The following is a 72,089-nucleotide window of genomic DNA, read 5'->3' on the forward strand; positions in this document are numbered from 1 at the left end:
TTAGTTTTTGTAAGAAACTGCCCAACTATCTTCCAAAGTGGCTATAGCATTTTGCACTCCCAAGAATGACTGAGTGCTCCTACTGCTCACTCCTTATCAGCATTTGGTGCTGTCCGTTTTGGATTTAGCCCATTCTAATAGGTGTGTAGTGGTACCTCGTTATTGCTTAATTTGCAATTCCTTAAGGACATATGATGCGGAACATCTTTTCATACACTTGCTTAATATCTGTATATCTTCTTTGGTGACGTATCTGTTCAGATAACACCGTTTTTTAAATAAAATGTTTATAATATCCATCATCTTGCATTGTCATTGACCCTGCTTTCATTTTTTTATTTTTTTAAGTTTATTTATTTATTTTGAAGACAGAGAGAGCGGAGAGGGGCAGAGAGAGGAGAGAGAGAGAATCTCAAGAAGGCTCTGTGCTGTTAGTATGAAGCCCTATGCATGGCTCAATCTCACAGTCTGATCTGTGACATGGTAACCTGAGCAGAAATCGAGAGTCAGATACTTAACTGACTGAACCACCCAGATGCCCTGACCCTGCTTTTGAGGGTTTAAGAAAATTGAGTCAGTAGAGGTGAAAGTTGAATCCATGAAAGTAGCTACAAATTTAGAGACAGAAGAAGTAGGCTAAGGACTGAGTTTGTCAGGGGAAAGAAATCAGTGAAACATGAAGTAAAGAGGTGGCCAGAGAGAAAGAAGTAGAACAAGAAGAATAGAGTTTTATAGGAGTCCAGGGAGGCTAGAGGTGAAGCAAATTTTGTTTGTTCATTTGCTTTGAGAGTGTGGCCAGCAACAATAGACCTCTATGTACTGCAAATAATCATTCCTCCTTAGGAGGCAGCAGGGCACAGTGGAAAGAACATTAGACTGTCTCTGTCCCATAAACTGGGGCACTTAACTTTTAAAAATTTCTGGTTTGTTCTAGTTTGTTTATCTGTAAAATGAGACTATGTTTCTTCTAGCTTCCAAACTCCATGTTTTCTTTCCTACGGTCTTTTCTCTTTTACTTTTTCTAATTATTGGATATCATCTTTTTTTTTTCTGATAATTTGGTAATTTATTTAGCATCCACCTCACTGTGGCCAGTTATATCTCTAGTGATTGACCATCTAACCAAGGTGTTATAATAATTCTTTAAAAATATCTAATAAAGTATCATGAGCAGAGAAACAATTTCTGTAAGTAGCCCTCTCTTATTCATCACAATTTCCCTTGATGTGCAGTACAAATTGATATTGACCATTGCATCTGCATAAACTCAAGAAATTTAAAAAGATTTTCTCCCTAAGTTATTTATATATCTGCAATGTCCTATTGGCTTGGATACAACTAGAATTTGGAATTAAATAATTTTTGGAGTTTAAAGTATCTATTGGCAAAGCTATCTCTAATCCACTGTTTTCAAAGAGAATTAATACCAAGAAGAAGCAGTCATTACCCAAGTGAGAATTTCACAGCTTAAATTTACAAACAAGCTATCAAATCATTTTATTGTCTTGAATAAAAATAGTATAAGTCAGCTAAGATATAATTACAACTAGTAATTGCTACTATTACTATATTAGTTTTATTTATAAAATAGTACTTCTCCCTTCATTAAGGCATCCACTGCTTTGTGTAAACAAAATGTTACGTGGTTATATTATGCAGCCCAACATGTGAATACCAAGAATAAGCCAGATAATATCAACCAAGGCCAGTGATGTGAAATGGATTAAAGAAAAATTAAGTGCAGTGAGAGAAGATTTAAACCAAAAGCTTACCTTACAAACTGAAGTGTCCAACAGGTCAGTCAAGTGTGTATACAGAGTCAGGTGGTTTCCAATTCAACAGCAAAACATAGGACCACCCAGCCTAACAACAAGATGATATAGTAGGGAGGATGTTGCACATTTATTTTCCCTTAGAGAGTTGAGATGTACTTGGGAATACTTTTTCTGTACTAATTTGTAACTTTCAAGATAAAGCTATATTTATTAGACTCTGGAACTCTGTGTAAGATAGGCAGAGGAGAAAAGTAAATAAACCTGACTTGCCAAAGTCCCCATGGACACAGCATACCCTATGCCCACTATCCTGTTCTACCTGTATCATTTAAGGTACCAGAAGATAAACATCTTTAACCTGTAAGGAAGCAAACCACAAACCTGGAAATAATAAGAAAAGAGAGGAGAGCTATTTCCTGTGTCTAGGGTATTTATAAGATAATGTAGGATATTATCTTCATTTCTGGAAAGTCTAAATCCAATTACTTTTTCTAAAAAGAAAAAAAAATCCTTCATATACTATTAGATACTTCTCTGACTTTCCTTTTTCTAGTCACTCACTCATCCTTTAACAGTTTGTCAACCAGTTCCCAGTGAATCAATTTTTTGAAGGTCATTAATAACCCTCTAAATATTATATTCAATAGACATCTGTACCCTCAATTTTTTTTATAGGTCTGTATCATTTGGCATTATTCATCACCTTTCCTTTTTTGAAAGTTTTATATCCTCTGGTTCACAACATTGCGCTATTTTAATCTTCCTCCTACCTCTTTGAGCCTTTTCTGCCTCCTTTGATCTCATCACTGATTTATATATTTTCCATAGGTAATTAACTAGAAAGTATTACAACAAAGTACAATATAATTCAGTATCTCCAGCCTCTTTTTGAACAAGCCAAGGACCTTAAGATGCTTTAACCAAATGCAATGGAACGTCTCTCATCCTCTTTTGTTATAATGTCTAGAATATTTTTTTAGTTTCAATTTTTGTTTCACCATCCTCACACAAACAAGAAATCATTTTCACTAATTAAATTTAAAAAAAAATTTAACATTTATTTATTTTTGAAAGACAGAGAGAGAGCGCTAGTGTGAGAGGGGCAGAGAGAGAGGGTGACACAGAATCCAAAGCAGCCTCCGGCTCTGAGCTGTCAGCACAGAGCCTGACGTAGGGCTCGAACTCATGAACCACAGATCATGATCTGAGCCGAATACAGACGCTTAACCGACTGAGCCACCCAGGTGCCCCAGTAATTAAATTTTTCAACATGTTACCAATTTCTGTAATTACTGTTGTTTCTTCCATGCCATGGTTTCCTTTTGGACTTCGTAATATCACAGAGGCCTAGTCTATGATAATATTTTAGCGAGAAATCTATAGGTAGTAAACTCCTTTAAGTCTTTGTATGTCTGAAAATATCTCTATTTTCCTTCGTTATTGAGGAAAAGTTTAACACACCCTTCTAGGTTAATTTATTTTTTTGCCCCTCAGCATTTGGAATATATTGCTCCATTCTCCTCTGACAATTCGGTTTTTTAGGTGTTCAGAACTGCCATCATAAGCAGGATCCCGTCAGACACTCCATATCATACAGGCAGGAAGCCCAGCAGAAATCCAATAACAAATGAAAAGGCATAAACAAGCTGCATGAATAGGTATCCCAGACTCCCATGCCACACAGCAAGGCTGCACTAGAAGACCATTATGAGCTCACGCCAATGGTTACATTGGTGGTTCTTGTATGAACAGCTAAAGGAGGAGGAAAAAGCTTGAGCCCTTATGTATAGATTTATGGATAGACTGGCTTGATAAAGAAAGCTCCAGTGGGAAATGGAAAACAACTGCATGACAGCACTGCTCAGTGTGTCCTTGAATGATAATGGAGAGCAAAAATTCCTCAAAGGGTAAAGCTTTGGGCTTTTACCTAATGATCCACTTTGTGTGGAGTTCAATAAATTAGTTAAGGCTAAAAGCTACACAAGTCAACTTTGAATTCTTCTCCTCTTATCCATTATTATTAGTTAATATTTTTAGTTTTAAGAAAACAGAAAACTCAGTCAAGCTACTTCTGTAAAAAAAAAAAGTGGGGGAGATTTTATGACAAGGATACAAGAATATTTTCTAGAACTCCAGGGCAGGAATGAAACCAGGCCTAAAGAAAACTCTAGAAACAGAGATTAGAATTGCATCTATACTCTTCCTCCATCTCCTCTCTGTTCCTCTCTGGATGTATGATTTCATCTCTTTCTCTCTCATTTTCTCTCCGTTTCTCTATACACTGTCATTTTCTGCTTTTCTACTAGAAATGGTATGTAGAAAATGGCCAATCTACATCTGTCAAAGTTTTATATGTATGTATGAGTGTACGTCATGACCCACAATCTGGGAAACTTAAGTTTAAAATTTGGTGTAGGGGTGCCTGGGTGGCTCAGTTGGTTAAGCGTCTGACTTCAGCTCAGGTCATGATCTCACAGCTCGTGGGTTTGAGCCCCACATCAAGGCTCTGTGCTGACAGCTCAGAGCCTGGAGCCTGCTTCGATTTCTGTGTCTCCTGCTCTCTCTGACCCACCCCTATTCGTTCTCTCTCTCTCTCTCTCTCTCTCTCTCTCTGTCAAAAATGAATAAACATTAAAAAAAATACTAATAAATGAAATTTGGTGTAAATACAGATTCCCAGGTTAAAAACAAAAACAAACAAAGCCAAAAAACACCTCTAACTGTCACAGCTTGAATGAGGTGCCTATTCCAGATCCAAACAAATTATGTAGAGAGTCATCTCATTCAGAATGGTTGCTAGAAGCTTTGCCTTGACTCTGAGGAAGAACTGGGTCATGATAAGATGAATAGATAAACTCATCCTCATTTAGTCTCTCAGTTATCCTGGCTGAAAACCTCAAAGTCCGATTTGGCTTATCCTTCTCTCTTATTTATTATATAGTTCTGTCACCAAGAACAATTTCATTCTTCTCTCAAAATTACTCTTTTTTCTATTCTACCTTCATTTCCACTGCTTTATTATTTGCCAAAATGATAGATCCAAAAAAAAAGTTCACTATAGTTAAATTTGCATTTCTTTACTGGTGGAAATAAATATTTTTCATTTTTCCTTCATGTTATAGACTATTAGTATTTCTGTTTCATTGGTTTGTGTTATATGAATTATGTGTCTCCCTCTTCTCATTCATATTTTGAAGTACTGATCCACCCCCCCCCACGTGACTGTACTTAGAGATAGGGCCTTTACAGAAGAAATTAAGGTTAATTTGGGTTACAAGTATGGAGCTCTAATCAATAGGTGCTCTTATAAGAGGAAGAAATGCCAGGGAAGCTTGCCTACATAAGAAAGGCCATGGAAAGACACAGTGAGAAGGCTTTCTGCAAATCAGGGAGAAGCCTCAGGAGACACTAAAACTGTCAACGTCTTATTCTTGGACTTCTAGTCTCCAGAATTGTGAGAAAATAAATTTCTGCTAAGCCACCTAGTCTGTGATATGTTGTTACAGCAGGCCTAGCTGACTAGCACAGTTTCCCTGTGTTCATATTCCATTTTTCTTTTCTTTTCTTCTGGTGAGAGCTCTCTTAATATTAAGGCTATTAGCCTTTCATACAAAATAAATGTTACAAATATTTCTCCCAGTTTATTTTGTACCCCCTCACCTTTCTCTTTTGTTTTGTTTTATATACTGAAGTATTTTTTAGTGTAGTAAAAGTTTTCAAGCCTTTCATTATGGTTGCTACATTTGAAATTGTGCTTAGAAAGTTCTTCCATTGTTACAGCATACTTATAGTCACCTATATTTTCTTCCAATTCTTTTTTTGTCTCATCTGAATTTTACTTTCAGCGTATGATGTAAGATACAGATCAATTCTTTTTTCATACAGCTAACCAATTATCCCTGTACCACTTACTCATTTTCCCATTTATTTTAAATATATTATCATATCCTAAACACTTATATGCACTTAAAATTTCTGTTGCTTTTTATTTATGATATTCATTTATTCAATAACTCATTTTGGAAATTATATTGTTCCACATTTATCATTAAGGAAAAAGAATTTTCCACCAAATTCAAGAAGCACTATTTTGGGTGTCTCAAATGATAAAAATTACAAAAATATTAAGGAGAAAAGTTTTTAAATTAAAATACTATCACATACTTGTTTTTAGTTATAAATAAACATCAAAATAGATACAAAATTGCTTTAACCCAAATGAAAGAGGGAAGGGGGTACCATCTGATTTACTTGCATTTTTTGATCTAACTAAATGATAAGAAAAGAAAAACAGAGGGGAAGCTTCATGAGGATTGTCAGTTGGCCTTTTCAGGTTCTTTCAAGAGAACAGTTGTCTTTTTAATTAGTTATCTTTAAAAGGTTTTCTTTTTTTTTTTTTTTTTTTCCTCATGGGACAGGAGAGGTAATATCTATGTAAAAATATCTTTTACATACTTAGTGGTAAGAATAAAACCTACCTAATGGGGATCAGTGGTTTGAAATTGGTGTTGTTCTCTCAAGAAAGGGGTACAGATAAGATCTAAGTTGCACAGACCCAACAATGTTCATGTTGAATGTGCTCTGACACCAGTCGAGTCTCTCCTGTCAATATTCAAAGCCAGAATCATTCCAGGGATTTTAAAGAAAATTCAAAAGATGAAAATCATGTCAAATCTATTACTATTGGCTATTCACTATTTTCTCTTTGCTTTCCACATGGCAAGCACTTAAAACCACACTGCAAACGTGAAAAGTATTGCCAACATAACTTTAGAAACAATGACACTGAAACTCGAGGAATCATTAACTCCCCAAGATTAAACTAGCAGAAAGCAGTTCATTGCAACAGAACTCTTTCCCGTACCGTGGCGCTGTGCAGCCTCAAAGAGCGGTCTGTGCCCAAGACGAACCGGTAAAGTCAAATTAGACAGGGCTGGGGACAATCGCAGACCGGCGTCAGAGAAATGTAAAAGCACTCTCACTCTGCCCAGCCTGGCCTCTCCGGAGCTTCTTTGGAGGTAAGCTAGATAGGGGGACAGTCACGGACGGTGGGCATGGAAAGGCGGCGCTAAGAGGGAGGGCGCAGAGAAAACTCACTAAGATTTTTGGAAGCCGTAACGTAAACACGTTAAAAACTATTGATAACGTGCCCAGCCACATCTGGTAAAGGAGACACTGCAAAATCCTCGCAGCTCGCATCCATAACTGTGGGCCCTCCAAGCCCATCCCAGCATCCTTTGCACCACGCACAAAAAGGCTGGCGCGGTTTGGCTCCTTCGGCCGCCGTAGTCTCTAAGTTGCTATGGAAACCCAGCTACCCTCGCTATGTCTTTGCAGCAGGCCCCTCAGTCGCGGGTGTTCGTGGAACTGGTTCCCTGGGCTGACCGGGGCCGGGAGAACAATGTGGTCTCGGGGGGTGAGTTGCTGCCAGGACCCCGACGCCACGTCCCTTCAGCACAGGCCCAAACTGCGACCCGCGAGGTGCACGTTAGCGGCACCGCTGAGGTGTCTGCGAGCCCCGACCGGGCGCAGGTGGCGGTGCTAGTGAGCAGCACGAAGGAGGCGGCGGCCGAGGCCAAGAAGAGCGTTTGCCGCCGCCTGGACTACATCACACAAAGCCTCCAGCAGCAAGGTGTGCAGGTGAGAGCTTCGTTGGGGAGGGGCCTCGGGCCGGACCGCAAAAAGCGGAGGCAGAGTTCCAGGCTCCGACGGGTGTCAGTTGGAGGTGGCGAGGGTCTTGACCTTATCTCATCGGTATTACAGAGCGACAGGACCTGGCGGAGTAGAACTTTCGGCCCATTTTTCTTCTAGATGAAAGCAGTTATTGGTCCCAGTGGCTTATGAAATAAAAGAATGTAAATGGAGTAGGTTTTTATTTGGCGACATTTGCCGCAGTAATTTTGTATTTTACCTTGATATGGTTAACTGTTAGACCTGACACATTAGATGAAAGTGCTTGCCTGAGTATACTAGACACTAATATATTTTTTTTTGTTTTTATTCCGCACCAGGCAATTAGCAAGTGAAAGCATGCTTCCTCCCAACTATGTAAAGATTTGCTTGGAGTGGTTCCTCAGTATTTTTCCGCAAACAGCAACGTGAGGAGGAAAATTGCATCCATTATCGTTTAACGAGCACTCAAAACATTTCGGCAAATTTTTTAGTTTTAACTTTAAAAACCAGCCAGTATATTGTAGATGCCACATAAATGAAATACCTTTACTTACCAGAGATGTCCATAAAACAAATCCCTAAGTAAATCTACCTAAACTCTGCTTGTAAGAAAAGGAGAAAAAAATGAACCAGCTTTTTATTTCATCTGAACAACAGTTCTGTTAGACAGGTTTTAATATCCCCATTTAGATTCAAAGAGGTTACATAATGCTCTAAGCTTTAGTCAGGGCAGTGTTTGAACTCTTATCTTCCTGAGACTAAACTCTACATTGCTTCCAACCATAGTTGGCCCCAGATAATTAGAAAAAGGAAATGAAGAAGCCACAGAATGAGTCGACTATCTCATTTCCTTCATTTTACATAGTATGGCTCAAAAGGCCAGAGTTGCGATTATCCAAAGTAACACTGAGTTCATAAAAGTGCTTCTAGTCTATTGTTAGAAATGGCACACCCCCAAAAAGCAATTTTATTGCTTTAAGGAAAAAAATACATTTGTACTGCATTTACAGACATAGAATTATTTTAAAAGTCATTTGGAACAGATGTCTCCATGATTTTAGAGTTTAGAAGAATTCAAAGGCTAATTATAGACAATGTGATTTAAGTGGTTTGCTATGTGGAAAAAATTTCCTCGTAAAAACTATTGCCAGTGCTACAGTCCTGTTTGAACAATATAACTAATTCTTAAGTATACCGAGCTCACATGGCTATAACTTCTAACATGGAAAGCAATAAATTACTGCATCTAACTTAATTACATCAAGGTTCAGTGTTCAAGACAGAAAACGTCAGTAATCTCCCAGTTATCTCTGCTAATGGAATAAAGCAGTCATGTAGACAATTTATTCAGTAGATGATGCAAAAAACAATTTATATTACTTTTCAGGATGAATTATAATGGGTTTTCACAAAGGTATTCATTTTAGACTTTGGAATTGGGGGTTTAAAAACATCACTCCCCTACTTTAGGGTCTCCTCATATTCCAGGTTCCTTTGCTTAATAGATGGAACCTAACTCTGTTTCCTCTCTTGTCTCTCCCCTCCTTGACTAGCTGACTCCCAGTTTTTCCTTTAAGAACTAGCCCAAGGGGGGGCGCCTGAGTGGCTCAGTCGGTTAAGCGTCCGACTTCGGCTCAGGTCATGAGTTCAAGCCCCGCGTCAGGCTCTGTGCTGACTGCTCAGAGCCTGGAGCCTGTTTCAGATTCTGTGTCTTCCTCTCTCTCTGACCCTCCCCCATTCATGCTCTGTCTCTTTCTGTCTCAAAAATAAATAAACGTTAAAAAAATCTTAAAAAAAAAAAAAAAAAAGAACTAGCCCAAGGAGCGCCTGCCTGGCTCAGCCAGCGGAGCATGCAACTCTTGATCTCAGGGTTCGTGAGTTCGAGCTCCATGTTGGGTGTGATTGCTTAAAAATAAAATCTTAAAAAAAGGAAAAAAGAATCAGCCCAAGCTTACTTTCTTGGCATTCCTTTTCTAACATAACTCTAGTCTCTGCCATACCACACTCTATTCCCTACTTATAATAAAACGTATCCCTCTGTATTTTAAATTGTTGCTTTACTGGTATCTCCTTCATATTCTGAACCTCTCGAGCACAGACCATTTTCTATCTCTTGCTCTGCATTCAAGGGTTACGCTTCACACACATCACATAGTATATACTCAAAACATGGTTTTTGAGGGGTGCCTGGGTGGCTCAGTTAGTTAAGCATCCCATTTCGGCTCAGGTCATGATCTTGCAGTTTGTGAGTTCAAGCCCGGTGTCAGGCTCTGTGCTGACAGCTCGGAGCCTGGAGCCTGCTTTGGATTCTGTGTCTCCCTCTCTCTTTCTTCCCTCACTCACACTCTGTCTCTCTCTCTGTCTCTCTCTTTCAAAAATAAATAAACTTTAAAAAATGGCTTTGAATGACTAAAAAAAAAAATGAAGCACTAAAACTATTCAACTATATTATAGATCAACTACATTATAGATTATTTTATGATCATATATAGTTTCACATATGAAGGCATACCCTCATTTTCAGTGTTGTATTTTTTTAATGTTTATTCATTTTTGAAAGAGAGAGAGAGGCTCTCTCTGCCCCTCCCCCGTTCATGCTCTGTCTCTCTCTGTCCCAAAAATAAATTAAAAAAAAAAAAAAAAAAAAAAAACGTTGAAAGAGAGAGAGAGGGAGGGAGAGAGAGTGGGGGGGTGGGGCAGAGAGAGAGAGGGAGACACAGAATCTGAAGCAGTCTCCAGGCTCTGAGCTGTCAAGAGTCAGACGCCGGGCTCAAACCCATGAACCCTGAGATCATAACCTGAGCCAAAGTCAGAGGCTCAACTGACTAAGCCACCCAGGCGCCCCTTCATGGAGAAATGTTTTAAAGATACTAAGCAGTATTTATTCAACCATCAGACATTTTTTAAGCATTTCCTGTCAGTGTTTAATTTTAAATAGCACTTACGTGATAGTAATTATTTTGTTTTCCAATGTGTATGTTCCTTTCGTAGGTACAAAGTCCAATATTTGCCTACTCACAATTGTGGGGTTTTTTGATAAATGTGTAATAGATGCATATTTCTGGGCACCAGAAATGGAAGTGACTCTGTCAGATCTTGAATAGTGACCAAAATGAAAGCATTCCAATTCCGCACTAGAATGCAGCAAGTATGTGTTCAGAGCACTGTATACAGTTCATTATGGCTAGGACACAGGAGTACTTGGGAAAAATGGACGAGAACTGAGATAAGACTGAAGAAGAAGGCTGTAGGCAGAACATGGAAGAAGGCCTTGTTTGCTGCATTGAGGAGTTTTGAATGTTATTGGTGATAAAAAACCGCTTATTACTGCTAGATCTTTTACAAATGTTATCTCATTTGATACTCATTCCCATCATATGAGACTGGCATTTCAATTGCTATTTATAGATGAGAACTCTTGGGATCAAAGTGATTATTGGCAGGTCGCTTGCCCAAGGTCACACAGCTAGAAAGTGACAGAGTTTCAACTCCAGTCAAGAATTTCGACCTCAAAGCTCTTGCTCTTAACCACTATAGTATGTCTCTGCTTTATTGTCTTGGCAGTGGGTGATTGAGTTTTAAGTAGGGGATGTAGCAGATGCTATTGATACCCCACACTTGTATCCCTTGGCACTTCACATTTGTGTGCATACAGGCCCAACTTCCATCTGCCAACATGGAGCGTCCTTTGCCAGTTTTTCCTGGCTGCAGCTTTTCCTGGCTCCACCCACAAATGGGCCAGCCAGTAGTGCCAGAGGATTAACAGCCCCTCCCCAAGCTCTAACAGCCTTCAGCTACGAAGTGAGGGAAGTGAATGGAAGGAGACCTTACCTCTAGGGCAGGATAGCTCTGAGGCATATGTTCTGCCCTGGCTCCCAGAATTTTCTCTGCAGGAATAAGTTCCAGTTGCCCACAGTGGTGACCGCTTGACAATGCACACTTCAATGGCTTGCTTTCCTTTTGTTTCACTTCCCATTCCCCTATGGTGCTTCCAAGGATTATCTTTTTTTTTTTTTTTTTCCCCCCCCCCCCCCCCCCCCCCCCCACCCCGGGAGAGGGCAAAGAGACCGGGAGGCAGAGGATATGAAGCAGGCTCCATGCTGACAGCAGAGAGCCCAGTGGGACCTGGAACTCACAAAACCATGAGATCATGATCTGAAATGAAGTCGGCTGAGCCACCCAGGCGCCCCTCTTGGGATTGCCTTAAAAATTAACTGCTTGTACTCACATCCATGTTTCAGAGTCTATTTCTAGGTGCATTCAAATTATGATAGGGAGTAGTAGGAATAGATTGAGCATATCATAGTTTTTCATTATTAAAAATGGTGACAAAATGAATAACCTTGTTGCTAGGTATTTATACATGTTTTTAATTATGTTTTTGGACATTAATTCCTGGCTTATGCATATTTTTAAGGCTTATGAAAAATTACAGTGTAGGACAATAAGTTTACAACTTCACTACAAATATATCTTTGGCATAGTGGGCATTATTTTCTTTTTTAACTTTGCCAAGTCAGTAGCCCAAAAAAATGTTACTGTCATTTCCTATGTTTCTTTTTTTTTTTTTTACATTTGAGGTTAAACTTTTTTCATGTGAGTTGCCAGTTCATAAAACTTTGTCTGCTTTTTCTACTCTTTTATTAATTTATGGGAACTTTTTAAAAATTAGTTTCAGCTGTACAGTATAATGATTCAGCAATTCTGTACATTTCTCAGTGCTCATCAATGTAATACTCTTAGCTTCCTTTATCAATATCCCACCCCCCACTTCTCCTCTGGAAACCACCAGTTTATTCTCTGTAGTTAAGAGTCTTTTTTGGTCTCTTTTTTTCTTATTTGTTCATTTGCTTTGTTTCTTAAATTCCACAAATGAGTTATATTATATGGTGCTTGTCTTTTTCTGGCTGAGTTATTCTACTTACCATTAAATCCTCTAGATCCATTCATATTGTTGCAAATGGCAAGATTTCATTCTTTTTTATAGGTAATAGTTCAGAGTGTGTGTGTGTGTGTGTGTGTGTGTGTGTGTACACATATAAGTGTCTCACATCTTTATCTATGGATGAACACTTAGGTTGCTTCCATATCTTGACTACTGTAAATAATGCTGCAGTAAACATAGGGGTGCAGATATCTTTTTCAGTTAGTGTTTTCATTTTCTTTGGGTAAATATCCAGTAGTGGAATTACTGGATCATATGGTAATTCTGTTTTTAACTTTTGAGGTCCCTCCATACTGTTTTCCACAATAGTACACCAATTTACATTCTCACCAACAGTGTACAAGGGTTCCTTTTTCTCCCTATCCTCGCCAAAATTTGTTACTTCTTGCATTTTTTATTTTAGCCATTCTGACAGATATAAGGTGTTAACGCACTGTGGTTTTAATTTACATTTCCCTGATGATGAGTAATGTTGAGCATCTTTTCATGTGTTTATTGGCCATCTGTATGTCTTCTTTGGAAAAATGTATGTTCAGTTCCTCTGCCCATTTTTTAATTGGATTATTTGTTTTTATGGTGTGAAGTTGTATAAGTTCTTTATCTATTTTGGATATTAACCCCTTATCAGATATATCATTTGCAAATTATCTTCTCCCATTCAGTAGATTGCCTTTTTGTTTGGTTGATGGTTTCCTTCACTGTGCAAAAGCTTTTTACTTTGGTATAGTCCCAATAGTTTAATTTTGCTTCTGTTTCCCTTGCCAAATGAGACATATATAGAAAAATGTTTCTATGACTAATATCAAAGAAATCATTGCCTGTGTTTTCTCATAGGAAATTTATGGCTTCAGATCTCACATTTACGTCTTTAATCCATTTTGAGTTTATTTTTGTGTATGGTCTAATGAAAGTGGTCTGGTTTTATTCTTTTGCATGTAGCTATCCAGTTTTCCCAATACCATTTGTTAAAGAGACTGCCTTGTTCCCATTGTATATTCATGCCCCCTTTGTTGTAGATTAATTAATTAATTAACTGTCATAGGCCCTATAAGTGGGGTTTATTTCTGGGTTCTCTATTCTGTTCCATTGATCTGTGTGTCTGTTTTTGTGCCAACATCTACTGTTTTGATTACTGCAGCTTTGTAGTATATCCTGAAATCTGGGATTGTGATACCTCTAGCTTTGTTTTTCTTTTTCAAGATTATTTTAAGGGAACCTTAAGATTATCAATAACTCTCTCATTATTGCAAATATTTTCCCAATTTCATATTTGCCATATTTGTTTACAGTATTGAACATTCAAAATTTTTAAATTTTATTTAGCTAAAATCACTAATCTTGTCAGTATGTTTCTTGCCTTTGGTATAATACTTATTGGGTCCTTCCCAAGCCTAAGGTTATATAGCTGTTAACTAATATTTCCTGGAACTTTTAGGGACCCTTTATACTACATTAAATATTTGCTGTGTTGGAATTTATTTTGGTGTAAGGAAAAGGGCTTTGTTTTCTCTTAAATGGGTAAGTGGCTCTACACTTATTTTATGTAACTTTTAGGGAAGGTTTAAAACATCAGGCAAACCAGTTCTTTCTGCATTCTCTGTTATTCTGAGTTTAATAAGTTCAGGTTTCTACTTTATGTTTTAGAGTAATTGCATTTGGTAGTCAAACACTGAGTAATCATACTCTTGTACTTTCTGCTTCAGGCAGAAAATGTAACTGTGACAAAGGATTTTAGAAGAATGGAAAATGCTTATCACATGGAAGCAGAGGTATGTACTTATCATGAAAAATAATTGGAAACAGCATGACTTTGTGGATACAATTTACATTTATTTTTATTCTTGAACTGAAATGTATAGGAGGACTGCTTCTCATGATATTGATAAAAGATTATTTTTCTCAGGGTGCCTGGGTGGCTCAGTCGGTTAAGCATCTGACTTGAGCTCAGGTCATGATCTCAGTCGGTTGATTCCCCCATCGGGCTGTGTGCTGACAGTTCAGAGCCTGGAGCCTGCTTCGGATTCTGTGTCTCCCTCTCTCTGCTCCTCCCCCACTCATGTTCTGTTTCTTAAAAATAACAATCGAAAGAAAAGAATTTTTTTTAATTATTTTTTATTTTTATTATATATATATGTGTATATATGTGTATACATATTATATATATGTGTGTATATGTGTATATACACATTTTTTTTTAATTTTTTTTTTAAAGTAATCTCTATACCCAACATGGGGCTTGAACTCACAATCTGGAGATAAGAGTCGTGTGCTCTTCCGACTGAGCCAGCCAGGCGCCCCTGTATGAGCTTTTAAAATAAATTGTAATGAGATATATTTACGAGAAATTGTTTTGAAATGGAATAAAAATAGCAAGAAGGAAGAGCAGTTAATTGCCCCCTGAATGAAATTTTAGTAAAGTTATCACCTAGTGAGCAGGAAAACACTATAGGAAATTTCTTCTCAGATAAAAAGAAAATTAATAATGTCCTAACATAAGGATTGAAACACTTTTCAACCTTCTTTTCTTTCATAATGCAATTTTACTCTATCGTGCTAAGTTATCAGGTTTTTGTTTTTTTTGTTTTTTTTTTTTTTTTACAAAAACACTTGGGACACCTGGCTGGCTCACTCAGTAGAACGTGTGACTCATGATCTCAGGGTTGTAAGTTTGATCCCCACATTGGGTGCAAGGTTACTTAAAAATAAAATCTTTAAGGGGTGCCTCAGTTGGTTAGGCATCTGACTTTTGATCTCAGGGATATGAGTTCAAGCCCCATGTTGGCCTCTGCACTGGGCATGATGCCCACTTAAAAAAAGAAAAACTCTTATAATTAACTAAAAAAAATAAAGACCACTCAATTAAATTAAAAAGAACAAAATATTTTTTGTACACTCAATGATAACATTTAATTTCTACAACTGCCTATACTTTTTACTTATTTTTAAAGATTTTATGATCAGGATTTTATGAAATCAGGTATGTTATAGTTGTGGTTAGGTTATAGGACTACGATTTGTTTCAGCATCCAAACATCTTGGGATTTGTGTGCTAGTTCCATGCTGCCTCCTCACAGGAAGCAAACAAGAATGGAGTTAGAGATAAACTCTTATTTATCTAGTCAGATAATCTTTTTGTTTTTAATGTTTATTTTTGAGAGAGAGAGAGAGAATGAGTACGAGTGGGGGAAGGAGCAGAAATTGTTTTCTTAAAATAAGTTTTTCAATTTGGGGCTCTTTGGGTGATATTACAATACTGGATGTCTTGAAAAAAAGGAAAAACAGGATGAAGAACAGAGGGGTAAGAGTCTGTATTATAGAGAACAAAGCTGGAAGTTATTCTAGCACTCCTCCAGCAGTGATTACCTGTCAGGACTTCAGGCTCTAATGAACATACATTGGCTCAGGTTATCTCAAGTGAATGGGGTTTAGTGTGAGGGTACCCCAAGTAAGGAGAAAAAGGAATGGTTCCAGCAAATACACAGAAAAGCTTCATGGAAAACTGGCATCATTTTCAGACTTAAGTTGTTTTAGGGACCAACTGTGCAGTTACAGAAAATGCATTAGAGCTGCTTGTTTTGTTAGAAGAACATGATTAAATTAGGACTTGGCTAAACTCTGCTTTTTTCCCCTTCTGTTATACTTTTTAATGTCCCATACTCAACTTCTTTAGAGAATCTGATCATATTTTGTATAGGGCTCCCTGATAGCCAGAATTCTTATATCATGCAATCTGATAATATTACCCTTAGGTCAGCATCAGCAGTCAGCAGAGACCAGGGTGATGGGGTCACAAAGTACAAAATAATGTCTAACATATACCAGTACCCTTGTGGACAGTTAAATATATAAAGTTAGATTAGGAGGTAGAACATTACTTTACAAAATAACTAAGATTTTTATCCTGAATGGCACTTTAGAGATTCTTTATCTAAACTCCCACCTACCCCCTGCTGTTTCTCTTTATTTTAAAGGTAAGAATATTGAAAGTTAGAAATGATGTAAGTACATGAATATAAAAAGCTTATTCCATTTTCAGATGTCTAATCAATACAAATTTTTCTAACATCAAGCCAGAATGGACTTAGTAGTACTCATCCGTTATTAATGATGTACCTCTCCAAGAACAAAAGGCAAATACTACTTCCTTGAAGTATATACTTGAAGTTCAGTATCATGTTGATGCTAGTTTTTTCTTCTCCAGGGGTAAGAATCCCCAGTTTCTTTAGTCATTTCTTATAATAAGACAAACTACTGAGTTAACCAATTTCCATCCAAAGCACCTACAACACAACTACAGTGTCCTAATTGTGATTTAACCAGTCCACATTAGTGAAAGATGATTATCTCCTTTACTCTGGAATGTTTAAGACTGAACTTGGTACTTGTATCACATTGTTCCCTTATGTTGAGCTCACAGTTATAATCAGTAATTAAAATTATCAAAGTATCTTTCTCACATGCTGCTTTCACATATTTCTATTTTATACTTGTTATTGCTATTTCAAAATAAAGTATGAGAGTTTAAATTTATCTCTGTAAAATTTTATCCACTAGATTTGACCATGTTTCCAGCCTGTTAGGATCTTTTTGGATCTTGATTTTATCAATCAGTGTTTATACTCTGCCTGGCCAGCTTTCTGTCACCTGCTGATTTTATCATCCGTGTACCCATCTGTGTAATTAATAAAAATACTAAGTAACATCAATCAACTATGACCTTGACAATGTTGCCATGAAGACTATATGTCAGTATATCCTAAGTAAAAAATAAATTCTTTATTGCTACAGTATTTCTCTGGTAACTTGCCAGTTAGGAAATCAAGTTTAATATATCGTGATTTGTTCTTAGTAATCTCAAATATACATGCTCAATAGATTGGCCTTTGGATAGAAATAATTTTGCAGTGGTTGAGAATGTTAGAGATCAGAAGAAAAGCATAGAGTTGGTGAACTTCACTCTCGGGAAAAAAACAAAGTGAAAAGTCAGATGAGTTCTTACCTAACATCTCATCAAGAAACTCAGTACTTAAGAGAACTTAGAAGATTTTACTCTTAAATTCCTGTGTCCTTATTTTGTTCTTCCCTGAATGCCTTCTTGTAGGACCATTAAAATGAGAAAACCCTGTATTCTTTTCTTCAGTGACAGAACTAAAAACAAAAACTGGGGGATATTTAAAAAGGGAAGAAAATAATAGATTGTGGTAATACCAAAAAGAAAAGAAAATATACAAAGTACTTGGAGGCCTGTGGCAAGGTAACAAAATGAATGACAAGGTCCTATCTTCTTTGTTTCTCATAGAAACCTTTTCTTTCCTAATTCCTTACAAACTAATTTTTTTAAGTATTTATTTATTTAGAGCGTGGGAGAGAGAGGGAGCACATGGGGGGTAGGGGGGGTGAGCAGCAGAGAGAGAGAGAGAGAGAGAGAGAGAGAGAGAGAGAGAGAATCCCAAGCAGGCTCCACACTATAAGCACAGAGCCCGACAAGGGACTGGAACTCAGGAACTGTGAGATCATGACCTGAGCCGAAAGCAAGAGTCAGACACTAAACCAACTGAGCTACCCAGGTGCCCCACAAACTAATTTTTAAAATAATCTTTTAGAATCTTGCCCAGAATTGAAAGGCGTCTAGCCTACTACATGTAGTTTGTTCAGTTTTATACACTTGCCTTTTTTGGAAATTAGAACCGCAAGTATTTTTAAAGAGGCTTTTGGCCTGTTTCGCTATGGTAATTGAGATTAGCAATAATTCAGAAGTCCCATTTGCAGAAAATTTTAATAAACTGAGATTTGATTTCTCCAGGAGACAAATTCATTAAAAGCACTTAAGAGCTCACCTTTCGGGTACTTGGCTCACTCAGTCAGTACAGCATGAGACTCTTGATCTTGGGGTCATGATTGAATTCCACATTGGGGGTAGAGTTTACTTAAAACTCACCTATTCTGGAATTCAGTTTCTCTTTTAGTACTGAAATTTCTAAACTAATGAGGATTCTTCTTGACCAAAGAGATGGGAAGCATTTATCTATCAATCTGTTCTGTAATTTAATATAGCTATTACAAGATAGTGTGTAAATGTGCATACATTTGTAATCACATTATTTTACCATGATGAAACATATAATGAGGATTCTGAATATACAGATTTATCTTTATCTTCAAAGTATTAGGTACTTAAAATATTTTTATCCTAAATGCCTCTTTAAAAATTGTGATGCAACATCTCTATTCAGCAAAATGACTCAACTTCATTAACTTGGATTTCTGTCTAGCTACATTTTGATTATATATCACATTGCTGAATTTAAAAGCAGAAGTTCAGACCACTGGAAGACTTAAAACAGTTCTTGAACTGTTAGAAAAAGCAGAAAACAGTTTTTTTTCCTACCAAATTTACTTGTTAATCATTCAACACACTTACTCCTAAACTATACTTTGTTCATGGTCTGTGTATCAATGTAGATGTACTTCTAAAAGCTACATCTGCTAACTTTTTAAGTCATGGTAATGGTAAGAGGGAAGAAAGGCAGAGAAAATCTTCTTTGAGCAGCCATGGAGCTGATCTTAACAGACAGGTTTTCCTGTTATTTATAGAAATAGAGCAAGTAAGTACCACATGTTAATCCTGATTCTGTAGGAGTAAATTTGCCTCAGATGATTAGGGGTAGAGGGGAATTGAAGAAGGAAAAATTAGTATCTTTTTTGCAACCTGCTTAGGAATTTTTACTGTCCTTCCAGATAACTTATTTTTAGCAAAGAAGAATACCAAGGATGCAAAGGATTCAGCATATTTCATAGGAAAGCGGGTATATTTATAAAAATTATTTTTGTTTTAAGTTATCAGAGTAGAAATTGGAATAAATTTTAAAAATAAAATGCATTTCAAGGGCACTTGTATAGCAAAGAATTGCTTTTGTTGACACCTGGAACCTGTTATACTCAATCACTTTAATCTCCATGCAGAGAAACCCTTTGAACTCTCATATTTGGCTACCTTCCAACTTCCACAGAGTCACCGTACATCTTTTTATGTTTCATTACATGTAATGAAATGTATGTACAGGGCCGCTGTGGCACTTTTATAGATTAAATACAGCCACAAAAGACAGGATTTGTTTCCATATTTAAACTATGCAAATGCAGAAAAGTATTTATTGTCTGTACTTCTTATTAAGGGCAGCCTATAGGCATTTTGGAACTTTGATTTTCAACCAGGAAGGAAATATAAATTTGGAAACTTACCCAGAGATTAAAAACTAGCATCTTGGGTATGGCTGAGGAAATTGATTTTGACTAACAGAAAAGTTTATTAGCCCATATAGTGTTTAAAAAAACAAAACACACAAAAAAAGACTTCTCTTCAAAAGACAGACAAGACTCCTGCTTCTAAGGTAGAATAACATGCACCAGATTTACCTTCCCACCTGAAACAGCCAAAAAATTGACAAAGTAGATGAAACAATGGTTTTCAAAAGAGTGGACATAAAGCAATGAAACACTGTGATCCCTGAGAAAAAGGAAACAAACAAAAGTCCTACAGTTGTCCTAACTCAGTGTCTCAAGGTGTCCAGGCAGCTTCACAGGGAAGAGAACCCAGACAGAGCCTAGCAAACTCCTTGTATTGAAGAAATGGAATTGAGAGCCCAAACAAGACAGCTAGAGTTTGTAGGAGAGTAGAGGTCTGCAGAGAGAGAGGTCTTCGGAGAACCACGGAGGGGATACCACCAACCCCTGCCAAGTACTCAGCAGAATACTGATCAGCACACCTATGTGTGAAAATGACCTGAGGCTAGAAAAAGAATCACCCCAAAATTTAGAGGGAACAGTGTCTGGGGTTCATACAGGGCTGTATAGCACCAGATTAGAAAATTTTACAATTCATAGGGCATGAGGTGGAGTATACAGAAGTATCTTGCCTCAAACATTACTCCAGTCCCACGTAACAGATCTTAAAAGCAAACCGAAAGAGATCAGTTTCCAAGTAAGTTGATGGAATTCTAGAACAAATAATTATTTATAGTGGTATATACAAGAATATCCAACACCTCTCATAAAGTTAATTCACAAGGATTACCTGATCTACAAAACAGCATGGAAATAAAACTCACAATAAGGAGGAAAGTCAAACCAACCAAGAACCAATACAGATATTAAAATTAACAGACATAATCATTAGTTATTATAACTATTTCTTATGTTCAAAAGTAGAGATACTACTTAAAAATAATTTAATAAAATTTAATAATTTAGTTGTTGAGTATCAAGTAGGCTTATCTGTTACATATTATAAAATGACCTCGTTATCTGGCTTTAATTTTTTTCCTCATATTTAAAGAAAACTTTATTTTTTATTTTTATTTTTTAAAAGTTTTAAGTAATCTCTACACCCAGCATGGGGCCTGAACCCATGACCCCAAGATCAAGAGTCACATGTTCCTCCAACTGAGCCAGCCAGGCGCTCCTAGAGAAAACTTTAAAAGAAGCCATCAGGCATGAAAATAATTTCAAGTGTCATTTCATTTACAGGTCTGCATTACATTTACTGAATTTGGAAAAATGCAAAATATCTGTAACTTTCTTGTTGAAAAGCTAGATAGCTCTGTCGTCATCAGCCAGCCCCAGTTCTATCATACTCCAGGTTCTGTTGAGAATCTTCGGTAAGTTAAGCACATCTTTAACTAAATTATCAATTAAACAAAACTATTCAGTGCTAAAGTTCATTGAATGTCATATTAATAATCTCTGCATTTAATTCCTAAGACGGCAAGCCTGTCTTGTTGCTGTTGAGAACGCATGGCGCAAAGCTCAAGAAGTCTGTAACCTTGTCGGCCAAACTCTAGGAAAACCTTTATTAATCAAAGAAGAAGAAACAAAAGAATGGGAAGGCCAAATAGATGATCTCCAGTCATCCAGACTCTCAAGTTTATTAACTGTACAACAAAAAATCAAAAGTGCGACAATACATGTTGCTTCAAAAGTATTTATAACTTTTGAAGTAAAGGGGAAAGAGAAGAAAAGAAAAAATCTCTGAAATTCCAACTAAAATATATTGTATCTTTTTATTTTTATACTTTTTATGTTTGCTTTTTTCATGAATATATATATTGTATAATATAAAGTATTTCTCCCCCAAATCTGTCAGTCCTTGAATCCAGTCCCACAGTATCTAAGCTTGTTTTCTATTTTTAAAAATTTAACTATGAGAAATACTCTGAAAACAATGTGTTATATGTGCATACTTTTATACTGACAAGAAATGTTTATATTTCTACTACAGGAATAAATATTGGCAGTTATTAGCATGATTCTTAACATTAACAGAATGATGAGGAATACATTAACTCTTGATAAAAGCAGAGTGAGGTATACTAGGAAAATATTTTGATGCCAGAAATAAAATATATGGACCAGATCCTCTTCACCAGGCTCCTGTGATTGATTATACCAGCACTCTTTAATACAAATAAAAGAAAGTCACATAGTAATTTCAAATTACTTAGTTGACACATAGAAAAAAAAGTAAAAAATAAAGTAGTTGAAACTAAGTTTAATAATATTTTATTTAACCTAGTATGTCTAAAATATCATTTCAGCATGTAGTCAATATTTTAAAAATAACTAATGGATATTTATATAGTGTACATTTTATATTGTAACCATGTTAATTCAGATGCTAAATTTTCATCAGAAATAATCTGTATTTATTTACTAAAATGTAGTTGAAAAAATAGATTCACACACACACACACACACACACAGGTTGTTACAAACATGCTTAAAAGATATAGTAACTGAAGTAGCAATTTCAAGTAGCAATTTTCAAATTAAAATTTTTAAAAATTTAAAATTCAGTTCTTTGATTGCACTAGCCACATTTTAAGTACTTAAAAGTGGCTAATGGCTACTATGTTGGACAGTGCAGGGTTATACACTGAGATAATACTGATCTTAAGACTGAGATGTATAACAGCAAGTACATGGTATTGCTATTGCATTGCACATTATCTACAGATGATCATAAACCAAGACTGTTACTTAGCACAGGCTTCCATTTCTCACCATAGAGTTATACAGGTCCTAGCGCTCTTCCTTTGATATATCTTGATACTCATATACCAGTATTTCTTCCCTATAGCACGCTCTAGAATGTAGTTTACATCCCCACCCACCTTCTTAAGTGGCACTGAAACAATTTTATCTATCTCCTCTATAGTGTGTCCTTGGCAGGAGGGAGTGTAAAAGCTAAGAAGAAAAGTTTTAGATTGCAACACCCTGTGTTCAAATCCAGACTTTACTACTAGAATGTAAGCTCCTTTAGAATGAAGATCTTGTCTTGTTCACAGCTGCATTCTCAGACCCAGCATAGTATCAGGGCCAACACAGAGCAGGCTCTCAAATATCCGCTGTGTGAATTTACCAGAGGTGTAAACTTAGCCAGGCACTTTAATCTCTCTAAGCTTCTCTTTCCTCACCAATGAAATGAGGCTAAATATCTACGTTGCAGTGTTACTATAAGGGTTAAAGCTGATAAATACAAGACCACGAGAATAATACCCAGCACCACAGCTGTCACTCAGTAAATGGTTGCTATTATAGCAACTGCATTCTTTGATTACGATCAACCCAATTAAAAGTTGGCTCTTCCAAGTCTTCCATTAAGATGAATTGAAAGAGTCATATTAAAAACAAAGTTATCACAAAAACAGTTTAAGATAGGCTTTTATTTCCAAAAAACAAAGCTAAATAAATTCCACTGTAGCTTTTATTTATCCAGTTGGATAGGAAAATACTGTGGGGGTTCAACATCAAGAAAAAAATTGTTTATACTCAATAAACAATTATATTTGTAGATTTTTCTTAGCTGTATCTTTATTATAATTTGGCTCCATTATATTTGGTAAAGTTTTCTACTTAGCATGAAATACCTAAAAACAAATTTTAAGTTACCAAATAGTTTTTAGAATTTACATGAATTTTTAAAGATGTTGCTTTAAAAAAAAAGCCTATAAAATGGGCAATGCTACAATTCTGTACAGCAATAAAGAGAAAAAAATCCTTCAAAGACTGGACTGGCTTATGTATGACATCCTATGTCCAGAAGACTAACGGTATCAAATTTAGTTGTCAGCTGACAGAGCTGAATTTCTGACATGTGGCATATACTAGAGTCTCACAATGAATTCCTCAGGGTACCTGTGCCACAAAGCCTGCTAGAATCAGCCTACCCCAAATTTAATCCTGACAAAATTTTTTTTCTGAACCCCCTTTTTTTAAATTTTTTTTTTAATGTTTTATTTATTTTTGAGACAGAGAGAGACAGAGCATGAGCAGGGGAGGGGCAGAGAGAGAGGGAGACAGAGAATCCGAAACAGGCTCCAGGCTCTGAGCTGTCAGCACAGAGCCCGAAGCGGGTCTTGAACTCACAGACCATGAGATCATGACCTGAGCCGAAGTCAGACACTCAACCGACTGAGACACCCAGGCGCCCCTGAACCCCCTTTTAAAAAAATCTTTCAGAAAGCAGCAAATTTTAATTGCTGTTTTCTGAAAGAAAGAAAGAAATTTCCAATTAGGATATCTGAAACAGACCCACTATATTCTAAGCACCTTTGTAAAAGGAACTACTATTAAATATACAAGTTTTCTGAATATTACAGACAAAATTTAGGATTCTATTCAGTTACATGGTAAAGAATACATTTTTTTGGAGCAGCAATTTACCTTATTTTAAGTATCAGTGTTCTTACTTGACAGTTAATTTTTAGTTCAATGTAAATAAATAAGACCTGGAAAAATAGTTTGTAATTTAGGATGCTGTACTTCATATCCCATAATTATTGTTATGTCCTCCTCAGGAATGTAGGTCGAGGATATCCTAATTCTGTCTGACATGTTGATGAGAACTTGATAGCGAGGAATTCTTTTCACTGGCCTAAAAATATAAAAACATGAATTAAGAGGTCAAAAATGGGAGTTAATATATTATCTATATTACAAAATTGTGTAGGAGGCAAATACTTTACTATTCATTCCTCAAAAAACCCACTGTATAAATTAGTTTAACTAAAATAACATTTAATATTTTTATGCATATTGTATTTACAGCCAAATGGCTCCTACCAATAATCTAATGTGGTTTAAATTACTTTACATGTTCAGTTTTGTTTCAAAGACTAGATGGGGCACCTGGGTGGCTCAGTTGGTTGAGAGTCTGACTTTGGCTCAGGTCAGGATCTCACAGTTCATGAGTTCGAGCCCCGCGTTGGGCTCTGTGCTGACAGCTCAGAGCCTAGAGCCTGTTTCAGATTCTGTGTCTCCCTCTCTCTGCCCCTTCCCTACTCATGCTCTGTCTCTCTCTATCTCTCAAAAATGAATAAACATTAAAAAAAAATTAAAAAAAAAAAAGACTAGGATTCACAGTGGCTAATCCAAGTCAAACTGTTCTCGGGGTGAGGTAATAGATATTTTTCAAGAGGGATGATTTGTGCTATTTTATTAAAAGGATAATACCCTTGGGGCGCCTGGGTGGCTCAGTCAGTTAAGCATCTGACTTCGGCTCAGGTCATGATCTTGTGGTTCATGGGTTTGAGCCCCGCGCCGGGCTCTGTGCTGCCAGCTCAGAGCGTGGAGCCTGCTTCAGATTCTGTGCCTCCCTCTCTTTCTGCCCCTCCCCTGCTCGTGCTCTGTCTCCCTCTCTCTCTTTCAAAAAATAAAAAATTTTGGGGGCGCCTGGGTGGCTCGGTCGGTTGGGTGTCTGACTTCGGCTCAGGTCATGATCTCGTGGTCTGTGAGTTCGAGCCCCGCGTCGGGCTCTGTGCTGACAGCTCAGAGCCTGGAGCCTGTTTCGGATTCTCTGTCTCCCTCTCTCTCTGCCCCTCCCCTGTTCATGCACTGTCTCTCTCTGTCTCAAAAATAAATAAACGTTAAAAAAAAAAATTTTTTTTAATAAATAAATAAATAAATAATTTTTAAAAAAAGAATACCCTTTTATAACTTGTTTATCAGGAGGGTATTTATGTTTCAGCCACTCTTCTGCTGGAGATCTGGCTTCAATATCTCGACCAACAATTACTCCCAGATAGCCATGGTGATTGTGGATGATCACCAATCCCACCTCAAAATAGTGTCCGGCCTATCTTAGTTTCCATACTAAGGGATGAAAAGCCCAGGTGGCAGGACAAAGTGCTAGCCTAAATGATCCTGAAACCAGTAAGTGATCCCTAAATTTAAAATAAGAAATCCTCCAAATATCATGCTACTTACCATCTGGTGGGTGGTGGAATGTGTGTGTGTGTGTGTGTCTATTTTTTAAAATCTGAAGATTGTATCACTTATCCTCTGCTTCCCTTCTGCAAACAACTTTGAGCAAAGAGTTAAAAACAGATAAATAGTGCCAACACTTCATACATACATCAGGTTTACACTGATCACGTTAATTACATACTTATGTTTTATCTGTCTCTATATAAGACTATGAACTCCTTAAGATCTGGGCTATATCTTAAACATTTCTTTTCCCACTATCTGGCTAATAACAGGCTAAGAAGAGGAAAAGCTGGCTGTCAGATCTTTTGTTTTATTCCCTATCAGAGGGATAGCGTTTATAGCAGAGTACAATGCTGGTACACATAGAAGTAGGGAAGGAAAATGCAAAGCACTGGTTCTACAACGTATGTTCAGAATGCCCATTTTATCTCTAAATGGGTATGCTTTTATTTCTCTAAAGTTTAGCTTTCTCAGAAAATAAGTCTGTGGCTATGCAAAAACATGTTTTGTTGTCTAAACTAATCTCTTAAATTATTTCAGAACCTATATTCACTTTAAGCTTACAGATCTAAGCTATAGGCTCTAAGTGTCCACCTCTGCCCTTTAGCCACCTGCACAACTGAGTTATTATCACTTGTGCCACACATGCCTCACCAATAGAACAAAATACACTGCTCAGGGAAAGTTGCTTTTGAAATTCTGACTGCAACCACTATAAAAGTGCATCTAATAAATTAAGTTAACTTTTAATAAACAGATGCTTAAATTGAATTTGTTTCCATTAGCATTAAATTTTACTTTCAAAGCTTATTTTAGAAAACCATATTTGTATTTAATAGCAATAACGCATTTGTAGTTCATACAAAAAGGTTTGTTTTCCTTTTATTGAATCAGTCACAGTTACTGTAATTCATTTAAAAAGAATTGGTACAACAATTCAAATATATCAACTCTAGCCCAAGTAAATAGCATCAAAAGAAAATTTTTCTTAGTTTATGCTAAATTAATCACGGAAAGTCTAAGATATTCTATATTGGAGGGGGGGTAAGGTATAATTAATGCTGAATGTCAACCAAATAAAATACAAAATTATTTTTAATATATCAAGTGTTTCACCAGCTCAATACTAAAGTAAGCATAGATTTCTTTTTCATCATCATTGTACCTATTTCTAAAATTATAAAGATGCAGTGATTACAAACTGATGTGTCTCTACAAAGAAGCCAATATGAATATGCAGTAGAAACCTTTAAAAGAATGTACTTGCAAACCATAGAGGTCAGCATGTATTTGAGGAATGACTATATTGGTTTCATTCTGTAGGAATGTTGAGATTTCATAGTACCCCAAAATGTTACTACTCTTAAACATTACATTCATTTAAAAACATTCAATTGTTTACTACTTCATTTGAATAATAATTATCTCATGACTATTAAATTCAACACCGTGGAAATGTTTTATGTAAATGTTTAGACACTTCATTAACAAATATTAACTAATGATTTTTCATATTATTTGGGAATAACTCTGGAAACATAACACTGCAACAACCACACAACTGAATAACTATGAGAACACCTGCAGCTCTGAGATTTGTACAGATTCCAGCCACTTACCCCACCCACCACAGTAGCCCTGATGGCAGGAATAGTAGAAACCCCAGCAGTATCCACACAGCCACCCAACTACTGCTTTGCTATGTGTGAACAAGTGTGTTCAGAAAGGGAACATGGGAGTTGGGAGAATAATGAACTTTTTTGAAACATAGCTATGGCATGATAGGGGTAATACCACTTCCAGAGGTAAAAATGGAGGTTGTACTTTCTTTGCTTAGTTTTCAGTCCACTACTTATCAGAACTATTATTTACACTTAAAAATTTTTTTAACGTTTATTCACTTTTGAGAAACAGAGAGAGTGTGAGCGGGGGAGGGGCAGAGAGAAGGAGACACAGGATCAGAAGCAGGTTCCAGGCTTCCAGTTGTCAACACAGAGCCTAACCTGGGGCTCGAACGCATGGACTGCGAATCATAAACTGAGCCAAAGTTGGACGCTTAACCAACTAAGCCACCCAGGCACCCCATATTCACGCTTTTTGAACACCTGTAGATAAATGCAATGCATCTATATACCTAAGTGAGTATGCAGACCTGAAAGAAAATGTAAATCTAAAGAATTTTTAAAAATCATGATCAGGATTATGGAATGTAGTGTCACTGTAATGCTACACTTGCAACATATGATAAAGGGGCACAAACTAAAAATGCTTGAAATTAATAAAAAAAAAAAAGAAATCACTTAAATTTTAAGTATTTGCTTTCAAAAAAAAAAAAGAATTCTAAATACCATTCTCATTCTCCCCTTCTTATCCTGTCTCACAAAGTGCTATTTCCCATGAATGTTCCCTGTCTAGTCATAGAAAGGATAAACAGCCTAAAAGCTTACACGTAAGTGCCCTTAACTGAATCAGCCACATCACAAATAAGGCCAGACATCTTTTAGTTTTTGCCACTGAGAACTCAAATGAATTATGATGGAGAGGTTTTCATGACTAATTTGGAAAAAAGTGGATTATGTGTTTGAAACTATTTATCAAGTCTTTAATAATAGTGATGGAAACTAAGGAATATTGGTTTACCTAGAGCATAGTTCCTTTTTCATAATCTATCCTCATTTCTAGCCAAGCCTAAAATAATCTGGGACAAATGGAATAAATATCAAGTTACCTAATTATTTCTTACAGTTTTTCTCATTCTTCTTCTTAAATAAGAATAAAATCACAAAAATGTCAAAAATTTTATTTTTATTTTCAAGGTTTGCAATGAACTTTGGATAAATCTTCTTAAATTTGTAGTGCCTATTAAACTATTCTGTTTACTGATGCCTGTGGTCAGTGATATCCCTTGGCCCATAATTATTTTTGGACCACTCTTCATTCCCTAGTGGTCGTGATGCTTTTAAATTCATGGATTTACACTATTATCTGAAAAGTTATGTAAACATTTATGTGTATGTATATAGCTAGACAGACATATAAATCTTCAAAATAAAAGCATTACTCTTTTGCCACATCTGCCATTACTCCTAACACTACAGTTGAAAGAAAATGAATCTGCCTCCTCTTTTTTAAAAGGAAGTAATTATCCTTACTCTTAGTTCTCTGCCTTTTAAAATATTTATGCAGAAAAAACATGGATTTAATAAGCATTAAATCTAGATGACTAGAAACTAGGTAAATCTTCCACATGGTCAGAAAAGACCTTTCCTAACTTCCTTTATTTTATACACAAAATCTTCATTCAAAATATATCTTGGAAAGGGTATGTGCAAGTCAAGAATCAGATTAGGACTCAAAGGTAAAATGTGAAAGCAGATTTATATCACATAAACGTATACTACTTTATCTTTAGTAACCAGTCTTTCATATGAGTCATCCATGCTTTCATTCTTTGGTATGCCCATCTAAAACCATTCCAAAAATCAGAAAGCACTAAAAATAAATAAAATGCTTAAAATATGCATATTAATATATAGCAAATGATGCTGCTTGTTACATAATGTCTAGCTGTCATCTGAGCAAAGGACTTGTCTTTTTTTTTTTTTTTTTCTTCTAGAGAGACAGACAGTGGGGGAGAGGGACAAAGGGCCAAAGGGAGTGAGAGAAAATCTTAAGCAGGCTCCACACTAAGTGCAGAGCCCAGTACATGGGGTTCAATCCCACAACCCTGGGATTAGGACTTGAGCCAAAATCAAGAGTCAGACACTCAACTGACTGAGCCACCCAGGCGCTCTGAGAGGGGACTTGCCTTTCATCCAACGACACTGAGTTGATCTGTGCGAAAGTTAAGAGAAGACAGATCTCTCTTGTAAAACAAGAGTATTAAAATACATAAACACACACACATTCTGTATCATGACCAGTAAATTTTCTCTTTTTCATGAATAAGGTGTCAGAACTTCAGATTATTGTATCACAAGAATATAATCTATAAATCAGAAAAGTATAATCTGGCTACATAACATTTTTCTGCGTTTCTATAATAATTTTATTTTTCCTTACAGTCAATTTCCTTTTCCCACAAAGGCTCTTTTTCTCATTTTGTACATGCTTATTTTTTTGTTACATGTTTAAAAGGACTATAAATCAGATAAAATTTATTGTTCAGAAAAAACTTTTTGGAGCATATTTGTTTTTAGAAAGTGAAATACATCTTATAGGGCAATGAGTCACCTTTGGAATACTTTGGAGCTTTTTTGGGGTCAACACTGGTCTATTCTAATGGTAAAAAGAATTCTAAAACCCTATATACCAATATTTAGCATTGATATGTGATTTTATAATAATATTTTGCTACTGTTCTCTAATGTCCCAAGAACATATAAAACTGCAAACAAAATAATGGAGGCTGAGGGTAAAATCCAGATTTGGGGCAGCCAAGAAACTTACCACATCCTCTACCTCAGCCCTCAACGACATGACACATGATGCCTGTCTGAAGTAGCAAGAGTAACTTGGGTATTTCTCTCCCCCAAAGGATAGGTCAAATATACACCAATAAATTGCTGAAAGTAAGATTTTTGTGTATGGCAGAATAAACTACTCTCAGGTATATGGAAGGATAAATATTCTTTTTTTCTGAATATGATTTCTTTTCCAACTACATAGGGAAATGACAGATGAAATAGATAAAGACAAATTAAGATCACTTTTCCATTATCCTCACAGTCTTGCTTCATCTTCCTGGAGATAAAGCTAAAAAGTAAACATTTTTCAGAAACTACACTTTGTCAACTAAGGTTATTAAGTGATATTATTTCTCTCCAAAATTGTCTGAGCCCCCATTTCCCCATCAGTGCTCAAGCTAGTGTTGTTTTTTTTTTTTTCAAGCTAGGTTTTACGAGATTTGAAGAAGAGTTCCTCTTTGTTCTTAAAACTAACTGAAATTTTTAAGTAGTCAAATCACTCAAATATTGTTGAAAAGTATTCTATTAATCTAAACAAATAGATTTAGTGTTACAATTTACTACACCATCCTCTTCTGCCCTCAGGTAAAAGGAGGGACGATTTAATTACAAAGCTTCCACTACAAAAGGACAATGCATACTGATCTTGGATTGGTTTAGTTTACTTTTGTTTTCAAATATTTACACTAGGATGATTATATCAATGTGTTAGGAGGTTTCTATTCCTGAACTTTTTCAACATAAATAGTAAGATGTGCACTTTTTAGTTTCTTTATTTACTTTGAGAGAAAGAGCACAGCAAGTGCAGAAGGAGATTTGGAAGGGCAGAGAGAGAAGGAGAGAGAGAATCCCAAGCAGGCTCGGCACTTTGCACTGAGCCCGACTTGGGGCTTGATCTTACAGACCTTGAGATCATGACCTGAGCCAAAATCAAGAGTCAGACATTTAACCAACCAAGGCACCCAAGCACCCGACATGTTGTTTTATATACTTTATTTGCCAAAAGCCACTACATTGATTAATCATTATTTTCTGCCCTGCAATCCCAAAATATTTTATTAAATAACATGTAAAGGTCTCCTCTGAAGGATGGTAGCAATTTTTTTTAAGGATGAAAGAAAATAAAAGAATTACAATACAACACAACTTTTTTTTTCCTTTAAGACTGTGACAATCGCTCACATACCCCAGAGACAAAACATTGCAAGGGTAGAGCTGTCTACGGAAAATAGAGCTACAAAACCCTCAGTACGCTATTTGCAACAATCTCCACAGTAATAAGTCTTCTAAGATGCTTCTCTATGTAGTATTATCAAACAAAAAGGAGGAGAACATGTTTACTCACCCTTAATGTGAAAATTCCTTTAGCAACATTTGCATGTGAAACAACAAATGGTTTTCCAATTACTACTGCCAAACTCAGAAGGTTACTAATTTTTAGTTTTTGGCATTTTTACTTTTGGATTGAAAGCTATTATAAGCATTACCAGGTCATTAGGTTTCTTCCCAGCTATTACTCGATTTAAAATAAATGATAAATAGCTTAACTTGGTTCCCCTAATTCAAGCACCCAATCTTCCACAAAACTTGGGTTCACTTAACAGGTGTCTCACATTTGTGAGCCCAGAAAGCTTACTTCATCTATGCAGCAAAAACAGTTAAAGAGACATCTTAGACTACCAGAAAAGCTTCCCTCACTAGGATTAGAAGATACTTTCTTAAGAGGGGACGGAAATTCCTGAGACCCATTTAATCCATAGTTCCTGTATTAAAACAATAAAAGGTTAGAACTTGGTACAGAATAAAAAATTGAGAGAGCCTAATTACATTGGACTTTTCTGCTGACTTGAGCTCTCTCACTCTGGTTACTAAGATGGCATTTGTCGGTCAGTGTAACATAGCTGCCTACGTTTTCCCTGCGGTGTTCATCCGCCAAAAGAACTACTGGTTTTAGACATGTAGTGGGGCAGAAAATCAATGTGCTATCATTTTTTAAGCTGTCATTTCTCACCTTCAGCTGACTCTTCACCAACAGTAGCCTGACTGGTTTCTCTCCTTTCAACTTCTTTCCCTGCATCTGGTTTGTTTCTTGATTTACATGCAATCCTGGAGTTGAAGGACCACAGAGGTCAACTCTGGGCCCACCTTCTACTTAATCCCAAACCTCTTCTACAGCATCTTTGATGAATGGTCTTCAGCGTTACAGAATTGGTAGAAAACTATAAAGAGTAATAGCATAAAAAGCCAGTCTTGGGACTAGGGAGAAAATATGAAATAAGAGGGGAAAAGTATATATTGAGGAGGAGGAAAACTACTAATTTTTTTTCAATATATGAAATTTATTGTCAAATTGGTTTCCATACAACATCCAGTGCTCATCCCAAAAGGTGCCCTCTTCAATGCCCATCACCTACCCTCCCCTCCCTCCCACCCCCCCATCAACCCTCAGTTTGTTCTGTTTTTAAAGTCGCTTATGCTTTGGCTCTCTCCTACTCTAACCTCTTTTTTTTTTTTTCCTTCCCCTCCCCCATGGGTTTCTGTTAAGTTTCTCAGGATCCACATAAGAGTGAAACCATATGGTATCTGTCTTTCTCTGTATGGCTTATTTCACTTAGCATCACACTCTCCAGTTCCATCCACGTTGCTACAAAAGGCCATATTTCATTTTTTCTCATTGCCACGTAGTATTCCATTGTGTATATAAACCACAATTTCTTTATCCATTCATCAGTTGATGGACATTTAGGCTCTTTCCATAATTTGGCTATTGTTGAGAGTGCTGCTATAAACATTGGGGTACAAGTGCCCCTATGCATCAGTACTCCTGTATCCCTTGGGTAAATTCCTAGCAGTGCTATTGCTGGGTCATAGGGTAGGTCTATTTTTAATTTTCTGAGGAACCTCCACACTGGGAAAACTACTAATTTAAGGGAAAGCAGACAAATAACAGATTGGCCTGAAGGTCAGCACATCCTTCTCTTTCCCTGAATTGTAAAGATTTTAACCTAGCTTCTCAGCAAACCCACCATGTGTTCATGTATTAAGAGTGTCTGTATGTTTTCTAAAGTACATCAAGGATCCCCCTGAATGCAAGCATAATTTAAGAGGCTTTAAAGCCAAAATGCTGGCTTTAAGTACATGAAAAATGCACAAGAATTCCAAAACTGTACATCTAAACATCACTGGTGAGTCGCACATTTCACTACCTATGAGAAGGGCCTTAAAAATAGGGGTGCCTCCCCAATTTTAATAGCAGCACTATCAACAATAGCCAAAGTATGGAAAGAGCCCAAATGTCCATCGATGGATGAATGGATAAAGAAGATGTGGTATATATATACAATGGAGTATTCCTCCGCAATCAAAAAGAATGAAATCTTGCCATTTGCAACTACGTGGATGGAACTGGAGGGTATTATGCTAAGTGAAATTAGTCAGAGAAAGACAAATATCATATGACTTCACTCATATGAGGACTTTAAGAGACAAAACAGATGAACATAAGGGAAGGGAAACAAAAATAATATAAAAACAGGGAGGGGGACAAAACAGAAGAGACTCATAAATATGGAGAACAAACTGAGGGTTACTGAAGGGGTTGTGGGAGGGGGGGATGGGCTAAATGGGTAAGAGGCATTAAGGAATCTACTCCTGAAATCATTGTTGCACTATATGCTAATGTGGATGTAAATTTAAAAAAATAAAATAAACCAATTAAGTAAGATTAAAAAAATAGGGGTTCCTGGGGGGGCTGAGTCAGTTAAGCACCCTATTCTTGATTTTCCACTCAGGTCACGATCTTGCAGCTAGCTCTGCACTGACAGCAGGGAGCCTGCTGGGATTCTCTCTCTCCCTCTCTCTCTCCCCCTCCCCAACTCATGCGCGCACACGCACACGGGCACGCACGCGCGCGTGCGCGCGCGCACACACACACACACCCTCTTCCTCTCCTCTCTCTCAAAATAAATAAACTTAAAAAAAAAAAAAAACTCTTACTCCGATAACAATAAAAAGGTACAGAGGCTGAGATGAAGTCCAGATAGAAGGGGAATGTATGGCTTACTTAAAATATATTAACCAATTACAACGTGTGGAGCTTATTTGGGTCCTGATTCAAACAAACTAAAAAAATATTTACGGCAGGAGATATTTGGAAATTTAAATAGTGCCTAGATGTTTGTCGTTATTTCTATATGTTTGCTATTTTCATAATATAGTTGTTAAAAATGGCATCTTTCCATTATAGTATGCTGTTTCTGACAAGAATATAGGGAATGGGGGGAAGAAAAAGCAGGAAAAGACTTGGGTGGGTCACAAAGGATAGACATGCAGAGTCTGAAAGGCAGGCTGAAGCCCGATGCCAAGCCTAGACATGTGTCTGGGTAAACAGCAGGCTACAGTGGAGGGAAACTGGAGTCGCTCTCGGATAAAGTGCGAGGTCCATGACAGGGAAGAGGGCAAGTCTGGAGAGTGGGGGTGTGATCAGGTCACAAGAACAATGAGAAGAGGATACTGGTTTCTCTCCGCATAAAAACGTGATAGATTATCAAGAATGTATTGAAAGTCCACCATGTACCGACCACTGTCCTGGACATTATGGAATATTCAAGAGATATACACGTCCTAGAACTTGGCTCAAGAGTCAGCATCACTACAAAATCACCAGAGCAGACTATTCACAGAAAGTAGTGGCCTAGGTGTTAACATTCGACAGAAAAACCTATTTCCGGTTGAGTCCACAGTTACTGACGGAAGACTTCTACTGATGTAGATCCAGGTTGTTTAAAAGCCACAAAACAGGGGCACCTGGGTTAAGCAAGAGCCTCTTGGTTTGGGCTCAGGTCATGCATGATCTCTCAGCTAGCAGAGTTCGAGCGCCACGTGGGGCTCTGCGCTGGCGGTGCGCAGCTTGCTCAGGATTCTCTCTCTCCCTCTCTCTCTCTGCCCTTGCCCCGCTCACACTGTCTCTGTCTCTCTCAAATAAATTAAATTAAACTTTTTCTAAAAAAGCCACAAAATACCTGAAGAAACTAACCAATGGGATGTAACAAGGGGAGGAAACCTGACATCGACCGGAAGAGAGAAAGGTGCGGACCATAAAGCACAAACCAAACTTTGAGAAAGATAAACACCTGTCCTCTCCGAGGCCGACAAAGGCGCACTAAAATATGCACGTCGCCTCCTTCTCCCTCACCCCAAAATACCTGAAATGACGCAACAGAGGCAGAGGGCGCCGCCATCGCCCAGGTTCCTCGTCGATCCTGTTCAGGGGTCCCAGAGAGGAGGCCCCTCGCGGACCGCGCCCTCAATCCGCACGCGGCCCCGCGGCCCGGTGCCCTAAGGAAGCAGGCGGATGAGAGCCAGGGGCCTCTGCCAGGGTGCCCCCCACCTGCGCCCTAGTGGTCTAGCCCCGGCTCCCGCTCCTCACTTCCGGGTGGGGCGCGACGGGAGGCTGCGGGCACGGCGCGGGCGAAAACCGCGCTCCCTCCGGCGGGGCGGCTCGGGCATCGCGGCGGGAGCGCGCTGCACACGGAACCGCCGCGCGCACTCTTCTGGAGGCTTTAGCGGGGCTAGGGCGCCCCCCCGGGGGTCTGAGCCGCACCTTCTCCGCCTGCGGAGTCGCCCGGCCCTACACGGCGTCTGTTCTACCGAGTCCACCCAGAGCTCCCGCTCGTGTGGTGAAGCGCCGTCCTAGGCGGTGGCTCTGCCCTCTTTTGCCCACTGGTAGTGCCAAGTGGCAGGATGGCCTTCCTATCCGCCGCATCACTCACGCTTCTTATACAGCCAAGGGCTGTAGATTTGGTCCATTTTCTCCCCTCTCCTCTCAGGCAACCGCCTGAGAGCAGGCCACTGATCACCCTACTCCAGTCTCAAAATCTGATCCCCTCAAATCCACACCAGAACGCAGTGGCCTGACTTAAACTGACTCTCATCGCCTTCTTCCCAGTTTGGGAAGGACTATACCAGACCCTTCCCGCCAAACCCTTTAGGTGGTTTCTGATGGGCAGCAGCAGGGAGACCAACGCCCTCTTCGAGGTTTCGAAGGCCCCTCAAGATCTGCCCTCTTGGGGGCCCCTGGGTGGCTCAGTCAGTTAAACGACGGACTTAATCTCCGCTCATCATGAGCTCACAGTTTGTGAGTTCCAGCCAGCATTGTGTTCTGCACTCTTTCTGAACCTGCTCTTTCTGACCCTTGCCCGCTTGTGCTTTCTCTCTCAAAATAAATAAACTTAAAAAATTTAAAAAGATCTGGCCCCTGTGCTTTTCCCATTTTCATCCCTCCTTGTATGCTCCAAGAGAAAACGAATAGACTCCCTTCTCTGGTATAGTCCTCATCCCAGTTGCCTCCCGGGCTTGTCTGGCTATTTTACTCATCTTTGAGTTAAAAAATGGGCTCTGACATCCTATCTTCCGGGATGGCCATCCCAGCTGAGTTAGAGGACCTTCTTGGGATCTCCAGAGCACCTGCCTGTTTCTCTCCATTGTAGACACCATCATTATCCAGCTATGTAGTCACTTACCTTGCCCACCCCACTTGCAGCAGTTTATTGCCAGCTATTAGGCACCAGGCACGAAGTTAAGCAGGTGTTATAAATTATTTAATACTTAGAACTACCTTATGAAGTAGCCTCTATTATCCTCATCATACAGGAGGGGTATAGACTAAGCAAGCTTAAGAAATTTGTTCAATGTTACATGGCCCAGACACAGGGAACTCAGGCTTCCATATTTTTAAAAATAACCCTCTAGGTGATTCCCATATACAGCCCAGGAACCACTGCTCTAGCCTGATGAGCTCTTGTAGGACAAGGGGCCTTGTGTTTCATCTGTGGACCTAGTCCAGTGACTGGGTTGGTGTTGTGGAATACATGGAGGTTTTATTTGATCTTCTATACCACACTGGAAGGCAGGCCATTCAGGAATCATAACTGCCTTTTTGCTGTTACGCAGAGACTCAGAAAGCCAAGTGAGTTGAGAGTTCATAAATAGCAGTACCATGGTTGAAGACTAGAGACATCTGACTCTTCTTATGCTCTTTTCACCATAGTAGCCTTTTCTGGGACAGTCTCCCAAAGGAAGATTTTTTTTTTTTTGATTCTTCCTAGAAAACTTTGGTAATAAGGATTCGTTTTTTTTTTTTTTTTTTTAATTTAAATCCAAGTTAGTTAACATATAATAATGGTTTCAGGAATAGAATTTAGTGATTCATACTAAATACAACATACTTACATACAACAGCTAGCATTCATCCCAGCAAGTGGCCTCCTTAATGCCTATCACCCACTTAGCGCCCCCCCCCACCATCATCCCTCCAGCAACCCTCACTTTCTTCTCTGTATTTAAGAGTCTCTTATGGTTTGTCTCCCTGTTTTTATCTTATTTTTCCTTCCCTTCTGCTATGTTCAACTGATTTGCTTCTTAAATTCCACATACAAATGAAATAATATATTTGTCTTTCTCTGACTGACTTATTTTGCTTTGCCTAATACATTCTAGTTCATCCATGTTGTTGCACAAGGCAAGATTTCATTCTTTTTGATCACTGAGAAATATTCCATTGTATCTACATACCACATCTTTATCCATTCATTAGTTGATGGACATTTGGGTTCTTTCCATACTTTGGCTATTGCTCATAGTGCTGCTATAATCATTGGGGTGCATGTGCCCCTTCAAATAAGCATTTTTGTATCCTTTGGATAAATACTTAGTAGTGCAATTGCTGGGTTGTAGAGTAGGTCTATTTTTAATTTTTTGAAGAACCTCCATTCTGTTCTCCAGAGTGGCTACACCAGTTTGTATTCCCAGTGAGAGTGCAAAAGTGTTCCCCTTTCTCCACATCCTCACCAACATCTGCTGTTTCCTGAGTTGTTCATTTCAGCTATCTGACAGGTATGACATGGTATCTCGTTGTGGTTTTGATTTGGATTTCCCTGATGATCAGTCATGAGAATCTTTTCATGTGTCTGTTAGCCATTTAGATGTCTTCTTTGGAAAAGTATCTATTCATGTCTTTTGTCCATTTATTCACTGGATTATTTGTTTTTTAGGTGTTGAGTTTGGTAAGTTCTTTATAGATTTTGGATACTAAAATCTGTCATTTGCAAATATCATCTCCCATGTTGTCAGTTGCCTTTTGGTTTTATTGATTGTTTCCTTCACTGTGCAGAAGCTTTTTATCTTGATGAAGTCCCAGTAGTTCATTTTTGCTTTTGTTTCCTTTGCCTTCAGAGACATATCAAGTAAGAAGTTGCTGCAGCCAAGGTCAACGAGGGTGTTGCCTGTTTTCTCCTTTAGGATTTGATGGTCTCCTGTCTTACATTTAGGTCTTTAATTCATGTTGAATTACATGGCTTGATCATTACAGCTTTGTCATACAACTTGAAGTCCAGAATTGTGATGCCTCTACCTTTGGTTTTCTTTTTAACATTACTTTGGCTATTCTGGGTCTTTATGGTTCCATACAAATTTTAGAATTGTTTGTTCTAGCTCTGTGAAGAATGCTGGTGTTATCTTGATAGGGATTGCATTGAATGTGTAGATTGCTTTGGGTATCGACATTTTAACAATATTTGTTCTTCCAATCCATGAGCATGGAATGTTTTTCCATTTCTTTGTGTCTTCAATTTCTTTCATAAGCTTTCTATAGTTTTAGGCATACAGATCTTTTACCCCTTTGGTTAGGTTAATTCCTAGGTTTTTACGGCTTTTGGTACAACTGTAAATGGGATCGATTCCTTGATTTCTCTTTCTGCTGCTTCATTATTGGCATATAGAAATGCAACTCTTCCTTTTGGGTTTTCTACATTATGAGTATCATGTCGTCTGCAAAGAGTGAAAGTTTGACTTCTTCCTTGCCGATTTGGATGCAATTTATTTCTTTTTGTTGTCTGATTGCTGCTGCTGGGACTTCCAGTGCTCTGTTGAACAACAGTGATGAGAGTGGACATCCCCGTTTTGTTCCTGGGCTTAGGGGGACAGCTCTAAGTTTTTCCCCATTGAGGATAATATTAGCTGTGGGTTTTTCTATATGGCCATTGTGATGTTCAGATATATTCCTTCTCTGCCTATTTTCTTGAGGGTCTTTATCAAGAAAGGATGCTGTATTTTGTCAAATGCTTTTTCTGCGTCTATTGAGAGGATCGTGTGGTTCTTATCCTTTATTTTATTAATGTGATGTATCATGTTGATAGATTTGCTGATATTGAACCACCCTGCAGCCCAGGAATAAATCTCGCTTGATTGTGGTGAATGATCCTTTTAATGTATTGTTGGATTTGATTTGCTAGTATCTTGCTGAGAATTTTTGCATCTATGTTCATCAGGGATATTGGCCTATAATTCTCCTTTTTTAGTGGGGTCTTTGTCTTGTTTTGGAATCAAGGTAATCCTGGCCTCAGAATGAGTTTAGAAGTTTTCCTTCCATTTTTATTTTTTGGAACAGCTTCAAAAGAATAGACATTAACTCTTCTTTAAATGTTTGGTAAAATTCCCCTGGGAAGCCATCTCTCTCTGGACTCTTACTTACTGGGAGATTTTTGATTACTAATTCAATTTCTTCACTGGTTATGGGTCTCTTTAAATTTTCTGTTTCTTCCTGTTTCAGTTTTGGTAGTTTATATGTTTCTAGGAATTTATCCATTTTTTCCAGATTGCCCAATTTGTTGGCATATAATTGCTCAGAATATTCTGTCATTATTGGTTGTATTTCTGTGGTGTTGGTTGTGATTTCTCCTCTTTCATTCGTGATTTTATTTATTTGGGTCCTTTCCTTTTTCTTTTTGATCGATCTGTATAGGGGTTTGTCAGTTTTGTTAATTCTTTCAAAGACCAGCTTCTGGTTTTACTGATCTGTTCTACTGTTTTTTGACTTTGATATCGTTGATTTCTGCTCTAATCTTTGTTATTTCCCTTCTTCTGCTGGATTGGGTCTTTATTTGCTGTTCTTTTTTCCAGATTCTTTAGGTGTAAGGTTAGGTTGGGTATTTGAGACCTACCTTCTTTAGGAACACCTGGATTGCTATATAATTTCCTCTTATGACTGTCTTTGCTGCATCCCAGTGGTTTTGGACTGTCCTGTTTTCATTTTCATTGGCTTCCATGTATTTTTTATTTCCTCTTTAATTTCTTGGTTAATCCATTCATTCTTTAGGAACATGTTCTTTAATCTCCAAGTATTGGCAGTCTTTCCAAATTTTTTCTTGTGGTTGATTTCAAGTTTTATAGTGTTGTGGTTTGAAAATATGCATGGGATGATAATTGATCTTTTGTACTTGTTGAGGGCTGATTTGTGACCCAGTATGTGATCTATTCTGGAGAATATTCCATACGCACTTGAGAAGAATGTGTATTCTGCTGCTTTAGGATGAAATGTTCTGAATATATCTTTAAGTCCATCTGGTCCAGTGTGTCATTGAAAGCCATTGTTTCCTTGTTGATTTTCTGCTTAGATGATCTGTCCATTGTTGTAAGTGGAGTGTTAAAGTCCCCTACTATTATTGTATTATTATCAAGGAATTTCTTTTTTTGTGTGATTAATTGATTTATATGTTTGTGTGCCTTCAAGTTGGGAGAATAAATATTTATAATTGTTAGACATTCTTGGTGGATAGACCACTTAATTATGATATAATGCCCTTCTTCATCTCTTGTTACAAACTTTGCTTTAAAATCTAGTTTGTGTGATATAAGTATGGCTACCCCAGCTTTCTTTTGATGTCCATTAGCATAATAGATGGTTCTCCATCCCCTTACTTTCAATACAGGTGTCTTTAGGTCTAAAATGAGTCTCTTCTAGGCAGCATATAGATAGGTCTTGTTTTCTTATCCATTCTGATATCATATGTCTTTTGATTGGAGCATTTAGTCCATTTACATTCAGAGTAATTATTGAGAGAGATGAATTTAGTGCCATTGTGTTGCCTGTAGAGTTGGTGTTTCTGGTGATGTTCTCTAGTCGTTGTTGCTTTTGGTCTTTTTGTTTTGTTTTGTTTTGTTTTGTTTTGTTTTATTTTTTTCCCCACTCAGCAAGGTCCCCTTAAATTTTCTTGCAGGGCTGGTTTAGTTGCTCACCAATTCCTTTAGGTTTTGTTTGTCTGGGAAACTTATTATCTCTCCTTCTATTCTTAATGACAGACTTGCTGGAGAAAGAATTCTTGGTTGCTTATCTTTTCAGTGATAAGATATTCACATCTGACCGGATTTGGAGCATCTATACAATGCCAGAGTACACAGCAGAGAGGGACGGAGTAGATTTGTTGTCGAAAACTGTGTTCCAGAGCTGAAACATAGCACAAAGACAGAGTTTGGAGAAAAAGAGAAACAGTAGTTTTATTATTTTGTCAGGACAAGGAGGCTGCAGCAGACTAATGCATTCAAAACTGCAGACCTGCCCAGGGTAAAAGTCTGAGGGGTTTTATAGGAAAACACAGGATCATGGCTGTTTCAACAGTGCTGCCAGCTGCGTTCTTCATGTCTTTCAAGGTGACTAGCACTAGCAGGGGGCCGTCCAAGTCTGGTTACATTAAGGTCAGCAAGATATCCATATCAATGCCAAGTTCCTAGAACAAAGGATTCTACAGAAAAACAAGTGAAGGGGAGGGAGAGGCTTCAAGAATGAGAAAGAGAAAACTTTCTCAGTTTAAAGTCAAGCCTTGCTGAAGCATCAGTGTTTCCATCTTAATTTCCATCCATCTTTACATTTCTATAGCGGTTTCAGCTTCTGGTGACAAAAAGAAAGAGAAGTAGCAAACTCACTGAGCAACATTGCTATTTTTTTTTTAACGTTTATTTACTTTTGAGACAGAGATAGAGCATGAACGGGGGAGGGTCAGAGAGAGAGGGAGACACAGAATCTGAAGCAGGCTCCATGTTCTGAGCTGTCAGCACAGAGCCCGACACGGGGCTCGAACCCACGAACTGCGAGATCGTGACCTGGGCTGAAGTCGGACGCTCAACCGACTGAGCCACCCAAGCCCCCGCAACATTGCTATTTTGATGAATATCCTCAAAAGGAATGGCTTGAGGTAACTGTAGTTATCTTGATATCATTACAGGCCATCTGAAATATTCCAGGTGGTTAGGCCAAGTCACCAGGTTGAAGGATTTTTAAGTAGAAAAGTAGTATGATAAGAATTGTATTTACTGAACACACATATACACTGTCAGCAAGAATGCAGAGGATGTGGGGAGCCTGGATGGCTCAGTTAACCTTCTGACTTCGGCTCAGGTTATGATCTCCCAGTCTGTGGGTTCAAGCCCTCCAGCTCGGAGCATGGAGCCTGGAGACTGCTTTGAATTCTGTGTCTCTTTCTCTCTCTCTGCCCCTCCCCCACTCACACTCTTTCCCTGTCTCCCGAAAATAAATAAACTTTAAAAAAAGAATGCAGGGGATGAGTTGTGGGACAAAAGCAAATACAGGAAATGATGTCTATAGCAGGGTTGTTCAGAATAGCAAAAGGCTGGAAAGGATTACCATGTCTTACTGGCAACAGTGATTAGATTTTGATAAATACACAGGATAAGTATTATATACAGCAATGAAAATGACTGAATTATACCTTGTGTAAAAACATGAATACATTTTGAAAATATTACAAAATTATTGTCATATAAAGGGACAAAGAATGTGCTACCAAAAATGCAGGAATGAGATATAAGAGGGGTGCCTGGCCAGCTCAGTAGGTGGAGCTTGCAGCTCTTCATCTCAGGGTTGTGAGTTCAAGCCCCACATTGGGCATGGAGCCTACAGTTAGACAAGATCTAACAGGGCGCTCAGGCTCTTTGTTAAAGAGAAATGTGATATCCGTATTTTCACTTACTGTATTTGCAACTTATTTCACAAACATCTGAGTGTTTATATTTTACAAGGCATCTATAAGCACATGAAGAACATGTTGTATAAACATAATACGTTTGGAATAAAATGGACTGTGAAAGCATGATCGATGGCACAAATATTACTGCAGAGATGATCTCGTTTACATATGGAATCTAAAAAAGTGGAACTCATAGAACGAGACAGTAGAGCAGTGGTTTCCAGGGGCTGAGAAGGGGATAGGGGATTGGAAGAGGCTGGTCAAAAGGCATAAGCTTTGTTATGAATAAGTTCCGGGGATCTAATTTACACAACATGGTGATTATAGTTAATAATTTTGTATTGTGTGTGTCAAATTTGCCAAAAAAGTAGATCTTTAGTGTTCTCACTACCACAACTGAAGTAATCATGTGAGGTGATGGATGTATGCATTAACTTGACTGTGGTAATCATTTCACAATGTACACATCAAACCATCACATTACACACCTTAAATATATACAATTTTTGTCAATTATACATTAATAAGTCTAGAAAAAATAAGAATTTAAACCAAATAGTGAGGAGAACAAATTAATTAACACATATTTAAAATGAAATTCCTCTCTTTTTCTTTAGCGGTATTTCACCCATTTTTGTCAAAGGAGTTAAATTGGTTATTTCTTAGACTTCTTGGAAAAATACAACTATTAGGTAAAATTGTAAGCAAAATGGGGAGGGGTAAATAGGAAGGAGCAGGTGATACACTCTGATGTCTTTTGACACTTTCTAGCAATGACAAGATGACAGAATGAAGAATCAATATTTGTAATAATTGCCATATTATACTTGCCAAATAATTGCCAAAATTCTTGAGTGATATGTACTGTTCCAAAATAAAATTTCATTTGTAATATAGACCATTTTAACCACTCCTCTAAATTAAAAGAAACTTGTTTTAACTAGTGATCAAAAAGTTAATATGTTTATTAGCTAACTCCTGGATGATTTTAAAAACTTGTAAGAGAACATTGAAAATTTTTCTCAAAACTCAAGAAAAAGCGTGTGTCTTAACTTGCCTCTCACCTAACAAAAATTATGAAAAGATTAACCCAGAGGCTAACTTCTTTTAAAGTCTTGACTGAAATGAACTTAATTTTAAAGATGAGCCATTTTCTAAATTTTGGAATCATAATATCCAAAATGTAATATCCATTACAATTGTTTGTACAATACTTTCATGTTTCGAAAATTTTGGAATCATAATACCCAGCAAATGTAATATCCATTACAACTGTTTGTACAATACTTTCATGTTTCTAAAATAAAGTCTAGTTTTTGCATACCAAGGCTATTGGTAGGCAGGCATCCAAACTGAGAAAAGAAAATGTCAGATTGCAAGGTCTATTTATGCAGTTATAATCTGACATTTCTGTATTATGTCTAGTGTGTTTTAGGTTGTTCTGCCTAAGTTCCATTTCTGCAAGTGTCCTGGTTGATGGCCTCTATCATGTAAAAAGTTAATTCAAGGTTGGGGTGCCTGGGTGGCTCAATTGGTTGAGCATCCAACTTCAGCTCATGTTATGGTAGGTGGGTTTGAGCCCCACGTTGGGCTCCCTGCTGTCAGCGTGGAGCCTGCTTCAGATCCTCTGTCTCCCTCTTTCTGTGCTCCTCCCCGTCCACATGCTCTCGCTCTCTCTCTCTCTCTCTCTCTCTCTAAGATAACAAACATTAAAAAAATTTAATTCAAGGCAACACTCCTAAACAGTTTTAAAGCTTTCTGTGATATATGGCACATACAGAATTGCTCTCAAGATTTCTAGTGAATCATCCATTGCCTATATGTAATGATGGAACAACTCCCTTGTAAGGTGATTATGACACTTGGCTTAATAAGCTGAATAAATTTTACTGATACTAATAATACTAACAATTAAGTTATAGTTTTTATATCTTAGGTATTATAGACAGAATTGTCATCATGTTTGACATACGAACTTCTGGCCACGTCATATGGGTCATGGGATACTGGGTTGCATATCATGAATTAAATTATGAACAACTGAGATTAGCAGAAAAACATATTGAAGGACTGAGAGTCTGCATTCTTAACAATGCAATACATCAAGAGGTTAGGAGTGATGGAAATAATGTAGCAAAAATGTTACACTGAACTTAGACTAAAATAAAGCCAAAGCTCTTCAGCTGTTTAAGCATATTGTGTTGGCCTTGAGAATGCACCTTGAAGAATTCCAACTACAGGGAATTTAATAGGCCAGGGGCCCCCACAGCCATACTCTGAACTCCATTGCTGCGTTTGTGCCATAGATCCATCTTCCTGGGGCTGCTTCCAGCCAATATTGGCATGCAGGGATACTAAAGCAGGTGCATACATACCTGGGAGATGGCGGGGGGGGGGGACTCCTCTGGTGGTCAACTTTGGCTCAAGGACTCCCCACTTGTCCTGCTGAACTTCCTTAGACTACACAGCAAAGATAATTTTTTAAGTTTATTTACTTATTTATTTTGAGAGAGAGAAAAGAGAGTGCACATATGCACACACATAGGTGCAAGTGGGAGAGGAGCAGAGAGAGGGAGAGAGAGAGAGTCCCAAGCAGGCTTTGTGCTGTCAGTGCAGAGCCCAGTGAGGGACTTGAACTCATGAACCGTGAGATCGTGACTTAAGCAGAGATCAAGAGTCTGACAACCTCCTGAGCCACTGAGGCACCCCACTCAAAGGTACTCTCATCCAAACTTACTTCCCTCTCTCCTTCATCTGGGGTCACACTTACATTGCATCTGATGGATCTCAGCTTTTCCTAGCTCCCTCCCAATTTTCTTTCGGAGGCATTTCCTTTATTCAAATCCTTACATGTTTAATCCCATCTTGGTGTATACTTCTTTAGAGGACTTTGACTAATGTATGTCTAGAAATATACTGTTGGGGATTAACAGTAATGTGATCCATGACAGATTAGTGATGTTTTTAATCCAAGATACCAGAAAATGATCATGGGTAGTACAAGTAGGACCTCTTGGTGGTCTGTGTCCTGGCCTTTTGTAACAAGACCTAATCTTAGAAAAAATTACCTTTAGAGCCAATATTATAAATCACAAATAGAAATCACTCATTAATCTAGTCAACTCACTTGGGAGTAGAGAGCAAGTTACTTGATCTCTGTATGTTTTAGTTTCCCTAACGTAACATGAGAATAATAACTGTACCTAACTCATAAGATTATTCTGTAGTCTAAAAAAAACTACTATAGGGGGTGCCTGGCTGGTTCGGTTGGAGGAGCCTGCAACTCTTGATCTTGGGGTTGTGAACTTGAGCCCCACATTGGGTGTAGAGATTACTTAAAAATAAAATCTTAAAAGAAAAAGAGCTGCTATATGTAAAGAATGTAGAACAGTGCTTGGCACATAGTGTTTAGTGTGTTAGCAATCATTATTACTATCAGTATGAATTTGGTACTTGAGAACACGTAGATTGCAAACACAGCTAAGATAGAAAAATCTACATGTAAGTGAAAAAAGTCAGAAAAGAGATGGTCAGAGTGGTTAGAAAAAAGCTAGAGCTTGTTCATTCAGTGACATGTCTGAAAAGTGAAAGAGAACTTCTTTCATTTGCTCTAAGTTTTGCACTGTTTTTATATAGCAAGCTTATTTATTAATTGTAATTTGATATCTGGTGAATAATGTCACTTTATTTTATAAAATATGGCTACTCTACTATGATAATTTAATTAGCATTAAATTGGTTTCCTAATAGCAATGATGGAGAAATACATTCTAGACCAACCTTTCAAGTGGTCTTAATAAGTGAGGAAGACTGGCTAAATTAAAGGAGCAAATAGATCGCCATGGGGATTAGCAAAATTTAGTGAATCATGAAAAAACAAAACTGGGACCTCAGAGTCTTTAGGATACCACTCTAGAAGCAAATTGGCTATATACGTTTATTATTTCTCTGGGATAAATATGGCCTACACGGGTTTAATATGGTTGTCCTTATACGATGAGAACAGCAGAAAGCTTGATGAAATTATGTTTTATAAGTCTGGATATGGTGTTTTAACTGAGTATATGAAGTCCTTTCCAAAGACTTTTAAGATTTTGGTTAAAGGTCCCACCCAGATCGAGTAAAGTTACATGTTGACTTACAGATTTTGTCTAGTAGAGTTAAAAATCATTTCTGTTTATTGGAAAAGATAACTACAAAGCTATTGTATTGGTCTGTAAAACATTAACCAGGTTTTTTATGTATCCAGCGATCTTACCTTCCTGTGAATGAGCCCCACTTTCGTCTTTGCATGCAATTTTTTGTTTAAAAAGTGGACATTTAAAATGTCGTAATATGGTAACTGGAAACCACATTTGCCTCCCAACCCAGACTTTTTCTAGTACGTGTAGGAGACATTAAAAGCAATCTTTCTGGGGCACCTGGGTGTCTCAGTAAGTCGGGCATCCCAGTCTAGATTTCAGCTCAGGACATGATTTTACGGTTGGTGAGACTGAGCCCTGCGCTTGGGATTCTCTCTCCCTCTTTCTGTCCCTCCCCCAATCGTGTGCATGCCTGTATGTGCATGTGCCCTCTCTCAAAATAAACTTTAAACATTTATTTAAAAGTTTATTTATTTTTGAGACAGAGAGAGAGAGCACAAGCAGGGAAGGGGGCAGAGAGAGAGAGACACACACACACACACACACACACACACACACAGAATCCAAAGCAGGCTCCAGGCTCCGAGCTGTCAGCCCAGAACCCAACATGGGGCCTGAACCCATGAACTGTGAGATCATGACCTGAGCCGAAGCTGGACGCTCAACCGACCGAGCCACCCAGGTGCCCCCAAAATAAATACATTTTAAAACAATCTTTCTTACAAAAACCACTGGCTCACAAACGTCTTAAAATGGGTCCCAGTTCATATAATTAAGGTGAATCTCTGGGCAAATTAAGCTGATTTAGTAATTTTGGTTTAAAACATTTTTTCAATGTTTATTTTTGAGAGACATAAGAGGGTGAGTGGTGGAGGGGCAGAGAGAGAGGGAGACACAGACTCCGATGCAGGCTCCAGACTCTGAGCTGTCAGGACAGAGTTTGAGGTGGGGCTCAAACTCACAAACCTTGAGATTGACCTGAGCTGAAGTCAGATGCTTAACTGACTGAGCCACCCAGGTGTTCCAGTAGTTTTGGTTTTAAAAGATAAACAATGGCTGCATCTTTTCTATGTATACAGTATAATCCAAGAATACATTTTATTTTTAAAATGAAGATTGGATTTGCTTTCTCAAGAGACTAGTTAATCTTAAGTCCTTAAATTTATGTCAGTCTACTGACTAGATAAGCTAACATTACTTACATATTTGGAAGAAAAACATAAGATGTGTTCAAATTGAATTATGCTTCTGACAAATATTATTCATTTTTTTAGATTTTATTTTTACCCAATCTCTACATCCAACACGTGGTTCAAATTCACAACTCCATGATCAAGAGTCGTATGCTCTACCAACCAAGCCAGTCAGGTGTCCCATGACAAATGTTTTAATTAACAGTAATAACATTTCATATTATGCCAGCTTGAACATAATTTCCAAGATCCTCAGGTAACTTAAAACTTTGGACTAATATTAATGGGCAATCATTACTTATTTAATTGTAAGATTCAATACTAAAATACTGCTCGCTCAGCATAATTTCATTTACATTTGCTTCTTATATACTATGGAGTGGTTATCTTTGAGTCATGTATTTAATGAACATGTTCATTTTTGCAACGTTAAGGTTTCAAAGTTGTGTATTCATGAGCTTTGCTATTCTACAAAAATGCTTGCATATGAGTTTTCAATTACTTTCCTTTCAGTTTTCTCAGTTAAATAGTTACTTTGCTTAAAATTTGTAATTAACGTATGTAGCTGAGACCAGGAACAAATACTGATGGAAAAATACAATTAAGTATCGCAATAATAGAATGAGTTTTTCAGTTTTTTCCTGAAGTGTCTATTTGCTCCAAAATATGAAAAACTTGAGTATCTAGAAGAAAAAGTAAGAGTCTAAAAAGAAACTACAAAATGTACTACAAAATTTCTCCAGTTTTGATGCACTTATTCACAAGGGAGAGAAGAGCGTGTGAAAACTTTATTGCCAAGTACTTATGTCAATACTGAACTAGAAGTTGATTTTGTTAAAATAATAAATTGTTCTTAAAGAGCTCAAAAGAAGACTAAATTGCTCTATAACTTCTGTATAATTTGCTCAAATATCCCATATCTCATCAGAATAATTTGCTTGGCTTTAACTTTATAATGTTAATTATTAAAACAAAGATCAAAATGAAAGAACAAGTTTCCCATTTGCGATAGAGGAGTTTCCTTGAAATTGCTCTGCTTTCTAGGTTTCTTTTTAAATATTTTCTTTCACTTTTTTTGGGGGGCGCCTGGGTGGCTCAGTCGGTTAAGCGTCCGACTTCGGCTCAGGTCACGATCTCACGGTCCGTGAGTTCGAGCCCCGCGTCGGGCTCTGGGCTGATGGCTCAGAGCCTGGAGCCTGCTTCCGATTCTGTGTCTCCCTCTCTCTCTGCCCCTCCCCCATTCATGCTCTGTCTCTGTCTCAAAAATAAATAAACATTAAAAAAAATTAAAAAAAAATATTTTCTTTCACTTTTATTAAGTGGGAAACCCACTATTATTCTCCGGCACCCATGATCCTATCTTAATGAAGTGATTAAATCTCTGAAAACTTTTGATTTTGCTTTCCCAAAATTGAATCCAAAAAATTTCAAGGTATGTTTTACACAGAAACTGTCTTTGAGACTTCCCAGAGGGCCCTGGGAAAATCACAAACTTTAGTACTTTTTATTAGTAGCAAAAAATTTTGCAACTCAAAACTCCATTTTCTAAGGGTTCACAAGATTTTACACTCCCTACAATTAGGTCATGGTCACATGTACACTTACTACAATCAGCTTGCTTGGAAGTTATACATTAAATGGCTTATTTTATTTATGGACTAAACAGAAAAGCCAAGACTGATCCATGAGTACAGCGGACAATATACAAATGAGAAGTAACCATAGGCTATTTGAAATGAATTGGACCTTGGAAATTATCTAATTTTTTTTTTTTTTAACTTTACAGATGAAGAAAGTAAAGCTAGATGAGATGAAAGGACTCAACTCTATGCCTACTTCATTCCATTACGCTGCTGCCACCATGTCTAGCTAATCAGGCTAAAAGGTATTTCATTGAATCTTTCTACTATTCTTGTCCCAAACAAAACCAAAGAGCAATCAATACACAGAAAATGTGTTAAGTGCAGAAAGATTACAGATACAAGGTATTATACTGCAAGGGACAGAAGTCTTGTGTTTTGGGTTTTAATCTTACTGTCCTTAAATAATAGGGAAACAGCCTCGAACATAAAATTGATGCTATTACAAAAAGAAACCAGTAAAAAGTGATTGCTGAAAATCAATTTTTCTTGACTGGTTCTTCTAAGTATGTACCACATGTAAGTATCCGTCTATTTTAGAAAGAGGAAAAAAAAAAGTGCCCCAGGAATGCATACCTGCTTTCCTCAACTTAGAAATTTTAGTCATTTAAACAAAATTTCGTAGGGAGAAACGATCAATAGCACAAAAATACAAATCATCCCTTTAGCTGCTTAATCTGAATTGTCATTTATTATAGCCTTATATATTCTTTTTACTATAATTGGGATTCTTGGGAAGTCAATAAGCAATGCTTTCATAAATCTTATCTTGTTATAACTGTTTAACAAGTGAAATATTTCCTCATTCCTCCATTTCTTTTGCAGAAATTTTACTTCACATTTTTGAAAAAATACTTACACAAACTGTTCCTTTGAATTATCTTACATATCTGAATACTATTTATCACCCAGTACAGTAACTTGCACATAGTAACAAATTAATAATTTAAAATAAAATGTACACATTAAAAGGCAAGTGACTTATTTTCAACCTTTGGTTATTTTGGAATTAGTGTACCCACAATCCTTTAACTGGCTATTAATTTTAACATTTTGCTAAATAGGGCAAAACTCTAATGCACCAGCATTTACATAATGGCTTCTTTGGTACAGTGCCTGTTGAAATTATGTACTGAGCACGTTATGTGTTACCACCCCCCCCCCCACAAAAAAAAGAGGAAATAAGAAATCAGGAGGCTCTACAAAATAGCTTAGAAAAACAAGTTTTCTATTTATTTTAAAAATAAGTTTGTAGTTACTACATTGCAGGGACAGGAATTCTTACACATACATTCTAGTTTGTATAAAAGGATTCAAAGAATTATGCATCAAAACTAACATAGAAAGTGTCCACATAACAGTAAAGAAAGGTCCAATCAATATGTACAAAAAGAAAGGGCACTGCTATTCTGGTGTGAGACTGCCGTTTATAACATGATACTTCCAGGTTTCTGGAAGGAAAAAAACAAAAACCTCAATAAAGCTAAATAATTTGTCTTTAAACTCTGTTACTTATTACATACAACAGATTTGCTTGTGTTTAACATTGTTTTCTGTACAAAATAAGTATAATTTTAATTTGAAAATGTGTCAGTTTCAACTTTAACCCTCTAGGTCAGTTACTTTTAAAAAATTGAGCTACATTCTACACGTCTAAATATCGTGTGACAGGATTTAACAGTTTTCTAAAAGATCTTTAATAAGACTCATCTTCTTGCAGTTTTAATATGGTCCAAAAATGTAACTTTGTATTTTGCCTCAATTTATAGTTTATCATTGTGATTAATCACACACAATCTTAAAAGTCATGAGCATGTGTGTGCCTCTGTATCCTATCGTGTACTATATATCATCTCAAACCTATTCTCTTAGCTCCTTAAATGTAGAAACTCATAGCCACCCACTATTACGTATTTGGTTTGTGCCATATAAAGGTTAATTTCCTGATGATTTTATCTGCATTAAAAGAAGTACTTCAACACAGAGCTATCAAAACTAAAAATAATATATACTTATAGCTCATAATATTTTCTAGTTGTTTTACTGTAGTGTGTACAAGATTTATCTCTGGAGCGTCAAAAGTGGTACTTACAGTCTTCTGACTCAATTTGACCTCTTCTTAGTTACTGTACATAGTACAAAACATCATTTGGAGTGCTTAGCTTAGTATAATTAAGAACATAAGTAGTTTCTTAGTAAATGTAATATTCAGTTCAAATCACTTGGAAATTTGGGGAACTTTGGAGAAGTGCAAGGAGGAAAGTAAGGAAAAGGTGTATTTTTCTAATTTCAATAGGAAAATAAATTCTCACCTAAACGTTAACTAAACCACATCACAACCTGTTATGTAAAAAGTACTTTCTTAGTATGGGGGTAATTCACAGAACGTATAAGTACTTCCCCTTTTATGACTCTACAACCATGTATTTCCTGCATATAAGAATGCTTATAGCCCTTTAAACACTCAAGTATCTTGGTCCTTTCAACCTACTCAAAAATTAACTTCAGGTGAATAAAAACATTCAGAATAACAATTTGCTTTTAGTTGACATTTGAGAGATACAAGCTATGTTTGTATAAAATGGAATGCTAGAATTAAACATTAGCTAGAAGAACTAATTTATATTATTAATCATATTTTAAAACATGTAAATGTGAATACAACATAAGCAAAATGTTATTTGAATACATCTGTTAAAATGTCTGATTAATATACTACACTCCAGATAAGGGTCAGTTCTAGGTGTTAACACACATGTGCTGCATGAGGATCTTTTTGCAGACCAGTCTATCTTAACGCAATTCATTTCCAAGCGACACTAAATTCTGCCAAACTCGTATTTCAGATGTGACATGATCAAGCCCACAATAATTCTATACAGTTACTCTAATTAAATTTAAGGAGGAAGATAGTTTCATAATAATGTTAACAAAGAGCCTTCAAATTTGTGAAGCTGTGCCAATAATAAAAACAATGGAAACAAGACCAACAAATCTTTAGTACATAAATTTAAGCAGAAAACAGGATAAAATTTTAAGAAGGTATAGATCTATTGCCCAGAGTTATGAGACTGTAATTTGATTGAATGATTTATACTGCTCATTTGCAACATTTTATAATTTTATAAGATTTGATTGGGACTGGAGACTACCAAGTGGAGAGATTATTAGGTACTTAAAAACACAGAAATTGATTTATATTTTCCATGTATGTAATAAGTTATATTTCTGAAGCTTTCAATAAACTTGAGGTTTTTATTGCTCACCTAAGACAACTGCCAAATTTTCTTTTGGCCTACAAAGAATACATACATGGTGTCACTGTCTTAAAGAGGATAATTTTTTCCAATACTTTTGATATCTGGTCAAACAGAACAAAAATATGGTGATGACATAAATTTCTCAATTCAACTTTTGCAATGTATAGAAGCTAAATTATAAAAATATAAAATCTAAATATATCTGATATTATGAATACATTTTTAAATGTTTTAATTACAAAGAATCTGAATCCATGTCAATTTTGCTTTACTAAGAAACCAATGTCTAATAATGTCCAAATAAGGTCATAAATATACAGTGTCTTTAGAACAGAAATAATACATTTACTTGTTGCATGTAAGATGGTAATTACTCATTTCTTTGCTCAAGAGTTAGAACGAATCCATACATCATACTAGAGGTATACTCCACTCTAAGACTGTGTACGCTCTTCCTTTTTCTGTACACACCTTAAAACTGTACACTTATTTTTTACAAAAATGGATTTATAGTCTATTTTTTTTCCAACACAATGCAGATAACATCAGGAAATTACATGTTTCAAACAGATTGCCTTCAAAAGCAACTAATTACTTTAATGACTTAAATTTCAAACATACACATTATTCTCAATAATGGTGTAACTGAAAGACTCATTTTACTATACAACCAAGCCATCCATTTCTGCATTATGAAGAGTTTAACTACTGACTTTTAATTATATAGTTAAATATATTTGTTAGAAAAAAATAAATATACAAAAAACCTGAAAAATTTGAAATTATTTTTCGACTGCAAAATCACAGCAATCCAGTTAAGATCTGGAAAATGGTTTACTTAATTTCACAGGAGGTTTTCTGTACAAATTTAGGTACAAATGATCTAAAAAGCCCAAATGCATCACTTTCCACTGTTCTTCAAGACAATTAAATGACGGCTAACATTTATCCCTACCAGAAATAAGTAAAGAAATAATTATGTAATGTATTTTGCCAAGGTTCAATTAAAGACTTTATTTTTCTACATCAGGGTCATGCTGATACAGATTTTCCCATCCTCACTTTTTAAAAATGTAGTATCTGAAAATTTTGGTTACATTTTTGTACCATACCAGTCCTCAGAAAATACTACATTCTTTAAACTTTTAAAAAAATGGACAATTTTTAAACAATAGAAATGGTATTTATGTTGGTTTTTAAGGTATAAAATAACTACTGTACCATAAACAAATAAATAACTGCTTTCCTTTTCCATAGCAGTACATATAGCAATACATTCTCCTAAGTCATATAGTTATCATTTACAATAGACAACTCAATTTTACTAATGATGCAAAAAATAATAGAATACAAGGCACAATCATTAAATGGAATTTTTCTTTAGGGTGTATATTGACATACCAGCGTGATAAGGATACCATAAAAAGTGCAGAAAAAACACAATGTGCAATGAGACCACTGTATAAAACATGATTGCATAAAAAGTGATTTGGCCTATTTTAACCTTTAATAATTGAAAATAACCAATCTTCCCCTTAAAATTAAACTATAAAGTATGACATTTTAAAATTATTTTTATTCTACCACTATCTAAAAAATCCTGAAAAAAGAATTTATACCTGGGTAATAGTATATAAGTATGTGTTTGTATATATATTTAATTATACCCATTTATCAATATATACACATACACACACAGACACATTTCTTTGTAAGTCATTTTAGCCTATTAGATATGTCTAAAGTTTAGAAACGACATTAATCCAGATCAACAAGTAAACATCAAATCCCATAACTTTTTCCTGTATTCTCCTTGAATCCTTTAACCACTTAAACATTTTCTCTAAAACATCTCTGTCAAAGGACCCACCAGTGCATTATTTTCTACTATTAAGTACCAAAAAAAGATACATCTCAGCATAACTCTTTTTAATAACGTGCTCTTTAGAATAATATATAGCCTTTCCAATATTGAAAAGTGTATGCTGTCCTGACAGTCAAAAACAGGCTTTCCACTGCACTGATTCTCAGTCTTTGGCACAATAAACAGAGATTGAGTGATTGATATAAGAATCAAGGTCTGAAAAATTAGACAGTCAAATGTTTTCCAATGTGGATATGTTTCCTTTCCATCAGTACATTTTCTCTTATGTTTGGCAGAAATGGAATACAGCAAAAGCCTCATCTAGATTCTTTGTAGATGAACAATCTATAGTTAAATTAAACTTTTTAGGGTTATCAAATGGTGGGAATTTTTATATTTATCTTTAGAGGAAACACACTTCTGAATTTACTGCTACTCTGGTAACATCTGTCTTCCTAGGGGCACGACCTTCTGTATCAATAGAAATGTACCTGGCTTGGTCAAAAATAATTCATTTTAACATGAAATGCTCTATCACTAGGAATATTATGCTCCTTAAGAGTATAGCAGAACTGTCTTTTCCAGAAATAAACTGGGAATTCATTATAGGTCCTCAATTTCTTTTGTTTCAAACAGTGAATGAAATGAATGTTGAAATGCATAACCTATCTAAAGGCAATAAATAGCAAACATTTAAAATATATATGTATATATTTATATATATATATTCATTTAAAGAAGTGAAGTGTCTTGTAAGTTTGTTTGTTTGTGTTTTTTTTGTTTTTTGTTTTTTTTTTGCAAATCAAAACATTCCCTAATCCACCATAGCAGCAAGGAAGCAGAAGCCTTAGTTCTACGTATTCCTTAACTGTACCTGCTTTATGATTTTGAAGTAAAATATTTTGGTACAAGTTACCAACCAATTAAATTAGCTTTTGCTTTTTCAGTCAACTTTCGGACTCGTCCTCTACTAGAAGTTCCAAAAGTCAAAGAGGTGTCTTCGAACAACAGCTGCCTTTGCTCCTCTTCAGAATCATCCTCATTATAGAAAGCTGTCCTTCGACCTTGGTTTCTAGTTCTCATGTGGGGTTCAGAGCCTTTAAGTTCCTCAAACTCTTCTTCCTCATCCATAGGATCATCTGTCTTTTTTCGGTTACTTCTCCTTAGCATTTTAACACTTGTAGGAACTATGAGATCTGAATCTAGTTTTTGTGTCTTCATCTTCCTTTTCGGTTTTCTGCCTCCACGACTTTTTTTCTGTAACAGATCCTCCTTTACAGTATTAGTTTCAGAAAGAAAACTGCATGTTGAAGAAGGAACTACTTCGTCTCTGATTGAATGTACATTATTTTGCTCTGAGTTTTCTGGCTTTGCATACTGTAGTTTTTTGGGCTTTCTACCCCTTTTCTTGTGTATAACTTCACCACTATTGGTGTTAACTTCTACCTTAGGCTTCCTTCCAGGTCCTCTCTTTACAAGTTTAGATGGCTGCCCTCCATGGCCATTTACTTGAATGCTTCCTGGTACAAGAGCATTGTTCCTGCAATCTGCTAAAAAGGAACAACAGTACACTTAACATAGGGAATTGCTTTTTTTATTTGACTCTCAAACTAGTCATAAGGACACTGCTATACTTACGTAAGCACGTAATTCTAATTTTTGTTTTTACTAAAATGAGAAAAGGAACTAACAGAAGGCTAATAGTTTAATGATATTATCTTCTACTTAAAACTCACAGAGGAAGAAAGACCCTTAATGAAATCATTAATGACCTCACATGAGGGAAATGACACTCAGCAAATAACCTGTTAACATTGTAAATTATGATATAGCTGAGATCAGCCAACGTTTCTTAGCATTATTACCTTTACTACATGTTCTAATATATGAACACTGTTTGGATTACACAAAATGACCATATTCACTTGTATAGAGCTTAGCAACCACAAAGAACTTTACTGCTTACCTCATTAGCAAGTTTTCAGTATTCCTACCTTTAAGCAGCTCAATCATGGAAAACGTTGTTAGTATAAAATCCATGACCTTTTAACTTGGTAATCTGAATACATAGTAAGCATAACATCTCCTTCCACTTACCTCTAATAACTTTTTCTACTAGGGATGGAAGAAAAAGGGATATCAAGACTGGAATGTTTCTAGCTCTTATTTGATTCCTTTTTGGATATGATCATCATACCCTCTCTGGTATCAGAGAAGAGTTTACAATTTAAATATTTGCTTATGTTCCTCAGAGGTAAGAAGAATTTCCTCTCCTAATCCTACTACAAAAGAGGTTTTTGAGTACATTTATTAGAATAATTTATATCAATTATTCCCCATAAAAACTACCATGCCTTTGACATTCTTCCTCTCTCCTAACTACAACACTAGAAATCAGTTACTCTTGGTTATGAACTATGTTCTCAGAATAGTTTAAAAAGGATGAAGTAAACAACTAAACAGTAGTTTCCTTCACAGGCTCTTTGAAACGGTCCTATATCCTTACGTAATTGAATGGCAAACAATTGATTTATTATCATAAGCAGTACTGAATCCATGTATCAATCAAATCTATTATGTATGCCATTATAATTGCAACAAACTCCAAGATAAAGGCTATTGTGCTTTATAAAAAAATATAAAATTCTAGAGATCAAACTCTAAATCTATCTAGAGACCATGGTGAACTGCCTTTCTGTGTTAAAAATAAATGCTATTACCCCTTTAGATGAAGGAAAAAGATGACAAACATGTATTACTACTACCTTTGTTCTCCTAAAGTTCTTAAGTTTTTTTGTTTGGTTGTGGTGGGTGATCTACACTGCAATATTCTAAAGAAAATACATAAAGAGATGAACACTGCTTTTAAAGAGAATACTTCCTCATAATGATATCTGTCATAGCTTGAATTATACTTCATATGTATCAAGAAAAAAATCAAGAGGTCACAAGAGGCCAGAGCCAGAAGCAAAGGGAAAAGGCAAAGCCCCCATTTCCTGACCCCCATGATACAAATACTTTTCTTTAGTGGTTTTCCGGCATAAGGAGGGGAGTGGGAAGAGGGGAGAAATGTGTGTGAGTGTGAATAAAGTAATTAAGTATCTTCTAACACACAATTACACTTAACCTGTCTGAGGATTCTGTATATCTTACTTGTTTTACATTAAGACTGCTGACAAGGTTGTAAATAACCAGTCCACATACTCACTATAGAAATTCTACAGCTTGGCTTCAAGGACTCCATGAATTTCTTGAAATGTCCAAATTTTGTGTGAATATGCCTATGGGCATTTTCTGGGGAAAGGACTACAGGTTTCATCAACTTTGCAAAGCAATGCATTAAGTAAAAAGGTTAAGAATGAATGTAACACTCTTTATATGGGCCTGTGTTCAGTATGGTAGTTATTAACCACGTGGCTACTGAGCAATTGAAACAGCTATGCAATTGAGGAACTCAATTTTTAATTTAAATGTGAATACTGAAGCACTGTACATTTTGAATATTGATTACAGGTTGAAATGACAGTATTTTTGATATGATGGAATAAATTATTAAAATTAGTAATTTTACCTGTTTATTATTAGATGCAATAGCTACTAGAAAACTTAAAATAATACACATGATTTATAGTGGTTTATATTATATTTCCACTGGACAGAATTGCCTCTTGATTCTAACAGTTAATCCAGGTGTCAATGTTTATGTAATAAGTCATCATTAATGACTTATTAGCTAATTATATTTCTATACTGCAGTGGTAACTCATATTTGTGACACGCAAAACTTATAAATCAAATTGGTTATTGGACCCCCTATTGTAATGCTAGAACCAATTCACTATGTACATCTGATTTCCGTAGGGTTCAAAGTGACAGAAGCAAGGCCAATATACTAAAAACTTTGAATTTAGTTCAGAAAGGAAGCAAATAATAAAAATGTAAAACACTGATATACAAAGTCATTTGCTTCTTTATTCACTTACTGACCACTATATAGTAAGTATAAGTGACTGAAAAAGTAATTAAACCCAGAAGTTCAGATTCCACTGGATACAAACACATGTAAAAAATAATAAGTGTTACCACAAAAAGCAATGAACAGGGTGTTCTGGGAACATAAAAGAAGTGCTTGATTCTGTCTAAAGAACCCAAGAAGAGGCTTCCTGGAGTGGATAATATTTCAAAGTAAAACTTGAAAGGTAATAGGAAACCATTAAATTGGGAGGGAAAAAAAGACATTCCAAAGAAGGAAGAAAAGGACAATGATATTTCAGAGACTTCAAGTGGTATAGGATAGCTGGGACATAAAAAGGAGAGGGAAAAGTAAAGAAAGCTGGAATGTTAGGCAGCAGCCAAGTAATGAAGAGTCTTATATAATAAGCAAAAACATTAAAATCTGACTCTATGGATGATTTGAACGCAGGGAAGGATTTCAACTGTGTGTGTGTGTATGGGCATGCATGCATTTGTGCTAAAGATAAATGATCAGAAAGATCACTTTTACGCAATGTGGAAGACGTATTGGGTAAGGAAGAGTTGAGAATCAAGACAGCAAGACCAGTTAGAAAACTAGAACAGTCCAGGTGAGAAATTATGTAGGCCTGAATTAAAAACATGGAAGTGAGAGGAACCGATTTTAGGGAAATTAAGGAGGCAGAAATAACAGAAACTAACGACTGTGAAGTAGATCTGGAAGAGAAGGCTAGATGACCCCCTGACTTTAAGCTTACATAGAGGGGTATATCCCAATGCCATTATACATATAAAAGGACATTTCAGTAGAAATATTAAATTTTGAGAGGTGTCTGAGGAGAACATTGAAGAGGAAATTGTTTAGGCATACATTGGAAGCTGTGATACAAAATGCTTCTTCTCGAACTGCTCACTGCCAATAAGCCATAAATGTTTTAACACATCATAGGGTGTACTGTATCAGTTTCTTTCTCCATTGTTCAAACATAAAGCCTTTAAAATGAAAATCTGCAGATGAGAGAACTTGGAAGCATAACTGTAAAGGGTTAAAAGTTTTATGACAGAACAAAGGTCGGGCTGTGGACAACCCTGATGAGTTAACATTTAGTGAAGGGCAGGGCAGTGTGCTGAATTTTGTGATGTAAGAACAACTTAATTTTTCTAAAAAGGAAAGGCGTATACATTTGGTTAAGTAAATCTAATTTAATTTAAACTACCTGAAAATACTTTTTAAGGTTTTGTAATAATGAAGTCAGGAATTAGTTAACTTGCATCAGTAAAAGACTTTGATTCTAGAATTTGTTTTTATTTCCATAAAGCAAGTTTTTCTTGGCTCTTAAAATTTAATGACAATACAGTTTGCTTTGGGCACAAAGCTGCAAATCAAAAGATGTCTCACTGAATGCACCAACTAATACAGAATGTGACTTTTAAATGAGCAACCTAAGAAAAAGTGGATATAAATGCTACCTCCAACAAAAAGCATCATTCTTAAGAAATACCTACTTTATCTTGGAAGATACAAATAATACCTTACCTTGCTCCATGATGGGTGATGACTTTGAAAGAGTGGATGTTTTTGAGAGTACAGATGATTTCACTTTACGTTTGACTGACTTTTCCTTTTCTGTGTTTTCTTTTGCAGAATTATTCCTAGTGCCATGACTAATACTGGACTGACCAGGACTTGAAAGAGTATTCAAAGTTTTGGAATGTTTCACAGAATTTTCTAGAACTGAAACACATATACATACACACACACACAATTAAAAGCTAAATTATTTAACCTATAAATAAGCAAGGAGGTTGGGATTACTTGTAATTTGGACTGCTTGAATTAGCGAAAGGATAAAACCTAGGAGTTGCTTAATGCTTTCTTAGGAAATCTACTTTCAAACAGGAAAAAGGAATACACAAATAAACTCTTTTAACAGTTTCAGACCTTTCTGATGATGTCCAGTAACTTCAAGATTATGAAGGTAAGCCATAGCAAATTGTTAGCAAGTCTGGGTACTAGGATTTTAATCCAGGCAGTTTGGATCAGAGTTACCATTTTTAAGTATTCTATGCTAACATTACTAAATGTCATTTTTTTTTCTTATTACAAATAAGCAAAAAAGAGCAAAACCAACACTTTCTGCTGGAATTTACAAAAATCTCATATATTTCATTTGGCAAAATAAAAGCTAAATTTAAAAATCATATATACTTCAATTTAGAAACCGTAAATGATTCTTACTTGTTTTCCCTGGCATTGCAGATGTATTAGCTTTTGAAATTAAAGCCTTTGCTGCAGAAGAAGTAGATGGCTGCTCAGTGGTAACTGGATCTACAACCACTCGATTGCTTCTGGTTCGAACTACAGAACTGGATTCTGTTTTACCATTTATCTGAGTGGCATTATGTCTCGGTGGTATTGATCGTGTAGGTGTAGAGAATGGAGAGGTAGAGATATCTGACTTTAGCTGGGGTTTTAAGGTCCTTTTTTTCCTTTCAGGGCTGTAAATAAAATAATATCATTAGTCATTCCTATAGCTCTATGCGGATAAATAAAATAGTTTTATAATACTGTTGGATTCAATATTTGTACTATTATGAAATATGTTAAAATATGAGATTTGTAGTGGATTTCATATGGTTGTGAGCCTTTGAAAGTGAATATTTAGTGAAGGATTGCCATAAATGCTACAGTTATATGACAGAAAGCATGATGCCATCACTATCCTAAAAATGCTGTTTTACTGTATAGATTTAGCAGTTTGAATTTAAGCACTTACACTAGTATAGCTTTAGTTAAAAGATTAAAAATCCTCCACATCATAGGAACTTGCATGTCAAATATATCATTCTGCAATATAGGGAATAGTAAAGGAAGTATTAAAAAACACCGAGTTCTATCATTTAGATGACAAAGTTATAGATCAGTTGATGTTTTTTAAAATAAATCATATACCTTGATGCAGCACTACTGGAAACAGAGCTGCTTCTGTTTCTTTTCTTCCTCCTTTTGGTTATTGTATTTCTTTTATGAAAACGAAGAGCAGATTTATAATCTGATAAAACTGAACTAATGTGTTCTTCAAAGAAAGCAGACAGGCGCAAACTCATGCTGTAAATCTACGATAAGAAAAAAAGTGTTTAAATGTGGAAAGGAAAATGCCTGCTCAGTAAATATTAACATAGAACTTAAGTATTTTTTTTAGCAAAAAGTTTCAACAATTTAAACATTATATTTTTCCAATCTCTTTAGATGAAGAGTAAAACTAAAGCCTTTTTACATTTAAACTGTATTTTTTGTAAGTTTTATTTTTAATTTTTGAGAGAGAGAGAGAATATGAATGAGAATCTTAACTAGGCTCCACATTCAGTGCAGAGCTCATCATAGCACTCAATCCCATGACCTTGGAATCATGATCTGAGCTGAAATCAATAGTCATACACTCAACTGACTGAACCACCCAGGTGCCCTGACAATTAAACTATTTTTACATTTGGATTAGGAATCTTCCAAGGTTTCAGAGTCTAAGTTTTTATTTTTATTTTTTGGGGGGGGGGTGGTTCGAGGAGCAGAGGGAGAGACAGAATCTTAAGCAGGTTCCATGCTCAGCACTGAGCCATTATAATGCAGGGCTCGATCCTACAAACCTGGGATCATGACCTGAACTGAAATGGAGTTGAATGCTCAACCAAATGAGCCACCCAAGGGCCCTGGATTTCAGATTCTTAAATAAGAGCCCTAGTATCAATTCACACGGCCTATACAGACAAAATTCCTTTGAACTCTATCACACTGAAACTATCCCTGAGGTTTTGAACCTGTTATCTAGGACTATCATCTATATTTTTTCTTTTTTTTAATTTCCTTTTTTTTTTTTTTTTAAACATTTATTTATTTGAGAGATAGAACACGAGTGGGTGAGGGGCAGAGAAAGGAAGATACAGAATCTAAAGCAGGCTCCAGGCTCTGAGTTGTCAGCACAAAGCCTGATGCAGGACTCAAACTCATGAATTGTGAGATCATGACCTGAGCCAAAGTCAGACGCTTAACCGACTGAGCCACCCAAGTGCCCCTATTCTTTTTCATTTCATTTCCATATATCACCCTTTTGTGATATCTTGTCTGCCCAAAGAGAGGTAAATGATATTTATAATTTTACTCATTTTTATAAAAGATTCACAAAAATACCTTTCCATTAATGCAGAAAATAGCTGGAAAAGTTAAGCCCACATAGCCCTAATATATATCAGGACAAAAAGTATGTGGTATTTGTTAAGGAAAAGTAACCATCCCTAAACATTAATGTCATCACTTTTATTTTATAGAAGGAAAGAAATAAAAATATGTGAATTCTTTTTTCCACTAGGATACCATTAAGAACATAATATAAATTTTGCTCTATATTTAATTAACAGAACATTTAGTTACTTAACATACTTTGCTACTAATTTCATTTAAATTAAACATAGACAAAACCAGTTTTAAGTATATACCCTTGATCTTTTGCTTGGTGTATAGGCTTTGGAATTGCTAAAAATAAGTCTGACATCTTTACATAATTCCATGGGTGACTCATAATTCCCAGCCTCTAAAGTTTCTCTAACAGTAGCAAAATCCATTGGAGTGTCAATGATGTCTCTGTAGTCCTAAAAGAAGAAAAACAGGTGGTATTACTATTAACATCACTACCACAAGGCATTAATACTCAGCACAGGGATTGACATACAATTCCTGTGATGAGTATAAGTCCTAGAACTATTAATAATCCCTTACTTTCCTCATCAAGGCTTTTTTTTTTCCTAATAATTTTTATTTTTTTCATGCCCTCTCCCTTTTATTGCAGTCAACATAGGTTCTTCTCATTCAAGAAGCTATTAAGTTCTGCTGCTTTTTCTTGAGGAAGAGGTAAAGGGTAGAGTTTTTCTGGAAAAAGGATTAAGCATACTGAAAAAAACCTTAGATCCACAACTAACAAATTTCATATAATAAAACTCAAAATTTTATACTAGCTATGAACTCTAAAGGCTCTGACATAGATCTTCAAAATAAGCAGATAAAAAATAAATAAAAAATAAAATAAGGAGATAAAACAATAGAAATACACTAATACTCCATTTGTGTGGAGGCCTGAATTCTACTAACCTCAACTTTAGTACTACAATTGGGAACTCTGCATTAATCAGGAACTGTGAATGTAAATAGCTGTCACAAAGCCTATACACTTCATCAGACAAAGGAGAAGTGGAATCACCTAAAGTATCTACCTAGTCAACTGTGTATAAAATAAGGCAATAGATTAGAAGCAATAAAAACAGACAAGTGAAAGCAGAAAGAAACAGAAGGGTATAAAATTATTTGAATATGGTATCTTTTAAAAGAGAAAGAGTAATACATCTTTTCCATAGACCAGAAGTATGTAACTACATTTTTCAACACGTAGCTTGAGTTTGCACCATCAAGTTTAAATTATGATCAAGTATGTTTGACCATAAGGGAAATAGCATTATTACCTTTTACAAATAGGGACAGTTTTATTTCTTCTGTAACAATCTATATGCCTTTTATTTCTTTTTCTTACCTTATTGCATTGGCTAGAATTTGCCAATTCTCAAGCAGTGAGAGAACAGGCATCTCTGTTGAAAAGCAGTGGTGAGAACAGGCATCTTTTGCCTCATTCCCAATCTTAGGGGGAAAGCATTTGGTTTTTCATGATTAAGTATAATTTAGCTGTAGGTTTTTAAACAGATACTCTTTATCACGTTTTCAAAGTTTCCCTTTATTCCTAGTTTACTTAAGAGTTTTTCTTTTCTTTTTTTTTTTAATTATCATTAATGGTGGTTATCTTACATTATGTATTTGTCTATATTGCATCCATTCATCACAGGACTAATTATGTAAATTATATTTTCCTATCTTTTGTGTTCCTGATGCTCTGGTGATTTGGGATTCTTACAGACCTGAAGAGAGCCTGCCCCTCCCAGGACTAACCAATTCTTAGAGATAGACCAACCCTATGCCCCAAAGCCCACTGGAATTATTCAAATTAGCCAGTCCTAAAGTGTTTACCTTGCTCTGCCTTGCCTTTCTCATAAAGACCCCAATAAAGGCTCTGGCTTAAGCATTTCCTTGCTCCTGCCTTTTGCCATCTGACCAAAACCTGATGTTTCCCTTGTGGCTCTAAGTGGCATTCAGTGACACCATCTCTGGGACTTGTGAATGTAATAAATTTCCTTTTAAGCCCCATTCTCATTTCCTCTTATGGGAATGCTGACTGTACCATCTAATCCCATATCCAATATGTGCATTCTTAGAACAAATGTGTATTCTGTCAAATACTTTTTCATATGCATTAATTGATACAATCATAAAGGAGACTTCTCTCCTTTAATATGATGAATTACACAGATTCATTTTTGAATATTGAATAAGCCTTACATCCCTGGATAAAAACCCACTTGGTCATCGTATAATATCATTTGTATATATCACTGAATTCTATTTGCTGATATTTTATTGAGAATTTTTGCATTTTCTTTTGTATTTTTTTGGTCCAGTTTTAAAATCAGGATAATACTGGTTTCACAGAATGGGTGCAGAAGTAGTCCCTTCTCTGTCTTGTGAAAGAGACTATGTAGAATTTGTGTTAATTCTTTAAATTTTGGTAGAATTGTCCAGTGAAGATATTTGGACTTAAGACATTTCTTTTTTGAAAGCTTTTAATTACAAATTAAATTTCCTTACTAGTTACAGGGCTATTCAAATGATCTATTTTCTATTGGGGGAATTGTGGTAGTCTGTACTTTGAGAAATGGTCCATTTCACCTATGATGTCCAATCTGTATGTGTAGAGTTGCCTGTAGTATTTTTTATCTTTTTGGTATCTGTATGGTCTGTAGTGATATCCTCTATTGCATTCCTGATATTAGCAACTTGTGTCTTTTTTCTTAATAGAGATTTGTCACTTTTATAGATCTTTTCAAAGAACGAGATTTTTGGTTTTATGGATTTTCTCTATTGTTTTTGTTTTCAGTTGCATTGATTTCTTTTTATTATTTCCTTTCTTCTGCTCACTGTGGGTTAATTTTAATTTTTCTTGGTTCTTGAGGAGAGAGCTTGGATGACTGATTCAAGACTTTTTCTATTCTCATGTACTATTTAGTGCTCTCTGTTTTCCTCAATTTTTTAGCTTCATCCCACAAATTTTTATATTGTATTCATTTTCATTTATTAGTTCAATGTGTTTTATTTCCCATAAGACTTCTTTGATCTCACAGATTATTCAGAAATATATATTTATTTAGTCATCAATCAAGTGATTAGAGATTTTCCTGTTTATTTCTGGTTTGATTCCACTGTGGCTGGAAAACACTCTGTAATGATTTCAATTACATCTGTCCTGCTGTTTTTTTACTTTTCTTCCCAATCTTCCTTGGTCACTTGAACAGATTCCATTTGATTTATGTACTGTGTTTATGACTATAACTCTATGAATACATCTTTTAAGTGGTTGATCAGGTATTTATAATATATACAAAATTATCAAAATATACTGGTGTCATACACAAAATAAAGCAATCCATGGAATGGGAGAAGCTATTTGCAAATGACATATCCAATAAAGGATAGGATCCAAAATATATAAAGAACTTATAAAACACTCAAAAAACAATCTGATTTTAAAAATGAAAAAAAGCAGACACTTTTCCAAAGACGACATACAGATAGCCAACAGATATGTGAAAAGATGCTCATCATTGAGATATCACCTCACACATGTCAGAATAACTAAAATCAAAAATACAGGAAACAACAGGTGTCGGCGAGAAACAGGAACACTCCTGTGGAGAAACAGGAACACTCATGTACTGTTGGTGGGAATGCAAACTGGTGCAGCTACTTTGGGAAACAGTATGGAGGTTCCTCAAAAAGTTAAAAATAGAACTACTCTACAATCCAGCAATCACACTACTGGGTATTTACCCAGTAAATTCGTAGAACACGAATTCAAAAGGATATATGCACTCCTATGTGTATAGCAGTATTATTGATGAATGGATAAAGAAGGTCTATATATACAGTGGAATATCATTCATCCATAAAGAAGAACGAAATCTTGCCATTTGAACTGACATGAATGGAGCTAGAGAGTATAATGTTAATTAAGCAAAATGAGGCAGAAAAAAAAAATACCATTTGATTTCACTCATGTGGAATTTCACAAATAAAACAAGCAACAGGAAAAAAGTGACGGGGGGGGAGTGTCAAAGTAAGAAACAGACTCTTAATTATAGAGAACTAATGGTTACCATAAGGGATTAAGGAATGCACTTGTGGTTATTTAATAAGCACAGGGTGATGTATGGAAGTGCTGAATCACTATATTGTACAGCTGAAACTAACTGAATGTTAACGAACTGGATTTAAAATAAAAACAAAGTTTAAAAAAGTGAAATAGAAAAGAATAACATATCCAAAGTGAAAACTGTAATTTCAGATTTTCCTGTGTAATAAAATCCTATAAATGACCTTAAAAAAAAAAAAAGACATTCCAAAGACTGAAACCCTGATTCTTAAGATAGTTTGTAGGGGGAGGGGCTCGGGGGGGCAGCAAAGTTAAAGGAGTTAGAAAACTGCTTTATGCAATGGTAACGTCATTTGAACAGTGTCTGTGCAACCTCTCTCTCTCCTTAAGGGTAACTAACCACTTCAACAGAAACTATAATTACATGGATACTGAATATTATGACATACTGGCTCTATAAACTTTGCAGATTTTAGGAAAATGTTAAATATATTTATATGGAACACTTCTTCTTGGTTCATATCTTGGGTTTCTGTTACTCCATACACTATATGATAACCATTTAATGTATCTGTTAAATAAATGGGGTAGAATATTTATTTAGCATGCTGATTTCCATCAAAAAATTTTAATTTTTAAAATCCTGCTTTAAGTATTTGACTAAACTCAAAATGTGAACATTTTCATACAAAAGCTGAAATATGAAGAATATGACTGCCATAAATATTCTAGTACAGTTAGGCTGGCAGTTAACTTATAGTTAATTCTGAAGTATAAAAAGCAGATAAATCCGATTTTCTCTTCTCAGTGATAATAAAAAACAGCAAATAATCCTAAGTCTTTACACTTCCCTCCATCAAGGAGTAACGTAAGAGACAAGTGATCAAATTAAAATTTTTTCTTGCTTCTTCTATTTGTTTAATACTTTTGGCTGCTAGAAGGAGAACCTCTAAATACTGTTCTCATTATTTTGAATACCTGAGTACCTCAGAGAGACTACATTCTTATATACTAGTTATTCTGTAAGAACACTGCCTAAGCTCTGATGCACCTGATATAGGAAATAGGGGCTCCTGTCCTCACTTTGTCAACAAATAGCTGTGTATCTTGGAGAGCTGCTTAACATGACCCTCAGTTCAACAATGAGTCAGCTATACCTGTATCCATATATAAATATATGTATTGTTATCATATATATATTTTTTACACACACACACACACACACACACACACACTCTCTCTCTCTCTCTGCAGGTGTTTGTATTCTGGACTTTTCTCCATTAAGGAAGAGAAAGATACAAGCTTTAACGTTTAGATTCCAGATGCACAAGTGTAACACTATATGTAGTCATGAGAATAGGTCTCTTCTATATTTTTTGTATGGTTGTTTTAACATTTTTCTTTTGTACTTAGAGTTTTGATTTTTCACTATTATTCCAGGTAAAGATTTTTTTTTTTTCATATCTATCCTGCTCAGGAGTCATGCTTTGTCAAATGTTTATGTAACCTAGAAAACCTTCAGCCATTAACTCCTCAAAGATTGCCCCTCTCCCATTCTGAAACTCCTGTAAGTTATGTTTTGAATTTTTTCATCCTATCTACTGTATCTCCTTTCTTTCAGAGTTTTCATTTCAATTATTTCACATTTCATTCTCAGAAATTCCATTTTGTTTAAAATTTTTTAAAATTTATTTATTTTGAGGGAGAGAGAACATGCAAGTGGGGGAGGGGTAGAGAGAGAGAATCCCAAGCACGCTCCATGCTGTCAACGCAGAGCATGGCACAGGGCTTGAGTTCACAAACTGAAATAACCTGAGCTGAAATCAAGAGTCAGATGCTCAACCGCCTGAGCCGCCCAGGTCCCCTTATTTAGTTTAAATTTTTAAAAATATCTGCCTTTTCCCCCTCAAATAACGTCTTTTTTTCCTTATGCTTCTTATACCTCCATTTATCTATTAAACCAAAATAACAACCAAGTTTCATTGGCAGCATTTTTTCCTTTCTTGGTGATGCATAAAATAAGTCATTGGTGTTTTATATCTGATAAAGTATAGTATTTCAGAAATAATCTATTATGTCAAGTTTTGGGGAAGAGGGTACTAATATTTCCACTTGTTGTTTCTGTAGTATTTATGATGGATCACTCCCTCATATAGTTTGTGATTTCTTTTTATCATTAATTCACCTTTGTTTAGGGTTTGGTTTTTTTCTCCCTCTGATGAATTTCTACACACATGGATACTGTAAATTTAGGCTCTAAATCTATGCGTAGAGCCAGCTATTAGAGATTTCTCTCCTGACATCAGAACAACAGAGATATTTTTCCTTGTGGAGGGAATTATACTATTGTTTTCATCGAGGGTGAAGTCTTTCAACAGTCCTGGGGGGGGGGGGGGGTCTCAGTTCTAATTTCCTTCCTCAGCGTGGATTGCATGGCTTTTTCTGTCTCTACGTCATGTTATTCTTGTGCCTCTAGAATCAAAACATTAAAGCTTACATCTATCTCTTCTTTTCTGGGGAAAAGTCTAGAATACAAACACTTGCAAGCACGAGATAAACTATAATGTTTTCTAAAATACATAGCTGGGCTTATAAGAAACAAAGGGAAATCCACAGGTTCCAAAAGCAAAGAGAATTGAAAACCAGAGTACTGTAGCATTAGCTTACTTCTTTATGACTTTTTTGGAATATAGGGTTCAAATTAGCCCAGTTTATTACATTGCTGGAATTAAAAGTTTATCTTGTACATTCAAGATTCCAGGTTTCTCGATCTTTAAATGACAAAAAAAAAAGGGCATTTTATGATATTTATCTACTGATGAAATTTCTCTATTTTCATTCATCATTTTGAATTAGAACACACACATAAAAAACAATTAATGAAGTCAGATGATATCACGTTTGGGTCATGATCTCTTATAAAATATTTCATTTTTATTTTCATTTGAAACCATAAATGAATGTTACCTGAACTGTACAACCTTTAATAACTGAATAAAGGAATAAAAAAAAAATCACTTTAAACTATATTTAGATTGCTAAGACTGCACGCAAAAATAAATATTCAGATCAGTTTTACTCAACCTCCCTACCTTGAATTCCATAAATATAATTATGCCACCTTGCATTTGTATATAGTGCTACAAGTGAAAAATTATTTTAATGTGTTCTCATTTCATCCATAACCCTGTAGGGAAGGTTAGGTATTATTACTCTTGTTTCCTGTAACTGCCATAATAAATTCTTAGAATTAGTCTGAGAAAGAAAATAGTAAAAAATAATATTCAGATAAACAAACTAAATGACTTGCTCAAAGTTGCACAGCTGGTAAGTGGGAGTGCTGGGGCCATAATCTAATACTTCAGAGTCTTAATCTGGGGTTCTTTCTGTTTTAAATACCACACTACTCAACTTAGATGCTCCATTTAGCCAAACAGATGAGAACACGTATTTAATAATGAAGAAATAAACTATAACCATAAGAAATAACTTAAATAGCTAACTGTCATGTGTGAGATATATGGCAAGCTGACAGGTAAGGTAATATTTTCAAAAATACTTACTGGATATTCAAGGAGATCTACTGGCTGGCGGAAAGGCTCAGAATCTTCACATTGAAATATGAGATTTAATAATTCTTGACATTGTTTCTTCCATGCTTGAATATCGTAAGATTGAGCTCTGTTACGTAATCTCCTTCTAGGTTGATGGTCCTGAAATGAAAATTTTCAATATATTAATAAAATAAAATGTATAAAAGCTTCAAATATATTAAAATAAAAAATTAATAAAGTAACATTTATACAGTACAATTTGTATTTTTAATGCAATCTCAAATAATTAGGTCATATACAGTAACTCAAATAGAAAATATTATTCACCTAGTTCTGAAAACCATGTATTTTGTAATGGAAAATGATTTGGAAGTAATACTTAATCTGTCTTTAAAAATACTAAGAGTTAAAAAACTGCCTTTAATACATTTTAATTCATATAAAGTATTTCTGCTAAAACAAAAAAATCTTACCTTTCTTTTTCGGGTAGAAGTTCCTGGCACATCAGCATCTTTCTCTTCTTCCTTTGAAATAAGAGTTTATCAGATTCACTAAACATTCTAGACTTCATTACATGTTTTAGAGTTTAGAGAATCTACCATAGTTATTTATATACCAATTATCACTTTTACACTTTGGAAAACCCATAATGTATATGCTGGAATACTTTATGGGCTCATTAGAGAGTCCCCCACAATATTTTTAATAACTACAGCAAAAAAATGCTGAACCACTTTTTGGAAACTACAGCATTAGCCAAAAATAATTTTCATTACAGCATTTACCTGAAAACTACTATGTGTACATTTCTTTTTATATATATATAGAAAAAGACCAATATCAATATCATAATGAAATATTAAATACCTCAGAATCGGACAAAACTTTCTTCTTCATTGAATTGTACAGTGGAATTAAGTTGTAACAAGTCTGATCCCTAAACAGCAAGGAAATGTTAGTACATAAGATTAGAGTCCTGAGATTTTATTTTTTTTCCTTTAAATCTGTTAACAAAACCAGATTTTAAGATAAAGTTTGAAGCGGAACGCTTTTTTCATTGGTCAACTCCAAAACCCTATACCCACACACCTGCCTGTGCCCCTCCACCCTATGTGGAGCTTCCATTCTGGCCTATTTCAATACACCAAACCCAATTTTTACCTCCCAGTATTTGCTCAGGTTGCTGCTGTGTGTGTGATGCCCTCTTTCATTCCTCAATAC

At 36.1% G+C, this 72,089-nt stretch overlaps 2 protein-coding genes and 1 long non-coding RNA gene across 3 annotated transcripts in view; 1 reads left to right on the forward strand and 2 right to left on the reverse strand.

Annotated features, from left to right (window-relative positions):
• The first annotated feature begins 7,071 nt into the window (after window positions 1-7,071).
• Window positions 7,072-21,814, forward strand: IRAK1BP1 (interleukin 1 receptor associated kinase 1 binding protein 1). Its single transcript, XM_049653912.1, has 4 exons — window positions 7,072-7,415; window positions 14,097-14,162; window positions 20,920-21,050; window positions 21,154-21,814. Exons 1-4 carry the CDS (start codon window positions 7,101-7,103, stop codon window positions 21,422-21,424), a joined length of 783 nt encoding a protein of 260 aa, XP_049509869.1. The 5' UTR covers window positions 7,072-7,100; the 3' UTR covers window positions 21,425-21,814.
• A 2,377-nt stretch (window positions 21,815-24,191) lies between these two features.
• Window positions 24,192-32,458, reverse strand: LOC125938650 (uncharacterized). Its single transcript, XR_007462761.1, has 2 exons — window positions 32,137-32,458; window positions 24,192-24,325 (listed from the first exon to the last, which is right to left on the reverse strand). It is a non-coding gene; the product is annotated as an uncharacterized LOC125938650 (long non-coding RNA).
• Window positions 32,459-50,758: 18,300 nt separating this feature from the next.
• PHIP (pleckstrin homology domain interacting protein) overlaps window positions 50,759-72,089 on the reverse strand; it is a 138,391-nt gene continuing 117,060 nt past the window's right edge. Inside the window, exons 34-41 of the mRNA XM_049653914.1 lie at window positions 71,736-71,805; window positions 71,342-71,392; window positions 70,878-71,027; window positions 63,506-63,658; window positions 61,968-62,131; window positions 61,254-61,513; window positions 60,552-60,749; window positions 50,759-56,592 (exon numbers count right to left, since the gene is read on the reverse strand). Of these exons, the coding sequence (XP_049509871.1) occupies window positions 55,955-56,592; window positions 60,552-60,749; window positions 61,254-61,513; window positions 61,968-62,131; window positions 63,506-63,658; window positions 70,878-71,027; window positions 71,342-71,392; window positions 71,736-71,805 (1,684 nt within the window). The 3' untranslated portion in view covers window positions 50,759-55,954. The remainder of the gene's footprint in view (window positions 56,593-60,551; window positions 60,750-61,253; window positions 61,514-61,967; window positions 62,132-63,505; window positions 63,659-70,877; window positions 71,028-71,341; window positions 71,393-71,735; window positions 71,806-72,089) is intronic.

The sequence above is a fragment of the Panthera uncia genome (genome assembly GCF_023721935.1).
Source record: "Panthera uncia isolate 11264 chromosome B2 unlocalized genomic scaffold, Puncia_PCG_1.0 HiC_scaffold_24, whole genome shotgun sequence".
In the NCBI taxonomy this organism is placed as follows: Eukaryota; Metazoa; Chordata; class Mammalia; order Carnivora; family Felidae; genus Panthera; species Panthera uncia.

What these genes read in the sequence shown, in the direction of transcription:
- IRAK1BP1 (XM_049653912.1), top strand. Translation starts at nt 7,101, where the DNA reads ATGTCTTTGCAGCAGGCCCCTCAGTCGCGGGTGTTCGTGGAACTGGTT. An exon ending in TCCAGCAGCAAGGTGTGCAG is followed by an intron (nt 7,416 to 14,096) that starts GTGAGAGCTTCG and finishes TTTCTGCTTCAG; the next exon opens with GCAGAAAATGTAACTGTGAC. An exon ending in CTTATCACATGGAAGCAGAG is followed by an intron (nt 14,163 to 20,919) that starts GTATGTACTTAT and finishes TTTCATTTACAG; the next exon opens with GTCTGCATTACATTTACTGA.